The following is a 72,089-nucleotide window of genomic DNA, read 5'->3' on the forward strand; positions in this document are numbered from 1 at the left end:
TCAGTGTCACCGGCAGGGGCTGGGTTCTTCTTCGTACAGAAGAAGACTGGAGACTTACGTCCATGCATAGACTACAGGCGTCTTAACGCCATCACCGTTAAGAACAAGTACCCATTACCCCTGATATCTGAGCTGTTTGATAGGTTACGGGGAGCGAGGGTATTTACGAAGTTAGATCTGCGGGGTGCTTACAACCTGATTCGCATCCATGAGGGGGATGAATGGAAGACGGCTTTTAACACCAGGGATGGGCACAATGAATATCTGGTGATGCCCTTTGGGCTCTGTAATGCCCCAGCCGTTTTCCAAGACTTTGTGAACGACATCTTCCGGGATATGCTCACCACCTCGGTCGTAGTCTATCTGGATGATATTCTCATCTTCTCTCCAGATATTGACTCCCATCGGAGAGATGTTCGCAAAGTCTTCGACCTCTTACGGGCAAACTCCCTCTACGCCAAGTTGGAGAAGTGTGTGTATGAGCAGGAGTCCTTGCCTTTCCTTGGTTACATCATCTCTGCCCAGGGTTTGGCTATGGATCCTGCCAAGCTACAGGCTGTAATGGACTGGCAGGAACCCCATTCTCTTAAAGCGGTGCAGCGCTTTATGGGGTTCATTAATTACTATCGCCAGTTCATTCCACACTTCTCAACTTTGGCAGATCCCTTGGTTGCCCTCACCAAGAAGGGAGCAAATCCCAAGTTGTGGTCAGAGGAGGTCTCCAAAGCCTTTCTCTCGATCAAGTCACACTTCGCTAGCGCTCCCATCCTACATCGCCCCGATGTTGATAAACCATTTATCTTGGAGGTGGATGCCTCATCCGTTGGTGCTGGAGCAGTCCTTTTCCAAAAGGATGCTCAAGGTCGGAAGCATCCTTGCTTCTTCTTCTCCAAGACCTTCACACCAGCGGAGAGGAATTATTCCATCGGGGACAGGGAGTTGCTAGCCATGAAGTTGGCTTTTTCAGAGTGGAGACATCTCTTGGAGGGAGCTCGCTTTCCCCTCCAAGTCTTCACTGACCACAAGAACTTGGTATATCTACAAACGGCCCAGCGGCTGAATTCTCGCCAGGCAAGATGGTCCCTGTTCTTCTCCCGGTTCCATTTTACTCTCCATTTCCTCTCCGGGGAGAAGAACGTTCGTGCTGATGCTCTCTCCCGCTCCGTAGTGTCATCGGAGGAGGAGGAGGAGCCTCGGCTTATTGTCCCTTCTGAGAGCCTGAGAACTGTAGCTCCGGTTTCGCTAGAGTCTGTGCCCCCGGGCAAGACTTTTGTGCCAGCTAACTTGCGACCGGAGGTTCTCTCTTGGGCTCACTCCTCCAGAGTGGGTGGGCATTTTGGGACCAAGAGGACATCTGAGCTTTTGGCGAGAACATACTGGTGGCCGCATATGGCCCGAGATGTCCGGGACTATATTCAGGTGTGCGTTTCTTGCACCCAGAATCGGTCTCCTCGGCAACGGCCTGCTGGGTTGCTTTACCCTCTACCGGTGGCAGACAGGCCCTGGGAGATGGTCGGGATGGACTTTGTGGTGGGCCTACCCAAGTCGCGTGGCTGCTCCATTATTTGGGTTGTCACCGACCATTTCTCTAAGATGGTGCATTTGGTGCCGCTTCCTCGGTTACCCTCAGCACGGGCCTTGGCGGTGTTGTTCATTAAGCACGTTTTCCGATTGCATGGTATGCCTGATAAGATTGTCAGCGATCGGGGTCCCAAGTTCGCGTCTCGGTTTTGGAGAGAGCTCTGCTGTTTACTCAGCATAGAGTTAAACCTCTCCTCTGCATACCATCCCGAGACGAATGGGTTGGTGGAGAGAACCAACCAGACTCTGGTGACATATTTGCAACATTTCGTCTCTGCTAGGCAGGATGACTGGGCATCTTTGCTACCTTGGGCGGAATTTGCCTTGAACAACGCCGTAGCCGATTCCACTGGTCAAACTCCTTTTCTCCTTAATTTCGGCCAGCATCCACGTGTCCCTGTGCCCATGCCCGTGTCATACACCGATTTTAGGGTGGCAGACTGGGCGGTGGAGGCACGTGACATCTGGGACCGCACACAGGATGCCATCCGGGCCTCCAAGGAGAGAATGAGGGTTTCGGCTGATACACGCCGGCGCCCCGCTCCGGTTTTTGCTCCTGGTGACTTAGTGTGGCTCTCCGCCCGTAACATCAGGCTGCGAGTTGAGTCCACTAAGTTTGCTCCTCGCTACATTGGCCCGTTTAAGGTTCTGGAACAGGTCAACCCTGTGGTCTACCGTTTGGCTATTCCTCCACGCCTTGGTATCACCGATACTTTTCACGTTTCCCTCTTAAAGCCCGTTCATTTGTCCCGGTTTTCTGAGTAATCTGCTGGGACATCGGGTTCATCCACGGATGAGTTTGAGGTGAATGCTATTGTGGGGTGCAAGGTAGTACGTGGCAAGAAATTTTATCTGGTGGACTGGAAGGGTCACGGCCCAGAGGATAGAACCTGGGAGCCTGTGGAGCACATTCGGGCTCCGCTGCTTATTGCAGCTTTTGTGCGTAGTGAGGCTCAAGGAGGGGGGCCCTAGGAGGGGGGGTAATGTTAGGAGTCGAGTTTCCTCTGCTGCACAGGGGGAATCTCGATCCGTGTCTGCTGCGGTCTCCCATTCAGCATCGGCCGCAGTGGGTTCTGCTCAGTGGAGACGTCGCTCCCAGCGTCTTGCTGAGGCTGATTCGGTGCATAGGGTCACTACTGCCTTTTCTGGCTTTCCTATGGTACCCTGCACTGATCTGCGGCGAGCAGGCCTCTCTGGGACTAAGTCCTTATTTACACACACTGAGCATGCCCAGGGCAAGGTCTCCCATTGAAGGTCGAGGGTCACATGTTCGGTCACATGTTCAGGTACTGCAGCGCATCCCATTGGTCCTCCAGGAAGGTCCTGAAAGGGCAAAACTTTGGTAGCAGCTTCCTGTGCTGTAACTATATAAACTGCGCATGACCGCACGGCCATGCGCTAGTATCGTCTTTTGTCATATGCTTTGCGCCAATGTGGTCATGCGTTTGTATGTGTTCAGGGACCCGGCTGAAATAAGCCCCTAGAATGCTGGCACCTCCGGCGAGGAGATTGTGTATAAGTGTGTTCAGGGACCCGGCTGAAATAAGCCCCTAGAATGCTGGCTCCTCCGGCGAGGAGATTGTGTATGCATGCATGACCATTCACTGCTCACATCTGGGTAGTTGGCCTGTGCCTCTGTGAAAGTCTAAGGCCGGCCTCACACTCAGCGTTGAAAAATACGGTCCGTATTTTACGGCCGTAATATGCTCCAAAATTAGAAATACCGTGGTCCGTAAGAACTCCGTAGGCAAGGTGTGGTCGCGTATTTTGCGCATGTAATGTTGCGTATGTAATCCGTATGCCCACCGTAATGCGTATTTTTCATGCTACCTGACAAAATGGACATATAACGGCTTTGGCGGAGGAAATTGTTTTAAATTACCCTCATCAACCCTATTTAAGGCCTCTACAACAGGTGTCTCACTCCCATATGGTCATTTTGTGGTTTTGCAACTGTTGGAGTGTTGTTGTAACATTTTGACCATGTCTGACCACCTGCAGTTCACCCCAACGCAGCGTGTTTTGTTTAACTGGCTATTGTCTCGTCGGTTTGGGCACCCATACCCTGTGATTCTGGATCCGCGAAGGAGGAGCAGAAGAATGTGGGTGCATCCTCTTCTGACTAAACGCCTCACTAAAGGCCATTTTCATCGGCTATATACAGCTCTGCGGGAACATCCAGACAAGTTTTATCTGTACTGTCGCATGTCTATACAAACCTTTGACAGATTGTTGGAGATATTACGCCCAGGAATAACATTTCAGGACACAAGGCTGCGCAAAGCCATCTCTGCTGAGGAGCGTCTTCTCCTCACGTTACGGTATGTATTCTCCATCCTCACATACTGTATGTTGATGATCTTTTTTATAAATGTTTCTTCTTTTTTAAATTTTTACCCATAATATGTGTACATTAAGGCCAAAGCAGATGTGACAACGTGACGTAACTGTTATATTTCAGCCCCTTAAGGCCATTTTTCCCATTTCAGTGTTAATTTAGTAGGCCACAAATGCAAATATGATTGTGCTTATTCATGTTTTGTGTGCACTCTTGAAACAAACCTAATTTATTGTGTTTGTTTCACTTACAGATTTCTGTCCACTGGATTGTCCTTTGCGGGTCTCCACCTTGAATTTTTGATTGGCCGCTCCACCATTTCTGGCATTGTGCGGTTAACCTGTCGCCAAATATGGGATAGACTTAAGGACCTTGTGATGCCTGAGCCCAAACAGGCTGATTGGCTCAAAATAGCCCGTGGGTTCAAGGTCAATTGTGACTTCCCAAACTGCATTGGAGCGGTGGATGGGAAACATATTAGGGTACGTAAGCTGCCGAACTCTGGCTCCCAATTCTACAACTATAAGCAGTTTTTCTCTGTAGTTCTGTTAGCTGTAGTTGACAGTAACTACAGGTTTATAATTGTAGACATTGGGGCCTATGGACGAACTGGAGACTCTAGGGTCTTCAATTTGTCTATAATGGGTCGGCGGCTACGTGAAAACCAGTTAGACCTCCCACCACCACAACAACTCCCAGGCTCCACTGCAGAAGCACTGCCTTTTTTTTTTGTTGGAGATGAGGCCTTCCAACTCACCAGACACGTCATGAGGCCTTATCCCCGGCGCAACCTGGACCACCGTCGGAGGATATTTAATTTGCGCCTTTCTAGGGCGCGCAGACTGGTGGAGTGCGCCTTTGGTATTCTGGTGGCCAAATGGCGTGTCCTACAGACTGCCATGCAGCTCAGTGAGGCTACAGTCAATGAAGTAATCAAAGCATCTGTAATTTTGCACAACTATACCCGCATACATGATTGCTTCTCAGATGGTAATGATGAACACATGTTGCGTAGTGTCAGTAGTCCAACACCACATGGCCCACCTCCGCGCCGTCCCCTTTCTGGTATCAAAGTTAGGGATGTATTGACCAATTATTTTGTTTCTCCTCAGGGTTCTACTCCCTGGCAAGATTATGCTGTTTCTCAGTTGTGATTTTTGTTATTTTAAAGATATGTTTTTGTAATATATTATTATCAACCACTGAAAACGTACTGTGTGTGTTTTTTTCCTTAATTACCATATGTTTCTGTTTTCTGAATATGTGTGTGATGCAAAAATGATTAGTCTACAAACATCAATTGGCTTTTTTGTAAACTTTTTACTAACTTTGCAACCCTTTTTTTTGGTTGTTAACCCCATATTTTTGCCATATGGTTTTGAGAAGCCTTTTTTATGGGTTGCTTTATACCAAGGATCCACAACAAAGTGGAAATGTTTTGAAAACACAACATTAACATGGTAGCCAGCTACCAAAACAAAACACAAAAAACAAAACTAAATTACAGATCCCTGTAAGTTGGTGGGGGAGATGTTGGCAGCTCTGGGTCCTGGTCTGGTGGCCTTTGTTGGGCCGATGGCAGTTCATCCTGTGAGGATGCAGTGGCTTGCGGCCCAGAATACTGGCCTTGTCCATATTGGCCAGATGTGTGTTGACCAAAAGCCATTTGGCTCTGGGCATCAGGCTGAGGTACAGATTGCCTTGCATCATACCCCAACCCAAAATGGCCATGTTGTCCAAACCGAGGTTGGGACCAGCCAACATCACTGTGTCTGGAGAAGTGGCCATATTGGGATTGGGGGTTGAAGCCTGCCATTTGGTACTCTAATGGCCTTTGTAGATTTTGGGATGGGAGGGGTTGAAGGGGAGGCATACGTGGAGTAGGTGCAGCAAATCCTGATTAATTTGGCTCCTGTTGAGGGAATTGAAGGCGCAAGAGGTTTGTTTGGCCAAGCTGCCTTCGCTCCAGGTATTCAAAAACCTCATAGGGGTTATTTGGAGGGGTGCTTAAATCAATCAGGATTTGCATACACCCTCTCACACGTAGCCTCACCTCACGGGGAAGGGGTCTAAGGTATCGGGCAAGGCTGCGGGCAAAGGCCTCCTCGCCATCATCTGTGGCTGCCCTGGCCAAATAGTTGAGGACCCCAGCATCAACTTCACTTCTTCTGCCTTCAAGCTCTCTCCTTCGCCGTGATCTCCGTAAAGGCCCAGCTGCCTGTGGGGATGACACCAGTGGGCCTGTAGGGCTGCTGCTGTGCCCATGTTCCACAGGCCTTGGTACATGTGCTGCTGAGGGTGGTGGTGCAGCATCTTCATCACTTGCTGCTGCCTGCAGTGATGATGCTGCTGATGGGTCCTCAATGATGGATCCTGATGCAGCCACAGATGGTCCTGCAACCTCTTCCTCCACACTTACAGGATCAATGATAGGGTCTGATACTGATCCGGTTTCCCTCTCTGTGAGGTTTGACTGTGTTCTGTAAAGAAAACAATAAAATTAAATTTTTATTTTGACATTGTTTAATTAGACATCGGTGTGCAATATTAAAATAAAACAAAAAAAAACAAAAAAACACAACATCTCCTTCTCTACTCCCCTATTATCTCATATTCACACAAGAATATCCTAGATTTGTCTTGGAGAGCCCCACAAATGTAACAAACACTATCACGACACATCATAATGGGGCATACCATTTCAAGCTACACAAAAACCAGGCACAACCACCTCTTCAAACAATAAGATACCATGCAGTAACAACCCATACCACAAAACACTGCCTGAACATCTCTAAACTCGCATACTACATTCTCACCCATCCCTTGTTGAATCTTGGGATGCTTGGCGGCCAGGGTCCTCTCTCCTCCAGGACCCTTTTGGAATTTATGCTTGTTTACATTATTGTTGGCACTATATTGACACATCCTTACATGGAACTTGCAATGTCATAACCCTAATCCACAAAAAAAAATTAAATTTAGTTTAATTACAAATGTCTAGAGTGGTTTGTACTTACTGCCTAAGATCCATACTGGCATCCAAAAAGGAAAGACGGTCGTAATATATATACTTCCTCTTCTTCAGTGGGGCTGCTGACCCACTCCTAGCCCGCTGCTGTCTTTCCCGCCGGTATTGGTCCCGGATGCTGCGCCATCTTGTCATAACATCATCCACTGCAATTACAAGGGCACAAATAATGTTCTATATCATTCTGAACATAGCTTAGTCCAGTTGTCAGACATATTTGTATTGTTAAAGCAAAAAGTGGCTATAGCACAATAATTTCCATGGTGAGTCAGATGATAAAGGGGTTACATGCAGAGGTCTATATATCGCCCACAGTTAAGAACTTGACAGTATCAGACGGGTAGAGAGGGGAGAGAACCCTGTTCTTGCAAACATACATTAGGTAAGATATGCTAGGATAGGAAAGGAAAATGACTTGTGCTATAATGAGAATAATGCTCAAAAATATCTAAAAATAAGACAAGGGACAACAACCCTCTGGACGGAGTATGAGGCCAAGAAAAATAATTAGCAGGGCAAGATGAACATGAACTATGTCCAGAAACACTTTGGCATGTTACTCAGCTTTTGAAAATGACAAATAAGGCCATAAATGACATATAAAGATAAAAATGATTGCTCAAGTAATCATGTAGGGAAAGCATCTTTTAAAGTAAAATCTTGTGAATACATGAGTGTACTTACATAGACTTGTCTGCTCCGCACGTGGCCGTTGGGCATAATCAGGGAATAGTAGCCCACAGATGGCCCTCCAAGCTGCCTCTTTCCTGGCCCGGTTGGAGTAGCTGGGATCCCTCTGGTCCCATATTTCAGGCCTTTCTTGGACCAGGATGAGGAGCATATCAACATTGATGATGTTTGCCATGCTGCTTGGAACTCTGTCGAGGCGAGCACCAGACTTCCGGGATGTCTGTGTGGCTTTTTGAGCTAATTAGCATGTCTGAGTTTCATGATTGAGGGCTTGGCTCAATTCCTTGCACCTGGCGATGTCTGGAGATGTCTGGCGTATTTTACGCAAGTCACACTGTTGGTCCGTGTGTAATCCGTATATTTCTCGCCCCCATAGACTTTCAGTGGCGATTTTTTTTGCGCAATACAGTGACAAACGCAGCATGCTGCGATTTTCTACGGCCGTAGAAGACCGTATAATACGGAACCGTAAAATACGGCAGATAGAAGCTTGGCCATAGAGATGCATTGTACCGTGTGCAATCCGTATTTTCTGCACCTCTCTTACGTCCGTAAAACTCGCGAGTGTGAAGCCGGCCTAACAGGGCACAGAGCCTGCCTCTCGCGGTTACTCTGTGAAGCTAACAGAGTTGGTATATACTGCCATATAGAGCCGCCATTATTTAGCAGCAGGTACTTTCCTGCACGGTGGATCCCGGGTTGCGAACGCACCAATTCCATTTAATAAACAATATATTTGGTGCGTTCCGCCAACCCTAACAGCGTGAGAGCCGTGGAGCCTATCACACGCTCTATGCCGAGCTGAATGCCAACCCGGAGAAATTCCACGAGTACACGAGAATGTCGCAAGAATCTTTCCGGGATTTGCTGTCTCGTGTCCAAGGAGCCATACAAGCTCCATAGAGCGATTCCACCCGAGGAACGTCTGCTGGTGACAGTAAGGTACGTGCTAAATCTAAACCAATGACAGTCCAAATTTTGTTTATTCTGACATGTATTTTTTGTGTATTTTCCTCTTTTTTTTTTTAACCACACCATAAAAAGAGTAGATTGTAATGTTGTTTTTTGTTTGTGTTTTTCTTCTAGATTTCTTGCCACAGGGGAGAGTTTATCTTCCCTCCACTTCCAATAACGGATTGGAATATCCACCCTGTCCGGAATAGTTGTGGACACCTGTCGGGCTTTATGGAATGTACTCCGTGATGAGTTTATACCAGTACCCACCGCAGACATGTGGCGTGAAATTGCAGATAAATTCTTCAATGTGTGTGATTTCCCCAACTGTTTAGGAGCGGTGGATGGAAAGCACTTCCGCATTATCAAACCTGCCAGAACCGGATCGGAGTTTTTCAACTACAAAAAAATTTTTTCTGTAGTGCTCATGGCAATAGATGATGCGGACTGTCGCTTCATCGCCGTGGACATTGGAGCTTTTGGCCGTGGCAATGATTCCCAAATTTTCAAGAGCTCGGATATGGGCCGGCGTGTGTATGGCAACAATTTTAATTTTCCCCCTCCACAGCCTCTCCCCAACACTCAAGGCCCACCGCTGCCATTTGTTATGGTTGGGGATGAGGCCTTCCAGATGTGTGAAAATCTACTGAAGCCCTATTCCAGTCGGGACTTGGACCACACTAGAAGGATCTTCAACTACAGAAGACTGACCAGGGCCCGAAGAACAGTAGAGTGTACCTTTGGCATTCTGGTTGCTAAATGGTGCATTCTTGCAACAGCCATAAATCTAAAAGTGGAAACAGTCGACGAGATGGTCAAAGCCTGTGTGGTTCTCCACAATTACATAATTACTAAGGAGCGACCCCACATTGAACTGGATGAACCAGTTGCACACCCACTGCCTGATTTCCAGCATCACCCGCTGCGGTCAACTGCAGCCGTTGGTCTCATGCGGGACCAATTTGTGGCCTATTTTGATTCAGATATTGGACGGGTGTCATGGCAGGACAATGTTGTGTAAATGTCCAGTTGTATCTTTATCTGTACCAGTAAGTTTCTACAATGAAAATAATATTTCAAATTAATAAACTTTAGTGTTGGTTGTGTTGACCGTGTCTCCTATCTTTTTCCTCTCCAAACCAAGGTTGCCCAAAAACGGGCATTAGATATGTATTTAATATCATTTTTTGTAATCCAAAACCAGGAGTGGGTGATACAGACAGAGGTGCTAGTTATTATGTTAATATCATAATTGACCTCTAATTGTTCCACTCCCTATTTTGGTTTACAAATACTGATATAAAACACTGGCCACATACTTCTAATAATGGCAACCATGTTGCTTTATTGGTAAGCTTGTTGACGTCATTGCGTAAAGACTCTATACTCATATATCCATTGGACACAAAATGGAGAGACAATCACTGTCACGCTATCTATACTCATCAAGTCAAGTGTCAGAAATAATGAATTCATGATAAACATATACAGGCTCATGAATTCACTATTTCTTACACCTGGGCAGGTGAGCATAGATATGTAGCGTGTGACAACCATTGTCACCTCAATTGGTGTGTAATAGATTATGTATAAAGAAGAGAAAATGGTGAATATACAAGGCAGTTATCTACTCAACAGGTCAGGTGTCCTAACTTATGAGTTTTTGGACACCCGACCTGTTCAGTAGAGGACTGAACAGGATTTCCACCATTTTCTCTTCGTACTGTCACACTAGGCATATACAAAAAGAGAGTATGAAAATACATGTTATATTTTTGGGGCCACCTCATATCTCTATACTAAAAACACACATATAGCTGCAGTCTTGTATTTTTAACTACTGGAGATATGTTGTGGCCCAAAGAATACGTGTGTGGCGAAGTTTCTTGACGCACGGTGTGTGTTGACGGCGGCGATAGACACAATAAACCAAATATAATTGTGGCAAATTAAACTTTTTATATTTAGTTAACAAAGTCTAAAACTTTTTTTTTTTGTACCGCGATGGCATGTACCGCGACGGCTTGGGGTAGAGTGATGTAAACGGGGGTGTGTGAAGAACTGAGGCCTGGCTAACTGTGGACGATGCAGAGGTGGCAGGAGAAGGGGCAATGAAACTAGAAGGGTCCGGAAGTTCGGGGATGGGGCTTGACACATGAGAGGCTTGAGACGCACTGGAAGGGTGAGACAAAACTGACAATACAGACACATCGGTAGGTGATGGGGGAGGAATACTAAGTTTTTTTGGGTTTTCTTTTCTGAGTTTTTTTTGGGTTTGCCTGGTAGGGGACATCTTGGTGGGCTCATATGCTGTGGCGTGGTGGCAGGAGACACGTCAGGGTCCGGCTGCACTGTCTCACAGTCCATTGCGCTTGTCGAGCGCTCGGCCACGCCAGAGTCCTGCTGCGTCGTAGTGGGGGGGAACATAAAGCCCTGCCAGGGTCCTGCTGCATCGTGGTGGGGCCGGTCCGATAAGCCATGCCTGGGTCCTGCTGCATTGGGGTGGGGCCGGTCCAAAAAGCCATGCCTGGGTCCTGCTGCATCAGGGTGGGTCCGGTCCGAAAAGCCATGCCTGGGTCCTTCTGCATCGGGGTGGGGCCGGTCCGATAAGCCATGCCTGGGTCCTGCTGCATCGGGGTGGGTCCTGGCCGGAAAGCCATGCCTGGGTCATGCTGCATCGGGGTGGGGCCGGTCCGAAAAGCCATGCCTGGGTCCTGCTGCATCGTGGTGTCAGTGGAGGAGGTCCAAGCCGGAGCAGCGGTTGTGGCGGTGGGATGTCCAACTGCACTCGTCATGGTGTTGGCGCTGTAGTGGAGTCCACCTGTGGAAGGAATTGAGGTGGCCGTGCAGTGGTATGCAGCAGAGGTCGGCATGGAGGTTAATCGTGACAGTGACGGCACAGTTGGATATGCCGCCACTGTCTGCTTGCTATTCCGACTCTGCTGCATAGCCTGCACAAAAGCAGCATTGCAGGCCTGCATCACACTGAGCTGGAGATCAGGGCTAAGGTGTTCCGACATGCCCTGCTCAATTTGGTTGAAAAAATGATGAGCTGGCCTCTTGAGGTCGGCTTTCACTTGATCAAGGCTTTTGGTGACCTCCTGGATACGGCAATTCAAGAAGTTATGAGAAACATCCATTCGGTCACCTAAAGCCTTGATTGCTTCGTGTAAAACCGAGCTCAAGTGCAAAAACTCAGGCATGAGTGACCTGTCCGAAGCCCTCTGACACAGCCGGGATGAGCCAGAAAAAAAGGGTGCAGTGGAAGAGGACTGCGAAAGGGGAAGACCTGATGGGCCAGCTCCCTGGTCTCCAGTTAGTGTGGAAGGCCCACCTGCTGCAGCGCTGCTGGATGGCTGGGACGGGTCCGTGGCTGCCGGCTGAAGGACCGCTCCAGAACCTGGGCCGACAGTCGTGCTGTGTGTGCTGTGAAAAAAGAAAACAGAAAATTAATACCAAAAAATAGCCAGACGCTAAATCCTGTGGAATTTGAAAATACATATTATGTCAATGCAATACAACCGAAAGCATGTGAGAAAAACTTACGTTCTCTGGAGAAGGACCGGTCTTAAAAACGACAGCACGCGATGATATTTGTACAGTCTGATCCTTGCTCCTGAACCACTGGCAGCATGACTCTCTTCGTGCAGGTCCTTGTTGAAGCGGTCCTTCATGGAACGCCAACGTGTTTTTGCTTTGTCCACTGTTAAAAAAAAAAAAAATTATGGTCAGGAAATGGACTTTTTGCCGTGCAAAGACAACTGTGTGTGATGAAAGAAACTCCGAAGAGTTTCTTTCATCACACACAGTCAAGAGAGCACGGCCAAGGTCTCTGCTGCTTCACACTGCAGTGCAATACTTACCAAATGCATTACGGACCCGTGGAGGGGCATTGTCCCAGCCATCCCACAACGCTTGGGCCACCTCATTCCATAAATGGCGGAGCGTGCTGTTCATCGAATGCAGTGGATCCCGGCTGTCCCACAACGGAACTCGCTCCTGGACCAGGGTTATTAGGAGATCGTTGTCGATAAGGTCATTGTCCCGTCGTGAAACCTAAAATTTAAGAAAATCATTAAAGTTTGCTCAATCACATAAGGAAAAGAAAGATAACAGATGATGAGAAATGACATGAATATGAAAGTCAACATACAAAAGGATTCCAGAAGAAAAATTTAAAGAAATACAAGGGTAAAGAAAGGAAGATTCAAGAATATTACAATGAGGACAGTCAGCCTTGTATACATACCCGCTGCCGTCTTCCCACCGGAGGTTGACTCCGCTGCTCCTGCCCGGTCTGTGCCTCAGTGGAAGTGCTCTAAAAAAAAGGAAAAATGAAATTGTCACGTGTCGATGTGACAGTGAATACTTACCAACCTGAAGAGGCAAATACTCACCTCACTGACATGCTCCACTTCCAACCGACGTGGCTTAAACTCCTCACCAGATGAAGACTCCGAAGAAGACATTCTGATGCATGTAGAAAAAAAGAAATGGAAGAAATTAGGACATGTAGAGCCAAAAATTAGAAAATAAAAGCATTGGTTAGGATATACTCACATTGATGTGGGTCTTGTCCTCCAAAATGCGGCCTGAGAGTGTCTTGTCTTCTTGAGTCTGATGAGAAGTGTCCTGAAACTTCCCCAACCTCCCTTTTATCACCTTGATGCTAGGGGGTGGCTTATCAGTGTCTAGACATGCTTATCTTAATTGAAACGCATGCGTTCAAAAACGCATGCAAACGCATGAACGTAAAAACGCATGCGTTTCCATAGACTCCAATGCATTTTTGACGCAAAACAAACGCAAACGAATGCATGCGTTTTTATGCGTCAAAAAAAGCCTCTCAAAATTACTACATGTTGCATTTCTGCAAATGAACGCATGCAGCAAAAAAACGCATGCATCGTTAAACGCATGCAAACGCGTACAAAAAAAAGCATGCGTTTTTAATGTTAAACATAGGGGAAAAAATGCATGCGTTTTTATGCAGTACAAACGCTGCAGATCAAAATGCAAGTGTGAAACCAGCCTTACTTGGGAGAAAATAATTGTAAAATGCATAAAAGCAATTGCAAAGTCAAAAAACGAATACATATTCATGTAAGTCACGTTGAAGCTGATATGTCACAAGATTTCACAATACATACTGTACACATTATTATATAGATCTCATAGCCCTGTAGATAATGGTATACCTACTTTGAAAATTCATGTTAGATTGGCTCTATGATCCTGAAGAAACGTTCCCACGAAGAGCCTTTTGGTGAATTTTTGATGTTGTAGATTTTCTGCACAATTTACTCATCCATTAAGTGAAATAGGTTACTTGCATTTTTCCAAAAATGCCCAGCATAGAAAAACTCACCAAAAGTCCATTGTGGGAGCATAGCCTAAATCACCACTCTAGTGTTTTTTTGCCACACTATAGTGGTGCGAAGATCCCTGAACCTAGTCTTATACTCACCACCTACCGTCTTCAGCTATTCCAAATGATGCTCTGGTCCAACGCCTCCATCTTGTGACTACAACTTCGGAATGACCGGAAGTCAGAAGTAATGGTCACCAGCTCTCAATGCAGGTCTATAAGAGCCTCATTCTGGCTTTCATAGACTTACATTGAGAAGTGAAATCCATCTCTCCCAGCAAACACTGAAGCGATCTGGCTAATCACAAACTCCTGGGGACTGACAGGATCAGCACTGGGAACAGCTGAAGACAGCAGCTGGTTAGTATGAGACTAAGTGCAGGGACCTAACACTAGTAGCACCACTCCACCGCTGTGATAAAAAAACACCGGAGTGTTGCTTTAAAGGGAACCTGTCAGTAAGATTGTGCACAGTTACCTACAGACAGTGTCAGGTCGGATATCTTGTGGTTGTTGTGTAATCTTTATTTTCTCTTACCCCCATGATGGCACAATGGAGAGAGAGGGATCCGCCCTCAGGGACAGGAAACCCACAGGTCAAAAAGGCGGGACCTCTCTTCCACCTCAGTTCGGTTTCCTGTCCCTGACCGGGAACCTACAGGTTGAACATACCTATCGTTTCAGGATACCGGGGACTATCTGGCCGAATTCAGGCAGTGGGGGACCCTGCCGCGGTTGTAGGTGGATTTCCATCCCTGAAGGCACAGTTCAGGGTCGGCGGGCCCTGCACGTGTGCAGGGAAGAGGCAGTGAATAGGAATCCGGTCTGCCTCTTCCTTCTCCAGCAACCGGTAATAGGTAGCGGCGGCTACTTGGTAAATTACCGCCGGTCTGAGGTTCTGGGGGATAGTGGCGGAGGCCACTGACAGAAAATGCCGACATTGAGAGCAGTGGCGGCTGCGGAGGCGCTTTTGATGCTCCTGGGAGCCGGCTGCTAGCATAGGCGCGTGCTAAAACTGGCCGCGGGTTAATGCGCAGGCGCCGCAGGTCACTTCCGGGTCAGCGCAGGGCACCTCTGGGAAACCGGATGCCATCCGGCGCTACAGATGGGAAGAAGTTCTGCAATCCCCAGCGAAAAAATGCCTGCAGCATCACCCGCGGCGGCGACTGCAACAGCAGCCTACTCAGCGCCATAGCTCAGGATCCCAATGCAGCAGAGGCTCCAGTGGATCCGGAAGAATGGCAACGGTTCAAATCGAGGATGCATCTCCAAGACCAGAACGGGTATCTCCCTCATATTAGGAGGGTAAGTGATCTCCGTGAACGTACACATTCTAATTAGGGGTTTATTGTGTTCCTAAGGGAAAGAAATGCACGGCAAAAACCAAACACAGAGTGTGTCCAATCTGCTCTGCAGATTTACCTGCTACATGGGTTAAAAAGCTCTGTGCAATGTGCATAGAGAACTCTATAAGAAAAGAATCCTAAAGATTCGAATCTGACCTTAAAGAACTGATTAAATCCCAAGTAGAAGATGCATTGAAAAACGTAAAAAAACCTTAAGAGAAAACACAAATCCGAGCGCTTTCCCATAAGTTTACATTGAACTGTAAACTCATGGGAAACTGCTGTGGATCCGCAGCATTTTCCGCAGCGTGTGCACATACCTTTAGAATTAGGCTATGTGCCAATCCGCTGCGGATTCGCAGCAGTGTTCCATCACGTTTACAGTACCATGTAAACCTATGGAAAACCAAATCCGCTGTGCCCATGGTGTGGAAAATACAGCGCGCAAACGCTGCGTTGTATTTTCCGCAGCATGTCAATTCTTTGTGCGGATTCCGCAGAGTTTTACACCTGCTCCTCAATAGGAATCCACAGGTGAAATCCACACAAAAAACACTGGAAATCCGCGGTAAATCCGCAGGTAAAACGCAGTGCCTTTTACCCGCGTATTTTTCAAAAATGGTGCTGAAAAATCTCACGAATCTGCAACGTGGGCACATAGCCTTAGGGTTAGGGTTGGAAATAGGGTTGTGGCTATAGTTGGGATTAGGGTTAGGGGTGTGTTGGGGTTAGTGTTGGAGGTAGAATTGAGGGGTTTCCACTGTTTAGGCACATCAGGGGTCTCCAAACGCAACATGGCGCCACCATTGATTCCAGCCAATCTTGTATTCAAAAAGTCAAATGGTGCTCCCTCATTTCCGAACCCCAACGTGCGCCCAAACAGTGGTTTACTCCCACATATGGGGTATCAGCATACTCAGGACAAACTGCGCAACAATTACTGGGGTCCAATTTCTCCTGATACCCTTGTGAAAATAAAAAATTGCTTGCTAAAACATTATTTTTGAGGAAAGAAAAATGATTTTTTATTTTCACGGCTCTGCGTTGTAAACGTCTGTGAAGCACTTGGGGGTTCAAAGTGCTCACCACATATCTAGATAAGTTCCTTGGGGGGTTTAGTTTCCAAAATGGGGTCACTTGTGGGGGGTTTCTACTGTTTAGGCACACCAGGGGCTCTGCAAACGCAACATGACGCCCGCAGACCATTCCATCAAAGTCTGCATTTCAAAAGTCACTACTTCCCTTCTGAGCCCCGACGTGTGCCCAAACAGTGGTTTACCCCCACACATGGGGTATCAGCGTACTCAGGAGAAACTGGACAACAAATATTGGGGTCAAATTTCTCCTGTTACCCTTGGGAAAATTAAAAAATTCTGGACTAAATAATTATTTTTGAGGAAAGAAAATGTATTTATTATTTTCACGGCTCTGCGTTATAAGCTTCTGTGAAGCACTTGGGGGTTCAAAGTGCTCACCACACATCTAGATAAGTTCCTTTCAGGGTCTAGTTTCCAAAATGGGGTCACTTGTTGGGGGTTTCTACTGTGTAGCCACATCAGGGGCTCTGCAAACGCAACGTGACGCCCGCTGTTATGAACAGGTAATTCAGAACCACAATGGACATAGAAGTACAGAGCACACAAAGTGACCTGACAATTACCAAAAACAAAGGACAAGCTCTGAGACGACTTAACCTCAACACCTGAGGAAGGAAACTCAGAAGCCGCAGTACCACTCTCGACCACAGGAGGGAGCTTGGCCACAGAATTTACAACAGCCCGCAGAGCATTCCATCAAAGTCTGCATTTCAAAACGTCACTACGTCACTTCTGAGCCCCGGCATGTGCCCAAACAGTAGTTTACTCCCACATGTGGGGTATCATCGAACTCAGGAGAAACTGGACAACAACGTTTGGGGTCAAATTTCTCCTGATACCTTTGGGAAAATAAAAAATTGCGGGCTAAAACATCATTTTCGAGAAAATAATTTTTTTTTTTTATTTTCATGGCTCTGCGTTATAAACTTCTGTGAAGCACTTGGGGGTTCAAAGTGCTCAACACACATCTAGATTAGTTCCTTTGGGGGTCTAGTTTCCAAAATGGGGTCATTTGTGGGGGATCTCCAATGTTTATGCACACAGGGGCTCTTCAAACGTGACATTGTGTTGGAGCTAATTTTCCATTTAAAAAGCCAAATGGCGTGCCTTCCCTTCCAAGCCCTGCCGTGCGCCCAAACAGTGGTTTACCCCCACATATGGGGTATCAGCGTACTCAGGACAAACTGGACAACAACATTTGGGGTCCAATTTCTCCTATTACCCTTGGCAAAATAGGAAATTCCAGGCTAAAAAATCATTTTTGAGGAAGGAAAAATTATTTTTTATTTTCATGGCTCTGCGTTATATAATTCTGTGAAGCACCTAGGGGTTTAAAGTGCTCAATATGCATCTAGATAAGTTCCTTGGGGGGTCTAGTTTCCAAAATGGGGTCACTTGTGGAGGAGCTCCAATGTTTAGGCACACAGGGGCTCTCCAAACACGACATGGTGTCCGCTAACAATTGGAGCTAATTTTCCATTCAAAAAGTCAAATGGCATGCCTTCCGTTCCGAGCCCTGCCGTGTGCCCAAACAGTGGTTTACCCCCACATATGAGGTATCGGCGTACTTGGGAGAAATTTTCCAACAAATTTTAGGATCCATTTTAACCTATTGCCCATGTGAAAATGAAAAAATTGACGCGAAAATAATTTTTTTGTGAAAAAAAGTACTTTTTCATTTTTACGGATCAATTTGTGAACATCTGAGGGTTCAAAGTGCTCACTAGGCAACTAGATAAGTTCCTTGGGGGGTCCAGTTTCCAAAATGGGGTCACTTGTGGGGGAGCTCTAATGTTTAGGCACACAGGGGCTCTCAAAACGCGACATGGTGTCCGCTAACGATGGAGATAATTTTTCATTCAAAAAGTCAAATGGCGCTCCTTCCCTTCCGTGCCTTACCATGTGCCCAAACAGTGGTTTACCCCCACATGTGATGTATCAGTGTACTCAGGAGAAATTGTTCAACACATTTTAGGATCCATTTTATCCTATTGCCCATGTGAAAATGAAAAAATTGAGGCTAAAAATATTTTTTGTGAAAAAAAAGTACTTTTTCATTTTTACGGATCAATTTGTGAAGCACCTGGGGGTTTAAAGTGCTCACTATGCATCTAGATAAGTTCCTTGGGGCGTCTAGTTTCCAAAATGGGGTCACTTGTGGAGGAGCTCCAATTTTTAGGCACACAGGGGCTCTCCAAACGTGACATGGTGTCCGCTAAAGAGTGGAGCCAATTTTTCATTCAAAAAGTCAAATGGCACTCCTTCCCTTCCAAGCCCTGCCGTGCGCCCAAACAGTGGTATACCCCCACATGTGAGGTATCAGCGTACTCAGGACAAATTGGACAACAACTTTCGTGGTTCACTTTCTCCTTTTACCATTGGGAAAATAAAGAAATTGTTGCTAAAAGATCATTTTTGTGACTAAAAAGTTAAATGTTCATTTTTTCCTTTCATGCTGCTTCTGCTGCTGTGAAGCACCTGAAGGGTTAATAAACTTCTTGAATGTGGTTTTGAGCACCTTGAGGGGTGAAGTTTTAAGAATGGTGTCACTTTTGGGTATTTTCAGCCATATAGACCCCTCAAACTGACTTCAAATGTGAGGTGGTCCCTAAAAAAAATGGTTTGGTAAATGTCGTTGAAAAAATGAGAAATCGCTGGTCAAATTTTAACCCTTATAGCTTCCTAGCAAAAAAAAAATTTGTTTCCAAAATTGTGCTGATGTAAAGTAGACATGTGGGAAATGTTATTTATTAACTATTTTGTGTCACATAACTCTCTGGTTTAACAGAATAAAAATTCAAAATGTGAAAATTGCAAAATTTTCAAAATTTTCACCAAATTTCCGTTTTTATCACAAATAAACGCAGAATTTATTGACCTAAATTTACCAGTAACATGAAGCCCAATATGTCACGAAAAAACAATCTGAGAACCGCTAGGATCTGTTGAAGCGTTCCTGAGTTATTACCTCATAAAGGGACACTGGTCAGAATTGCAAAAAAACGACCAGGTCATTAAGGTCAAAATAGGCTTGGTCATGAAGGGGTTAAAACCAGGAATAGCCGCTACATGCACTGCGAGAGCATTAATGGTGTGGTTGGAACACCTAGAGTCCCAATTAAAGGTCAATAATGAGGGGTGCTGCTGCATATTTAGCAGACGCCTCTATAGACTCTTTGAGACTGACAGCAAGGTCGGCTTCATTTTCGAATGCAGCCAGAAGAGCTCTATGGCTCAAGTGCTGGCCAGGATACCTACAAACTAAGGATTTTTATTTGGACCTACCCTGGATGACATTCTGGAAAAGGCTGTAGACAAGAAAAAAGCCTTCCCAGGGTTTCCTAACCTATCTTATAGACAGCCCTTTCTGGGTAGGAAATTTATGCGTAAACGCCCCCCCAAAAAACAAAAAGAAGGATGGGAGGATAAAAGGTTTAAAGGGAGAGGCTTAATGTTTAACAAACCAGACAATAAGAAACAGTCCCAATGAAGGTATGCCCCGGGTGGGAGGGAGACTGACATACTTTCTTCAGGCCTGGGAAAAAATATCAGGAAGCATGTGGCCACTAAATATAATAAAGACGGGTCTAAAATTAAAATTTCATACGATGCCATGCCACTATTTTGTCATAACGCCACAGAGAAAATCAGAGGTCGAACAACTGGGCCTGCAAAAGGAAATATACAGTCTTCTCACAAACAATGTCCTACAGGAGGTTCAACAACAGGAAAAGGGCATGGGTTTCTACTCCCCTCTTTTTCTTCGAACGAAGCCAGATGGGACTTTCAGAACAATAATAAACTTGAACAAATTAAACAAATACCTAGTGACCCAGAGTTTCAAGATGGATACAATATAAACCTGTGTCAGAACCCTTCATCCGTCTTGTTTTATGACTGTAGTCGACCTAAACGAAGCATACTACTATGTGCCCATCCATCCCAGTTACAGGAAATACCGCAGAGTGGCGGTGATTATGCAAGGGGAATTGAAACATTATCAGTTCAGAGCTCTGCCATTTGGCCTTGCCATAGCCCCGAGAGTGTTACGAAACTAATGGCAGAAGTGATGGCCCACATAAGGGAGCAAAACATGCTAATAGTCCCATATCTGGACGACCTCCTAATAATGTGCAGATCCTCACGCCACTGCAGTCAGCAGTTAGACAAGGTGATGACAGCCCTGTCAAATCTGGGTTGGATGTTGAATCTAGAAAAATCCAGAGTTATTCCAACACAAATACAACAGTACTTAGGAATAATAATAGATTCAACAAAACAAGAATGCCATCTGCCAGGGAGAAAAGTTTCCAACATGATACAACTAATAGCCCAATTAAGATTTCCGCCTGTCATCACCTTACAGAAAGCAATGTCCGTGTTAGGATCAATGATAGCCTGTATTCCAGCAGTCCAATGAGCTCAGTGTCACTCCAGAGATCTCCAGTGGGAGATATTAGAAGCAGGATCCCGCTTAAAGGGGGATTTAGAAAAGCGCTTAAAAATCTCCTCACAAACAATATGTTCCCTAGCTTGGAGGATAGACCCGGCCAACCTCACCAGAGGTGTTCCATGGGTATTGCCAGTTTCTATAACCCCGACCACAGATGCGAGCCCATGGGGTTGGGGGGCTCATAGAAAGGATCAGATTGCCCATAGCCCATGGTCAGAGAGAGAAAAACTATTCTCCTCAAACATGAAAGAATTCTTGGCAGTAGAATATGCGCTCAACCACTTCCTCATCTCCATCTGTTCCCATCAGGTAAGGGTGCTTTCAGACAACAGGGTGGTGATGTCATATCTGAATCATCAGGGGGACCAAAGTCCCAGTCGCTGATGAAGGTGACGAAATCTATCATGTCGCTAGTGGAAGCCAATTTATCCTCTCTGTCAGCCCTTGACATCAAAGGGACAGAGAATCAGACGGCAGATTTTTTAAGCAGGACACAGTTAAAGCAGGGGGAATGGGAATTGAACCGGGAGGTATTCAACCACATAGTGGATTGTTGGGGAGATCCGGAAATAGATTTATTTTCAAACAGTCTAAACCGGAAGACACAGGCATTCTGTTCAATCGACCCATGGGGGAATCCAGTGACCCTAGACGCCTTTCTAATTCCCTGGAACTTCCAACTAGCTTTTGCCTTTCCTCCGATAGCATTAGTTCCATTAGTTCTGAAGAAGATCCAGGAAGACGGAGCAAGAGTAATTATGATAGCCCCGTTTTGGCCAAAAAGAGCGTGGTTCCCATGGCTACGCATAATGTCTATAAGAGAACCATGGGTTCTCATGGATATCCCAAATCTTCTGTGTCAGGGGCCAATAAATCATCCACAAGTAGAAAACTTGCATATGACAGCCTGGAATTTGAGAGGGAACTTTTAACAAAAAGGGGGTTTTCTTCAAATTTAGTTTCAACCCTTTTGTCCAGTAGAAAACCAGTAACTACCAGAGCATATGGGAAAGTCTGGAAAAAGTTCCTCTCTAATTCAAATGTCAGCTTGTCGGGAGAGATCCCAATTCAGGAAGTACTAGAATTTCTTCAGAAAGAATTAGAGAAAGGGTTAGCAACAAGCACCCTTAAGGTTCAAATCACAGCATTAGGCACCCTTTACAACTGTGATCTAGCAGGGAATCACTGGATAAAAAGGTTTATTAAATCCTCAATTAGGTCTAAACCAGTCATACATCACACTTCACCTCCCTGGGACCTAAACCTAGTACTTTATGCACTAACTAAAGCACCTTTTGAACCCTTGTCTCAAGCTTCTATAAAAAGAATTTCCCTGAAAACTGCTCTGCTGGTAGCACTAACCTCAGCCCGCAGAATTAGTGACTTGCAGGCACTATCAGCTAATCCGCCTCTAACTCAGATATTAGAGGATAGAGTAGTCCTTAGGACTGACCCGTCTTACCCTCCTAAAGTGGCATCACGGTTTCATAGATCTCAGGAGATATCCTTACCATCTTTTTGCCCAAATCCCAAAAATGAAAAGGAAAAATCTCTACACACACTAGATGTTAAGAAATGCCTGACCCAATATATAACAGCCACAAGGGAGTGTAGGAAAGGCAGGTCTCTGTTTGTCTGTTTTCAGGGCCCAAACAAAGGACACAAAGCATCAAAAGCCATGCTGGCGAGATGGGTAAGGGATGCCATTACCCTGGCATACGCCTCATCCAATGAAGCTGTTCCAGATGAGATCAGAGCTCATTCAACTAGATCGGTGGCAACCTCTTGGGCAGAGCGAGCAGGAGCATCAATTGACCAGTTATGTAGAGCAGCCACTTGGTCTTCTCCCTCTACATTTTTCAAACACTACCAACTGGACCTATCCTCCTCCTCAGACCTAACCTGGCCCTGATTTCTTGGCAATTCTCCCTAACAAAAAAAAGTAGTGGGATATTAAGATTGGCATTTCTGCTAGAGTGCCAGTCCTGTGTGTGCCATCTCTCTCCAATTTTGGGGCACAGAAAGCCTAGTGTGTAATACTGGGCCTGATTTCTTGACAATTCTCCCTAACCAAAAAAAGTAGTGGGGGATTAAGATTGGCATTTCTGCTAGATTGGCAGTCCTGTGTGTGCCATCTCTCTCCAATTTTGGGGCACAGAAAGCCTAGTATATAATACTGGGCCTGATTTCTTGACAATTCTCCCTAACAAAAAAAAGTAGTGGGAGATTAAGATTGGCATTTGTGCATGAGTGCCAGTCGTGTGTGCCATCTCTCTCAAATTGTGGGCCACAGAAAGCCTAGTGTCTGGTTTTTTTTTTATTTTGGTTTTTAAATTCTCCCTGAAAAAAATAAATAGTGGGAGATTAATATTGGCATTTGTGCTTCAGTGCAAGTCGTGTGTGCCATCTCTCTCAAATTGTGGGCCACAGAAAGTCTAGTGTCTGTTGTTTTTTGGGGGGTTTTTAAATTCTCCCTGCAAAATATAAATAGTGGGAGATTAATATTGGCATTTGTGCTTGAGTGCCAGTTGTGTGTGCCAGTCGTGTGTGCCATCTCTCTCAAATTGTGGGCCACAGAAAGCCTAGTGTCTGTTTTTTTGTTTTTTTGTTTTTAAATTCTCCCTGAAAAAAAATAAATAGTGGGAGATTAATATTGGCATTTGTGCTTCTGTGCCAGTCGTGTGTGCCATCTCTCTCACATTGTGGGCCACAGAAAGCCTAGTGTCTGTTTTTTTTTTTTTTTTTTGGTTTTTAAATTCTCCCCGAAAAAATAAAAAAAAAATTGTGGGAGATTAATATTGGCATTTGTGCTTCTGTGCCAGTCGTGTGTGCCATCTCTCTCAAATTGTGGGCCACAGAAAGCCTAGTGTCTGTTTTTTTGGGGGGGTTTTAAATTCTCCCTGAAAAAAAATAAATAGTGGGAGATTAATATTGGCATTTGTGCTTCTGTGCCAGTCGTGTGTGCCATCTCTCTCAAATTGTGGGCCACAGAAAGCCTAGTGTCTGTTTTTTTGGGGGGGTTTTAAATTCTCCCTGAAAAAAAATAAATAGTGGGAGATTAATATTGGCATTTGTGCTTCTGTGCCAGTCGTTTGTGCCATCTCTCTCAAATTGTGGGCCACAGAAAGCCTAGTGTCTGTTTTTTTGTTTTTTGTTTTTTAAATTCTCCCTGAAAAAAAAAAATAGTGGGAGATTAATATTGGCATTTGTGCTTCAGTGCCAGTCCTGCGTGTGTGGCATCTGTCTCATTTTGTGCCACAGAAAACCGAGTGTGTAACATTGTGCCTGATTTTCCTTGCAGTCTCACCCACCTATAAAGGGATATCTAAATCCTACAGAAGTTTGAGTTCACCTTGTAAGTTGTTTTACAGTAACAAATACCGTTACTTTGGTTATGTTTTTAAAACAGTGAAGAAGTCTGGTGGAAGAGGTCGTGGCCGTGGGCGTTCATTGCCAGCTGGTAATGATGGTAGTGGTGGTGGAGCATCAGGTGGTCGTGGGAAAAACAATATAGCACCTAAGTCTCAAGCTGTGGAGCCAGGTTCGTCGTCTGGCTACACAAGGCCTCAAACGCTCCCTTTTCTGGGAGTAGGAAAACTGCTTTTAAAGCCGGAGCAGCAAGAGCAAGTTTTGGCTTTCCTTGCTGACTCAGCCTCTAGCTCTTTTGCCTCCTCTTCTGAAACTGGTAAATGTAAAAGCAGCGCGTTGTTAGTGGATGTTCACGCTCAGGGACAAGTCGCTCCATTGTCCTGTTCAGCAAAAACAGCAACAGAGAAGGATGTGTCAGGCGACACAACGGGTTACTCCATGGAGCTCTTTACACATACCATTCCTGCGTTAGAAAGTGAAACAGTTAACAGGCCTTGCCCATTACAAGTTGAATCGGACATGGAGTACACAGATGCACAGCCACAGCCAGATTACTATGCTGTTCCTTTGACTCAGACCACCACATTGCCCTTGCAGTGTACTGATCCAGAATCAGACCCTGATGAGACTATGGTGCCCCGTCACAAACGCTATACCACCGGCTTACACGGTAACACAGACGAAGTTACACATGAGATAGAAGAGGAGGTCATAGATGACCCAGTTGTTGACCCCAATTGGCAGCCATTGGGGGAACAGGGTGCAGGAGGCAGTAGTTCTGAAGCGGAGGAGGAGGGGCTGCAGCAGGCATCAACATCGCAACAGGTTCCATCTGCCGGGCCCGTATCTGTCCCAAAACGCGTGGCAAAGCCAAAACCAGTTGGAGGACAGCGTGGCCATCCGGTTAAAGAAGCTCAGTCTCCAATGCCTGAAAAGGTATCCGATGCTAGAAAGAGTGCAGTCTGGCATTTTTTTAAGCAACATCCAATTGATCAGCGCAAAGTCATCTGTCAAAAATGTTCAACTACCTTAAGCAGAGGTCAGAATCTGAAAAGTCTAAATACAAGTTACATGAATAGACATTTAACCAACATGCATTTGCAAGCCTGGACTAACTACCAAACGTCCCTTAAGGTTGTAGCACCCTCGGCCAATGAAGCTAGTCAGCAACGCTACATCCCTTCCGTCATTGTAAGGCCACCATTTTTCGCACCACCTGCAGTATCTGTGCAGGTTTCGTTGCCAGGCCAAAGCAGTCAGGGTCAGGGAATCCCCAGTTTCATAGTAGGAAACACTGCATCTAGGGAACCGGCAAGAAAACCGTCTCCAACCGTCTCTCAGTCTGCAATGTCCACCGGCACCCCCGCTAGTTCCACGATCTCCAGCTCTCCAGTCCAGCTCACCCTACATGAGACTCTCGTTAGAAAAAGGGAGTACTCATCCTCGCATCCGCGTACACAGGGTTTTAGCGACCACATAGCTAGACTAATCTCGTTAGAGATGATGCCCTACCTGTCAGTTGAAAGCGACGCTTTCAAAGCCCTGATGGACTACGCTGAACCACACTACGAGCTACCCAGTCGACACTTCTTTTCGAGAAAAGCCATCCCAGCCCTCCAACAGCATGTTAAAGAGCGCATCATCCATGCACTCAGGCAATCTGTGAGTACAAAGGTGCACCTGACAACAGATGCATGGACCAGTAGGCATGGCCAGGGACATTACGTGTCCATCACGGCACACTGGGTGAATGTGGTGGATGCAGGGTCCACAGGGGACAGCAATATTGGGACAGTTCTGCCTAGCCCACGGTCTAGGAAACAGTTGGCTGTAGGCGTTCGCCCCCCCTCCTCCTCGTCCTCCTGCAGAAGCGAGAGCTCGTCCACAGACCGCAGTGACACAACCACTCCATCCGCAGCTGCCACTGTTGCACACCAGGTGTCCCATTATGGGGCAGCTACTGGCCAGCGTCAGCAGGCTGTATTGGCTATGAAGTGTTTGGGCGACAACAGACACACCGCGGAAGTTCTGTCCGAGTTCTTGCAGAAAGAAACGCAGTCGTGGCTGGGCACTGTAGATCCTGAGGCATGCAACGTAGTGAGTGATAACGGAAGGAATTTCATGGCTGCCATTGCCCTTTCCCAACTGAAACACATTCCTTGCCTGGCTCACACCTTAAACCTGGTGGTGCAGTGCTTCCTGAAAAGTTATCCGGGGTTATCCGACCTGCTCCTCAAAGTGCGCAGACTTTGCTCGCATATCCGCCGTTCGCCCGTACACTCCAGCCGTATGCAGACCTATCAGCGGTCTTTGAAGCTTCCCCAGCATCGCCTAATTATCGACGTTGCAACAAGGTGGAACTCAACACTGCACATGCTTCAGAGACTGTGCGAACAGAGGCTGACTGTTATGTATTTGTGGGAGGATACACATACACGGGCAGGCAGTAGGATGGCAGACATGGAGTTGTCAGGTGTGCAGTGGTCGAAGGTACAAGACATGTGTCAAGTCCTTCAGTGTTTTGAGGAATGCACACAGCTGGTAAGTGCAGACAACGCCATGATAAGCATGAGCATCCCCCTAATGCGTCTGCTGATGCAAAGTTTGACGCACATAAAGGAGCAGGCGTCTGCAGCAGAGGAAGAGGAAAGCCTTGATGGCAGTCAGCCATTGTCTGGTCAGGGCAGTGTACAGGACGAGGTAGCGGGCGAACAGGAGGAGGAGGACGAGGAGGATGATGGGGATGAGTATTTTTTTAATGAGGAAGCTTCGCCGGGGCCACTGGAAATTGGTGGCGTGGCAAGGCCGGGTTCTGGTTTTTTGAGGGACACAAGTGACGTAGATTTGCCTGAAACTGCCCCTCAACCCAGCACAACCGCAGATTTGACAACTGGAACTTTGGCCCACATGGCGGATTATGCCTTACGCATCCTCAAAAGGGACACACGCATTACGAAAATGATGAACGATGACGATTACTGGTTGGCCTGCCTCCTTGATCCTCGCTATAAAGGCAAATTGCAAAATATTATGCCACATGAGAACTTGGAACTAATATTAGCAACCAAACAATCAACTCTTGTTGACCGTTTGATTCAGGCATTCCCAGCACACAGCGCTGGTGATCGTTCTCACACGAGCTGCAGGGGGCAGCAGACCAGAGGTGTTAGAGGTGCACAAATCAGAAGTGGCGTTGGACAGAGGGGTTTTCTGACCAGGTTGTGGAGTGATTTTGCTATGACCGCAGACAGGACAGGTACTGCAGCATCAATTCAAAGTGACAGGAGACAACATTTGTCCAGTATGGTTACTAACTATTTTTCATCCCTTATCGATGTTCTCCCTCAACCGTCATTTCCATTTGATTACTGGGCATCCAAATTAGACACCTGGCCAGACTTGGCAGAATATGCATTGCAGGAGCTTGCTTGCCCAGCAGCTAGAGTGCTATCAGAAAGAGTATTCAGTGCTGCTGGTTCAATATTAACCGAAAAAAGGACTCGTCTGGCTACCCAAAATGTTGATGATCTAACCTTCATTAAAATTATTATTATTATTATTATTATTTATTATAGCGCCATTTATTCCATGGCGCTTTACATGTGAGGAGGGGTATACATAATAAAACAAGTACAATAATCTTGAACAATACAAGTCACAACTGGTACAGGAGGAGAGAGGACCCTGCCCGCGAGGGCTCACAATCTACAAGGGATGGGTGAGGATACAGTAGGTAGGGTAGAGCTGGCCGTGCAGCGGTTTGGTCGATCGGTGGTTACTGCAGGTTGTAGGCTTGTCGGAAGAGGTGGGTCTTCGGGTTCTTTTTGAAGGTTTCGATGGTAGGCGAGAGTCTGATATGTTGTGGTAGAGAATTCCAGAGTAGGGGGGATGCACGAGAGAAATCTTGTATGCGATTGTGGGAAGAGGAGATAATAGGGGAGTAGAGAAGGAGATCTTGTGAGGATCGGAGGTTGCGTGCAGGAGAGTACCAAGAGACGAGGTCGCAGATGTATGGAGGAGACAGGTTGTGAATGGCTTTGTATGTGATGATTAGGCTTTTGTACTGGAGTCTCTGGGTGATGGGGAGCCAGTGCAGGGATTGACAGAGGGGAGAGGCCGGGGAATAGCGGGGGGACAGGTGGATTAGTCGGGCAGCAGAGTTTAGAATAGATTGGAGGGGTGCAAAAGTGTTAGAGGGGAGGCCACAGAGCAGGAGGTTACAGTAGTCAAGGCGGGAGATGATGAGAGCATGGACTAGGGTCATTGCGGATTCTTGGTTTAGGAATGTGCGGATCCGTGAAATATTTTTGAGTTGGAGGCGGCAGGAAGTGGAAAGGGTTTGGATATGTGGTTTAAAAGAGAGATCAGTGTCAAGGATTACCCCAAGACAGTGGGCTTGTGGGACTGGGGAGAGTGGGCAGCCTTTTACTGTAATGGATAGGTTCGTTGGGGAGGTCGTGTGAGATGGGGGAAAGATGATGAATTCTGTTTTGTCCATGTTAAGTTTTAGAAATCTAGTGGAGAAGAAGGATGAAATAGCAGACAGACATTGAGGGATTCTGGTTAGTAGGGTGGTAATATCTGGTCCAGAGATGTAGGTCTGTGTGTCATCAGCATAGAGATGATACTGAAAGCCGTGAGATTCTATGAGCTGTCCCAGGCCAAAGGTGTAAATGGAGAAGAGCAGGGGTCCTAGAACTGAACCTTGCGGGACTCCGACAGATAGGGGGCGAGGTGAGGAGGTGGTGTGTGAGTGGGAGACGCTGAATGTACGGTCAGTTAGGTATGACGAGATCCAGGATAGGGCCAAGTCTGTGATTCCAAGGGATGAGAGGGTCTGCAGCAGCAGGGAATGGTCCACTGTGTCAAAGGTAGAGGACAGGTCCAGGAGGAGGAGGATAGAGTAGTGTCCACTACTGGATTTCAAATTATTTTGCCCCACCTTTCACAGCTGACACCTAGCTTTCCAATGAAAAGGTCTTGCTTGTGGACTGCTCTGACTGAGTTTTCCAATCTCGTAATTTGCAGCAGCTGTTTGTCCAGCATACGACATGTTTACACCTCCCTAAATGGCCAAACTCCCCCCATGGGGCCGTGGTCTCGCCACTTGGCGCAAGCACTTGTGAGAGTGCTGTTTGTCTGAAGAGGTGGGTGTGCACGCTTTTGGTCGACGGCACTGCCACTGGGTCCCTCATAGTACAATAAAGTGTCTCTGGCGGTGGTGGCGCGCAACCAACGTTAGACACATCGTTGTAACATGAGGGGCCCTGGGCCTGTACCACCGGCCACAAGACAGTTTCCCCCTCCTGCTCAAACAGTGCTCTATGATTTGCAAAATTATCTCTCACAGCTCCACCAATGTTTAGTCTATGCGCTGACATCCTTCAATGCCTGGCACTGACAATACCAATGTGTTAGCAAACAAGAGAAAAAAGAGCCTCTCTAGAAACAACCGCACACCACTCTGAAATATAAACGTATATATACAGGCAAACTTTATTGATGCAAAACATTGAAAACATTTAAAAGCATCCCCACAAAAACCAAAGATCCTGCCAGACATATTCTAGGTCAAACGATAAATATTACCAACATCAATACAGATATAGCACATATAATATGACCTAATATAATGACCCAGAACACAAAATGCACTCCCCAAAGAAGATGTAAAGATCAGAGCCCAGTAACTCGCCCTGTATCTAAGAAAAAAGGCTACGAACCTGTATGCCAGATATAGTATATGTATGCGGATTAGAGAGACAAAAAACGCCAAGTAGTGCAATGTCTCAAAGAAGAAAAAGGCAAAATGACCTGTAAGCAGCAATGGCCGCAAGGGACCCAGCAAGGAGCAAAATATAACAGGTGCCGACCGCAGGCATAGCAGCCAGGCCAAGTATAAGACCCTTGCGGTCGGCACCTGTTATACTTTGCTCCTTGCCCGTGTACCCCTGGAACCTATTTTAAAGTGCCTACAGCCAACTTTTGTTATGTTAGGCCTACTAAGCCTGTCTGCGGTCCCTCCTTCCAATAGTCCTCCACTGACCACACCACTGCTGCCCGTGTACCCCTGGAACCTATTTTAAAGTGCCTACAGTCTACTTTTGTTATGTTAGGCCTACTAAGCCTGTCTGCGGTCCATCCTTCCAATAGTCCTCCTCTGACCACACCACTGCTGCCCGTGTACCCCTGGAACCTATTTTAAAGTTAAACAGTTGAATTTGGGGACAGTGAGAAGCTCGTCCCAGCACCAGAGAACAGAGAGAGAGAACATAGAGAAGTTCCAGATAGTGAGAGAGAAAGAAGGGGTCCTAGGGGCACAAGTAGTGAGCAATCCACCCTTGGGGCCGTATCCACACCTACTGTAGTTGGGTGGAGGGACCAGGTCGCAGTGAGGAAACCGGCCCCCAGACTAGTGGAGAACTACAAGGCTCAGCTAGCCAGCCGGAGGCTGTGGTAATTGTAGGTGCCACAGCCACAACCACATACATTTGCCGAAAAGGCAGCCGCATAGGATCCAGGGGACCAGGAGTACGTTGCCCGACAAGACCCGAGGCCGCTGACTTTGGACACTGTGTGTGAAGGCGCAGGGCAGGAGAGGCAGGAGCCAGCTCAATGAGACGCCAGGAAAGGAACATAAGATGGGGGTTCTGGCAAAGTTTACCCCAAATGACCTGAGAGCTGACTGGACCAAAAACCCAGAGGACACAGCACCCGGCAAGGGACTGCTTATAAGAATTGTGAGTAAACTGGAAACTGCACCCTGCTGTATCTGCCCTGCACTACAACCATCACCGTCACATTTAACACCATTACTGCCCTGGTGCCTAGTTCTACCCGTGGAGAGCTGTACCAACTCTGCTGCATCACCAACTGCCCTAGGTGACCGGAACCGCAGCTAGACCATCCATTGCCGAACACCACGGGTGGCATCACGAACAACCCCCTAAACACTTTATTTCCCCCTTCCTTTAATTGACTTTTATTGGACGCCCAGGGCCACAGATCGGGTCACTTATGCCATAACCACCCCCTTAAGAAATGTCAGACGCAGCCGGAGTACCCCAGGGCCCAAGCCCTAGCCCCCATAGTTCTATTTGTTGTGTGCAATAACTTGTTTTTACTCTTTTTTTTGTAAAATGACTGGTATGTTTTAAATCCCATTTACGACTAGTGCACAGAATCATCCCTATTGTCACATTGCCAATAAAACTGCAGAGAAAATAATAATTCACTTAGAAGTTATATTGTTTTATAGACTTATGCACTTTTAGAAATAATGGCTGGTCTAGGTTAAACAACATCCTACTTTCTTCCCCTAATCCAAGTTAGTGAGAAACATGTTGTGACAGACAAAGGGAAGAGATGTTTGGTTGACTATTATACCAATTGATTGAATCTCATAGCTGTTATTCTTCAGTCAAGGACAATACTTGCTGGGCTCTACTACAGGGAGTTTGAAAATTGCAAGGATTTATCCGGCTCAACAAAACTATTGTATTAGACTTCTATGTTGAAAGATAACTTTTAATGAGACTTGGGAGCCAGAGATTGTAAGTCCTCCTGGAACCAAATCTTTTATAAGGGAGTTTTTCCCTCTATTTTTCAAGAACGCAGCAAATAGAGAGATGGGAGAAGAGGTAATCATAGCTTGAGCTCTAAAACTTATAAAAACAAAAGTTAAAACTATAATTGAGAATTTCTGAATGAGTATAATTTTGGATGACGCACGTAGTTGTAATAGTAGTTTTCAGCCCAAACCATTCTTATGTCTACATGTGAGGAAAAAGCCAAGCAGCAGTGATTTTGCCCATGCCTTGCTCTCTTCTCTGACTTGAACATATATGATCCATTCTATCTATGATAGCGCTCTTTCTTGTATCAAAGGGAACCTGTGACCATGAAAATGCCATCCAATCTGCAAGCACAATGTTGTATAGCAGGGGGATCTGAGTAAATTGGCATATAGTTCAGTTAGAATAGATTAAGTATGTCCTGTGCTTTAATAATTTATACCTTTGCTCTTTTGGGGATTTTATGTCAAATGGGTGGTTGTATCAATGACTGACTTTTTTTGTATAAGAGTGCACATATGGATATCTGTCAGCCAATGTTAGGACCACTCACTGCATAGGAAATCCCAGAAAGAGTGGGGTTTTTAAAAATTAAAACCCAGATTATAATGAATCTTTTCTCAAAACTACGGTATATATCAATCTACTTAATTCCCCCAACTCTATGCCTGAAGACCGGACTGAATTTTCATTTTTACATATTTCCTTCAATCTACTTAACTCCACCCTACTCTGTGCCTGAAGATCGGACTTAATTTTTCATGGTTACAGGGTCCCTTTAAGTATAATACAATATTTACTGCAAATATCTTACTTTCCATTCCATAAGATTCTGTAAATGTTAATTTCATCAAGTTATATCTGAATAATCTAAAATATATATCGGTATATGGAGCCCAGCAACCACCGCTTGAAAGGAGTTTCCAATCCAATCACCAGCGAATACATCTAAATCATCCGAAAAGTAGAAAAGCCTCCAGCTTCCATGAGTTTGCAAGAAGTACAAGTGATGCCTGGGATATCGATGATGATGAGAGCGAAGAGATTTTACATTCTGTATCGTATCAGACCCTTGGTTCTAAAATCAGCGATACCGAGGTAGAACTCACATCGAACTTCAAAAGGCCTGAAGATAATTCCAGCCAGACGATAGTGACGTCCATCAGTGAGGACCAGCTGCACAGGGTCACTGCAGAAGCCCCTGTGGTGCGAAAGCCACTCCAAAAACTGCAATCCCATACCTTCCGCCCTATTATTCCACTCGTTGCCCGAATATCTGATCAGAATGCTTCTGGAGCCCCTTCTATGACACTCCGTGAAAAAACGCGCCTTGAAAAATTCCGACAGCTGCTTTCCTGCTCAAGCATAGACCTTGATGAGCTGAGAACGTGTAGTTGGCCTGGGATTCCTCGAGACGTGCGGCCGATCACATGGAGACTGCTATCGGGTTATCTTCCTGCCAATAAAGACAGACGCCAAATGACACTTGAAAGAAAGCGTGCAGAATATTTTGGTTTTATTGAACAGTATTATGATTCCCGGAATGAAGAGCATCATCAAGACACTTATCGACAGATCCATATTGACATACCGCGGACTAATCCTCTAATACCATTGTTTCAGCAAGCGTTAGTGCAAGAAATTTTTGAGAGAATCTTGTTTATCTGGGCCATCCGGCACCCTGCAAGCGGATATGTCCAGGGCATCAATGATCTGGTCACTCCGTTCTTCGTGGTGTTTTTGACTGAACATGTTGAAGACGATGTTGAAAACTTTGATGTAGGTACACTGTCGCCAGAAACGCTGAAGAACATTGAAGCAGATAGTTTCTGGTCAATGAGTAAACTACTAGATGGCATTCAGGATAATTACACATTTGCACAGCCTGGAATTCAGAAGAATGTGAAGGCCCTTGAAGAACTTGTGAGCCGAATTGATGGCCATGTACACAGCCATCTACAAAAATATGAAGTCGAATACCTCCAATTTGCCTTTCGATGGATGAACAATCTGCTAATGCGAGAACTTCCTTTAAGATGTACGATACGATTGTGGGATACTTACCAGGCAGAACCAGAAGGATTTTCCCATTTCCACCTTTATGTTTGTGCTGCATAATCTAAAATAACTATGATTTGCTAAAGTCAATTAAGCCATTATAATTACAAATTTAATTTCCAAAGTGTATTTTCTTTTGAAAGTCAGCCAAAAGTAGTAGTTAAGCATATTCTATTTTTTTTTTTCAATTTAAGATTATAGATAAATGCAGACATGGTAGCCCAAATCATCAATGGGTCTTTCCATGCAACAGTTACTAAGACATCGCACCCAGCTCTACACAAATAGGGATAGACCGGCCTATTACGCAAAGCCAAGCAGGTGGAAGCTGGGGGGAGTCACAAAGACAACTGGTCTCTCCATTCCCAGCACCTTTTTAAACTATGGGGTATATTTTTGAACCAAATCGCCCCAGTTTTTTGCCTTTGTCAGATCCTGCTGGAGGTCTAATAGAACACCTGTCAGATCAGTTTAGATAAATAGAGTACATAAGTAGCACGATGTAGTCTCAATGTGATCAAAGGATCCAAGTTTCAAGTCACCTTGTGAGACTAGTAAGCATTTTTTTCAAAGTGTTAAAAATATGAATAAAGAAAAAATCAGGTTTTATTATTAAAAAAATTGCTCATTTGTAAATAAAAAAAAAAAATGCACATTTTTAGCTTTTCTGCGTTCATACGGACCTGTGCTGTAAAAGTATATTTTTGTTTATCTTGGCTGGTGAAAGCCCTTAAAAATGAATTAAAAAAAAAATGCTGTTTTTGTTAATTTCATCTAAAAATAAGTAAAAAAAAAGACAAAATTGTCATATGTGTGTCAATTGGAGTAGGCCAACAAAACTATAACACATCATAAAAACAATAACGGCAAAAAAAAAAAGCCAACAAAAAACAAGCCCTCTTACAGTCCTGTAAACATAAAAATGAAAAAGCTAGGGCTTTTATAATATGATGACCCAATTTTTTTTAAAAATACAACTTATTTTTTGTGACATAAAAGTAAAACATAAATAAAGCTATAAATAGCATATTACCATATTCATATTTACATGAAGAATATTATAATTTTACTCCATGGTGAACTCTGGACAGAATAAAATGTTCAATTCAAAAATGTTTTTTGTTCAGGCGTACTAAAAAAAAGAGGTGAACATACCCCAAAATGGGACAAATAAAAATCACAACTTGTCCCGCAAAAAAACAAAACCTCACACAGTTCTATCGCCTAAAAAATAAGAAACATTATGTGAATTGGAAATAATTGTGCCCAAAAAGCGTTTATTTTTTTAAAAAGCAATTTCTTATGCAAAGCATAAAAATATAGATCTATAGATTTAGTATTTCTGATATTGTATTGCCCTGCAGAATAAAGATAACATGACAATTATATCTACGGTAATAGGGGATGGTGTTTAAAAAAAAATATAGAATTGCAGTTTTTTTTGTACATTTTGGTTCCCAAAGAGAATAATAATAAATCATTAAAGAGATGCATGTTCCACAAAGTGGTAAAAATATACACTAAAGCTTATTTTGCAAAAAAAATATTTATGCAGTCACATAATTCTTCTTGGAATAATTTTTTACATGGCAAAATCTTGGCACTTTAACAAGGGTGTGTAGACTATTTATATGCACTGCATTTATTTATATCTATTGTATATATACAGTATATGACTTATATTTTCTGTCCAAGTACACTAATTTTTACTTTGAGAGTCTAAGGCACCGATTAATCAAGCTAGTAATTTTCATACCTCATCTTGATGAGGAGGCATTGTGGAGTCAGACACTACCGAATCATGAAGCTGCTCACAAGTCTTAATGAACCAGTAGCATCTCAAAACAAACAAAAATGGCGTGCACCTCTGTACACTCCACCACAAGTCTTACTCCAGTCAATGATTGAAATAAGACTTCTGTTATAAGGAAAACACAGCTTCTCATTAATTTGATGACCTAAAGCATCCCACCCCCGTCCTGCTGCTGTCCCACCCAAACTCGGTCCATTTTGGCAGAGCTTGGAGAAACTTATGTAAAAATACAAAAAAATGGAAAATTTTTGTGTAGCTCCAAGTTGTGCAAAAAATTTGCAACTTTTTAAATATTTTTACACCAGTTTTCTACCATAAAATCATTGATGAAGCCCAAGTGTTTAGACAATGGAAACCTAGTCATTTTTCTTAAATATGCCTATATTGAAAAATCCATACACACCTGCAATGAAGGAGGCTGACCCTGATTTATGCTGCCTGAATCACCTAACTGGCTTATAATAAAAGTGCAATTAAGAAGAAAAATTAATTTGCTTTTTTTAGTAACCCCCCAAACAGTCTGGACAAGATTATTGGCACCCTCAACTTATTATTTGGTTGCACATCCTTTCGAATAAATAACTGCAATCAATATCTTCCTGTAACCATCATCAAGCTTCTGACACCACTCAACTGGAATTTTGGAACATTTTTATTTTGCAAACTGTTCCAGGTCTCTCATATTTGAATGGTGCCTCCTCCCAAAAGCAATTTTAAGATCTCTCCACAGGTGTTCAATGGGATTTAGATCCAGACTCACTGCTGGCCACTTCAGAACGCTCCAGCATTTTGTTTCCAACCATTTCTGGGTGCTTCTTGAAGTATGCTTGGGTTTTTTATCCTGCATGACCTAGGGCACAAGCCCAGCTTTCTGACATTGGGCAGTGCATTACAACCCCAAATCCTTTGGTAATCTTCAGATTTCATGATGCCTTGCACACATTAAAGACACCCAGTTCCATAGGCACCAAAACAACCCCAAAACTTCTTTAAACCTCGACCATATTTGTCTGTACGTAGTTTGCTTTTATCTTTGTAGGCCTCATTCTAAAGAGTAGAATGATGTGCTTTACCATAAAGTTCTATCTTTGTCTCATCTGTTTAAAAGATGCTTTACTAGAAGGATTTTGGCTTGTTCATTAAGATGTTGGCAATCTGCAGTCTAGCTTTTGATGTTTCTGTAATAATATAGGGCACGGCACTCTTGGCTTCTAGGAGGTGCACAAGTTGGGTTTCCAACCCGTCAAATCAATGCAATAAATACTTGGCACTCAGGAGATGATAGAAAGTGAACAATTCGTTTATTGGGTGCATCCACAGTTTAAACGTTTTCGGTCTATTAAACAGACCTTCATCAGAAAATAGGTGCTGGATTACTGGAAGCCACGAGTAGAGTGGGCCCACAGGGGTGCCACTTATAGGGCAAGTCCAGGAGAACTGGGCGCCTAGGAGAGACTGGAGCTGCAGGAGTGGAGCGCTATAAGGAGGCGAGACACTCGCAAGGGAAGTAGCGCTGAGGACTCCAGAGAGACAGGCACCGGACCGCTGTGGTAGCGTCACACCTGTGGAAAGCATTCCACAGGTGTGACGCTACCACAGTGGTCCGGTGCCTGTCTCTCTGGAGTCCTCAGCGCTACTTCCCTTGCGAGTGTCTCGCCTCCTTATAGCGCTCCACTCCTGCAGCTCCAGTCTCTCCTAGGCGCCCAGTTCTCCTGGACTTGCCCTATAAGTGGCACCCCTGTGGGCCCACTCTACTCGTGGCTTCCAGTAATCCAGCACCTATTTTCTGATGAAGGTCTGTTTAATAGACCGAAAACGTTTAAACTTTTGATGTTTCTGTGTCAGCAGTGGGGTCCTCCCGAGTCTCCTGCTATAGTGTTTCATTTAATTCAAATGCTGATGGTTAGTTCATGTTGACATTAATGCATCCTTCGCCTTCAGGACAGCTTGAATTTCTTTGGAACTTGATTGGGGTTGCTTATTCACCATCTGTACTATCCTGTGTTGTACCCTTTTGTCAATTTTTCTTTGTCATCCAAGTCCAGGGAGATTATCTACAGTGCCATGGGTTGTAAATTTCTTGATTATGTTGCACAGTGCAAACAAAGTAAGATCAAAATCTCTGTGGATGGACTTGTAACCTTGAGATTGTTGATAGTTTTCAACAATTTTATTTTTCAATTCCTCAGACAGTTCTCTTCTCCTCTTTCTGCTCTCCATGCTTAGTGTGGAAAACACAGACATACTGTTAGGACTGGTGGAACGCACCCAGAAAGATGATATAGATGCGTTCACAGTCCGAGGTCCACCGTGCAGGTGAAAACCCGCTGCTAGTAAATTGCAGACTATATGGCGGTACACTAAAGTAAACACACGTGAGTTCAACCTCACCCAGTGTGAAGGAAGCAATCCTGTTGCGTCACAGGACCGCGGTACCGCACCTAAAGCGCGAGCAAGCAGTCAGCGTACTTAACCCCAACTGGGATTGAAGTCCGATTAGACCCTTGCTGGCACTACACCGCAACTGGGTGTGTAAGGAAACTAATTAGAAATATATAAATGCACAGGAGTGCGAGCAATGCCGCACTGACGGACGCCACCAACCACACAGGCTTGTGTATGGAAAGCGCTAGGCAAGCGCACGGCGCCATACAGGCGAACACAGCAAGAGGACGCTGTAATGTGTGTATCGTGCAGATGGTTAGTCGGGCGCTAGATAGCTACCAACATCCGCGAGCAGACAACAACTCTAGGGAGGGATATTTAGGAGCTTTCATCCATCGACATACATCCATCTACACACACACATATATAATTATGAGACAATACTAGCGCATGGCCGTGCGGTCATGCGCAGTTTATATAGTTGCAGCGCAGGAAGTGGCTACAGAACTTTTGCCCTTCCAAGACCTGCCAAGAGGACCAATGGGATGTGCCGCAGAGCCTGAGCACCTGACCCTCGATCTCCAACGGGAGATCTTGCCCTGGGCATGCTCAGTATGTGCAGACAAGGACTTAGTCCCAGAGAAGTCTGCTTGCTGCTGACCAGTACTGGCTTTAATGGCAGAAGCTGGAGAAGCAGCAGTAACTCTTAGAACAGAGTGAGATTGAGCAAGACGCTGGGACCGACGTCTTTGCTGAGCAGACTCCACTGCGGCTGGAACAGAATGGGAGACCGCAGTGGAGATGGCTCGAGATTCCCCCTGTGCAGAAGCGGGAACTCGACCTCTAACACATACAATGCAAATATTGAGTCAACTTCTCACCTCTTTATTTGGTTTCAGGTGTGATTTTCATATTGCCCACACCTGTTACTTGCCACAGGTGAGTTTGAACGAGCATCACATGCTTGAAACAAAGTTGTTTTCCCAGTTTTGGAAAGGTGCCAACATTTTGCCTGGTCCATTTTTGGGGTTTTGTGTGAAATTATGTCCAATTTGCCTTTTCTCTCTTTTTTCCGTACAGTTTCAATACACACAAAGGAAATAAACGTGTTTAGCAAAAAAGCACATATAATTGCAATAGTTTTCAGGGAGAAATACTTCATTTTCTGGAACAATTTCAAGTTTGCCAACACTTTCGACTGTGACTGTATGTTGGTAATGAATTAATCACAGAAAGTTGTCATGACTTCAGACATAACCAAGTAAACTTCCTCATAATACATTGCAGCTATCACATCATATGTGAAAACTTACTGATTTATAAATATTAAATATGGTAAAGGTGTTGTTTGAATTAATTAAATACAAATATGGCAACTTCACTATAGATCGTATCACTGGAAATTGGCTGTAATTAGAAATATAAATAATTTACCATTGATTCCATCTATAAGTGATAATACCATGAATATATTTAATGTTTATCTTCATAACTCTTTAAATGTCTCAAAATAATCAAGGTTTGTTTCTGTAATATTCTCTGCTGGCAGTTTTGTGCTTACTTCAGTATAACAGATATGGGAATTCTTTAAAAACTAGAGTCAAAGCACAGCAATTGTTTTGCAAATAGCCTACTGAGGAATATGTGTTCTGTTTGCATTTAGTGCTTCAAAATCTGTTTATTTTTTCTTTTTTATTGTTAGGGGTGCATTTATATTTATATATTTGCTAGGAGGAAAATTAGATCAGAGTCACATAATGTATATATTTTTTCATTCATCTATTGTAACCAAAATGGTTGTGGTAATAGAATACAATTGGGGTATCTTGGACCACCTGAGCAAATGATTCTAAATATTAACAATGTTAACCCCTTAGTGACAGAGCCAATTTGGTACTTAATGACCGAGCCAATTTTTGCAATTCTGACCACTGTCAATTTATGAGGTTATAACTCTGGAACGCTTCAACGGATCCCGCTGATTCTGAGAATGTTTTTTCGTGACATATTGTACTTCATGTTAGTGGTAACATTTCTTCCATATTACTTGCGATTATTTATGAAAAAAACGGAAATATGGCAAAAAATTTTAAAATTTTGCAATTTTCAAACTTTGTATTCTTATGCCCTTAAATCAGAGAGATATGTCACAAAAAATAGTTAATAAATAACATTTCCCACATGTCTACTTTACATCAGCACAATTTTGGAAACAAATTTTTTTTTGTTAGGGAGTTATAAGGGTTCAAAGCAATTTCTCATTTTTACAACACCTTTTTTTTTTAGGGACCACATCACATTTGAAGTCATTTTGAGGGGTCTATATGATAGAAAATAACGAAGTGTGACACCATTCTAAAAACTACACCCCTCAAGGTTCTCAAAACCACATTCAAGAAGTTTATTAACCCTTTACGTGCTTCACAGGAACTGAAACAATGTGGAAGGAAAAAATGAACATTTAACTTTTTTTTGCAAACATTTTAATTCAGAACCATTTTTTTTATTTTCACAAGTATAAAAACAGAAATGTAACCATATATTTTGTTATGCAATTTCTCCTGAATACGCCAATACCCCATATGTGGGGGTAAACCACTGTTTGGGCGCACCGCAGAACTTGGAAGTGAAGGAGCGCCGTTTGACTTTTTCAATGCAGAATTGGCTGGAATTGAGATCAGACGCCATGTCACGTTTAGAGAGCCCCTGATGTGCCTAAACAGTGGAAACCCCCCACAAGTGACACCATTTTGTAAACTAGACCCCTTAAGGAACTTATCTAGATGTGTGGTGAGCACTTTAAACCCCCAAGAGCTTCACAGAAGTTTATAACGTAGAGCCGTGAAAATAAAAAATCGCATTTGTTTACACAAAAATGATCTTTTCGCCCACAAATTCTTATTTTCACAAGGGTAACAGGAGAAATTAGACCACAAACGTTGTTGTGCGATTTCTCCTGAATACGTAGATACCCCATATGTGAGGGTAAACCACTGTTTGGGCGCACCGCAGAGCTTGGAAGTGAAGGAGCGCCATTTTACTTTTTCAATGTAGAATTGGCAGGAATTGAGATCGGACGCCATGTCGCATTTGGAGAGCCCATGATGTGCCTAAACAGTGGAAACCCCCCCAACTGACACCATTTTGGAATCTAGACCCCTTAAGGAACTTATCTAGATGTGTGGTGAGCACTTTGAACCCCCATGTGCTTCACAGAAGTTTATAACGTAGAGCCGTGAAAATAAAAAATCACATTTTTTCTACAAAAATGATTTTTTGCCCCCAAATTTTTATTTTCACGAGGGTAACAGGAGAAATTAGACCACAAAAGTTTTAGTGCAATTTCTCCTGAGTACGTCGATACCCCATATGTGGGGGTAAACCACTGTTTGGGCGCACTGCAGAGCTTGGAAAAGAAAGAGTGCCATTTTACTTTTTCAATGTAGAATTGTCTGGAATTGAGATTGGACGCCATGTTGCGGTTGGAGAGCTCCTGATGTGCCTAAACAGTGGAAACCCCCCAGAAGTGACCCCATTTTGGAAACTAAACCCCCCCATGGAACTTATCTAGATGTGTGGTGAGAACTTTGAAAGCCCAAGTGCTTCACAGAAGTTTAGAATGCAGAGTCTTGAAAATAAAAAATATTTTTTTTCCACAAAAAAGATTTTTTAGCCCCCAAGTTTTTATTTTCACAAGGGTAACAAGAGAAATCGGACACCAAAAGTTGTTGTCCAATTTGTCCTGAGTATGCTGGTACCCCATATGTGGGGGTAAACCACTGTTTGGGCGCACGGCAGAGCTCGGAAGGAAGGAGCGCCGTTTTGGAATGCAGACTTTGATAGAATGGTCTGCGGGCGTTATGTTGCGTTTGCAGAGCCCCTGATATACCTAAACAGTAGAAACCCTCCACAAGTGACCCCATTTTGGAAATTAGACCCCCCAAGGAACTTATCTAGATGTGTGGTGAGAACTTTGAATGCCCAAGTGCTTCACAGAAGTTTAGAATGCAGAGTCGTGAAAATAAAAAATATTTTTTTTCCACAAAAAAGATTTTGTAGCCCCCAAGTTTTTATTTTCACAAGGGTAACAGGAGAAATTGGACCACAAGAGTTGTTGTCCAATTTATCCCGAGTATGCTGATGCCCCATATGTGGGGGTAAACCACTGTTTGGGCGCACAGCAGAGCTCGGAATGGAAGGAGCGCCGTTTTGGAATGCAGACTTAGATAGAATGGTCTGTGGGCGTTATGTTGCGCTTGCAGAGCCCCTGATGTACCTAAACAGTAGTAACCCCCCACAAGTGACCCCATTTTGGAAAATATACCACAAAAAGGAACATATCTAGATGTGTGGTGAGAACTTTGAATGCCCAAGTGCTTCACAGAAGTTTAGAATGCAGAGTCGTGAAAATAAAAAAATATTTTTTTTTTCACAAAAAAGATTTTTTAGCCCCCAAAAGTTTTTATTTTCACAAGGGTAACAGGAGAAATTGGACCCCAAAAGTTGTTGTCCAATTTATCCCGAGTACGCTGATGCCCCATATGTGAGGGTAACCCACTGTTTGGGCGCACGGCAGAGCTCAGAAGGGAGGGAGCACCATTTGACTTTTTGAGCGCAAAATTGGCTGTCGTGTTTGGAGACCCCCTGATGTAGCTAAACAGTGGAAACCCCCCAATTCTAGCTCCAACCCTAACCCCAACATACCCCTAACCCTAATCCCAACCCGATCCATAATCCTAATCACTAACCCTAACGATAATCACAACCCTTATCCCAAAACAACCCCAATGTCAACCCTAACCATAACCCTAATCAAAACCCTAAATCCAACACACCCCTAATCCTAATCTCAACCCTAACCTCAAACCTAACCCTAATCCTAATACACCCCTAATCACCACCCTAATCTTAACCCTAATCCCAAACCTAACCCTAATCCCAAGCGTAACCCTAATACCAACCCTAACCCTAATACCAACCCTAATCCAAACCCTAACCCTAATCCCAACTCTAACCCTAACTTTAGCCCCAACCCTAACCCTAAGGCTACTTTCGCACTTGCGTCGTTTGGCATCCGTCGCAATCCGTCGTTTTGGACAAAAAATGGATCCTCCAAATGTGCCCGCAGGATGCGTTTTTTTGCCCATAGACTTGTATTGCCAACGGATCGTGACAGATGGCCACACGTCGCGTCCGTCGTGCACTGGATCAGTTGTGTTTTGGCAGACCGTCGGCACAAAAAATGTTCAATGTAACGTTTTTTTGTACGTCGCGTCCGCCATTTCTGACCGCACATGCGTGGCCGTAACTCCGCCCCCTCCTCCCCAGGACATAGATTGGGCAGCGGATGCATTGAAAAACTACATCCGCTGTGTTATAACCTGGTGGTTAGGAGCACCCGACACGACCTGATAGTTAAACTCACACAGGACAAGCTCTGGGATGTGGGAGCTCTGCTGACCGCAGGCCCTAATCCTATCACAACAACTAGAAATAGCCGTGGAGCGTTCCTGACTCTCCCTAGACGCCTCTTCACAGCCTAAGAGCTAGCTAGCCCTAGAGATAGAAAATAAAGCCTACCTTGCCTCAGAGAAATTCCCCAAAGGAAAAGGCAGCCCCCCACATATATTGACTGTGAGTAAAGATGAAAGTCACAAACGCAGAAATGAAACAGGTTTCAGCAAAGGGAGGCCAGACTTACTAAACAGACAGAGGATAGGAAAGGAATCTTTGCGGTCAGCACAAAAAACTACAAAAGACCATGCAGAGTGTGCAAAAAGACCTCCGCACCGACTAACGGTGCGGAGATGCCACTCTGCATCCCAGAGCTTCCAGCTAGCAAGACAAAATCATGATAACCAGCTGGACAAGGAAACAATGAACAAATAATAACTATCAGGAACTTAGCTTCTGCTGGAGAAGACAGGTCACCAGAAAGGTCCAAGAGCGAACTGAACCAATGCAGGAACATTGACAGCTGGCATGGAGTAACGATCTGAGTGGAGTTAAATAGAGCAGCCAACCAAAGGATAAACCACGTCACCTGTGTAAGGAACCTCAGAAGCAGCAGCTTCACTCACAGCCACCAGAGGGAGTCCATGGACAGAACTCGCCGAAGTACCATTCACGACCACAGGAGGGAGTTCGACAACAGAATTCACAACACCGCTGCCCACGTTGTGCACAATTTTCACGTGCGTCGGTATGTCGGGCTGACGCATTGCGACGGCCCCGTACCGACGTAAATGTGAAAGAACCCTAACCCTAAATTTAGCCCCAACCTTAACCCTAAATTTAGCCCCAACCCTAACCTTAGCCCTAACCCTAACCCTAACCCTAGCCCTAACCCTAGCCCTAACCCTAGCCCTAACCCTAACCCTAGCCCTAACCCTAGCCCTAACCCTAACCCTAGCCCTAACCCTAACCCTAACCCTAGCCCTAACCCTAACCCTAGCCCTAACCCTAGCCCTAACCCTAGCCCTAACCCTAACCCTAATTTTAGCCCCAACTACTGTTCTCCTGCCGGCCGGCAGATGAAGACAGATGGCAGGCGCACTGCGCATGTGCCCGCCATTTTCTTTTGCCGGCAGCCAGGAGGAGCAGCAGGAGGACCCAGGGACACAGGTTAGTATGATAGGGTCCCTGAATCCCCCTATTTCTCTGTCCTCTGATGTGCGATCACATCAGAGGACAGAGAATTACACTTTGATTTTTTTTTTTTGCGGTCGCCGGTAAACAGTTAATTACCGGCGATCGCAAAACAGGGGTCGGTAAAACCGACCCCAATCATGTTCTTTGGGGTCTCGGTTACCCCCGGCAGCCGAGACCCCAAAGATTCTCCCGGTGCTGGCCGGCGGGCGCACTGCGCATGCGCCCGCCATTTTGAAGATGGCGGCGCACACCGGGAGACACGAGGAGCACCGGGGGAGATAGGTGAGTATCGGGGGGCTATCTGGGACCCCTTTTCTCTGTCCTCTGATGTGCGATCACATCGGAGGACAGAGAAATTAAAAAGAGATCGCGTTTTTTTTTTTGCGATCGCCGGTAAACGGTTAATTACCGGCGATCGCAAATGCAGGGTCGGTAAAAAAAAACCCGAATCATGTTCTCTGGGGTCTCGGCTACCCCCGGCAGCCGAGACCCTGGAGAAAATCCGACTCTGGGGGGCGCTATTCACTTTTTCCACAGCGCCATTAATTAACGGCGCTGTGCTTTAAGTACCCTTAGCGGCCGCCGTTAAAAGGCGTATCGGCGGTCGCTAAGGGGTTAAAGAAAATGCAATAAAAAAAGTATGTTTTAGCTTGGTATTCCTTAAAAATGCTCACTATCATTTAAATAAATTTAATAGGCTCATCTGATGAAGTTTCATCTGATGAAGTTAAGAACAAAAGTTGGATAGTGCTATTATTTATCTAAAATTATGTTTTAGGTCCCAAAAATCACTATAAAAATCTGACCATTGTCTGCCACGCTGCTGTCTATCTTGGTGTCTATTGCCTGTTATCCAGTGTAATTTGCATTGTGCAGCTCTGATATCTTTAGCAATTCCATAGACTATCAACTGAGCAAAGGTCAAACATGCACACCTCCTCTTCATTCATGATGGAGCTCTACAAGGCCATGTTACTGGATTCCACAGGCATGGTCTTCTCGGGATCACATGGGGTCATAGCAGTCAAACCCCCATCAAGTTATCCTCTCTCTTATAGAGGAGTAACTTTATTATTATTATTATACATTTTTATAGCGCCATTTATTCCATGGCGCTTTACATGTGAATACGGGGCAAATATAGACAAATACATTAAACATGAGCAGATAACAAGGCACACGAGTACATAAGGAGGGAGGACCCTGCCCGCGAGGGCTCACAGTCTGCAGGGGGTGGGTGAGGATACACTAGGAGAGGGAAGAGTTGGCTGTGCGGCTGTTCAGTAGGTTGAGGATCACTGCAGGCTGTAGGCTTGTCGGAAGAGATGAGTCTTCAGGTTCTTTTTGAAGGTTTCTATGGTAGGCGCAAGTCTGATGTGTTGGGGTAGAGAGTTCCAGAGTATGGGGGAAGCACGGGAGAAGTCTTGGATGCGGTTATGGGAAGAAGAGATGAGAGGGGAGTAGAGAAGGAGGTCTTGGGAGGATCGGAGGTCGCGTGTAGGTAGGTACCGGGAGACCATGTCACAGATGTATGGAGGAGACAGGTTGTGGATGGCTTTGTATGTCAGTGTGAGGGTTTTGAACTGGAGTCTCTGGGCAATAGGAAGCCAGTGAAGGGCTTGACACAGGGGAGAGGCTGGGGAATAGCGGGGAGACAGGTGGATTAGTCGGGCAGCAGAGTGTAGGATGGATTGGAGTGGTGCCAGAGTGCTAGAGGGGAGTCCAGAGAGTAGGAGGTTGCAGTAGTCGAGGCGGGAGATGATAAGGGCATGCACTAGCGTTTTTGCAGTGTTGCGGTCAAGGAAAGCACGGATCCGGGAAATATTTTTGAGTTTGAGACGACAGGAGGAGGCAAGGGCTTGGATATGTGGCTTGAAAGAGAGGGCAGAGTCGAGGATCACCCCGAGGCACCGGGCGTGTGGGACTGGGGATAGTGAGCAGCCATTGACATTGATGGATAGATCTGGTGGAGGGGTAGAGTGAGATGGGGGAAAGATGATGAATTCTGTTTTGTCCATGTTCAGTTGTAGAAAGCGAGCAGAAAAGAAGGCTGAAATGGCAGACAGACAGTGCGGGATTTTGGTAAGCAAGGAGGAGAGGTCAGGTCCGGAGAGGTAGATCTGCGTGTCGTCAGCGTAGAGATGGTACTGCATACCGTGGGATTCTATGAGCTGTCCCAGGCCGAAAGTGTAGATGGAGAAGAGTAGGGGTCCTAGAACAGAGCCTTGAGGAACACCGACTGACAAGGGGCGAAGTGAGGAGGTGGTGTGGGGGAGGGAGACACTGAATGTTCGGTCTGTCAGATATGACGAGATCCAGGAAAGGGCCAAGTCTGTGATGCCAAGGGATGAGAGGATTTGTAGCAAAAGGGAGTGGTCTACAGTGTCAAAGGCAGAAGACAAGTCCAGGAGAAGGAGGACAGAGTAGTGTCGCTTGCTCCTGGCAGTTAGTAGGTCATTGGTGACTTTAGTTAGGGCAGTTTCAGTTGAGTGATGGGAACGGAAGCCTGATTGTAACCGATCAAAGAGGGAGCAGGAGGAGAAGTGGGAGGACAGTTCAAGATGGACGTGTTGCTCCAGCAATTTGGAGGCATAAGGGAGAAGAGATATTGGGCGATAGCTAGACACAGAGGATGGGTCGAGGGAGGGCTTTTTGAGGATGGGTGTGATCTTGGCATGCTTGAAGGATGAGGGAAAGACACCTGTTGTGAGTGAGAGGTTGAAGAGGTGCGTTAGGGTTGGGATGAAGACCGTGGAAAGGTTAGGGATGAGGTGGGATGGGAGCGGGTCAAGCGTGCAGGTGGTGAGGTGTGATCTTGACAGGAGTGTGGAGAGCTGATCTTCTGTCATGGTGGAGAAGCTGGTTTTGGAGGAGCAGGGTTGAGCAGCTAAGAGGGGCAGTGGGCGCTGTGGGCCAAAGCTTTCTCTGATCGTATCGATCTTCTGTTTAAAGAAAGAGGCGAAGTCATCAGCAGAAATGAGGGGGGAGGGAGGAGGTGCGGGGGGACGGAGTAGAGAATTGAAAGTGTTGAAAAGCTGTTTAGGGTTGTGGGACAGGGAGGATATGAGGGATGAGAAGTAAGTTTGTTTTGCGGCAGTGAGCGCAGACTTGAAGCTGGCGAGGGACTGCTTGTATGCAGTGAAGTGGTCGGCAGAGTGGGATCGCTTCCATCTCCGCTCAGCAATCCTGGAAGCCCGTCTCAATTCTTTGGTCAGGCTGGTCAGCCAGGGCTGCCTGTTAACTAAACGTTTACTTTATATAATAATCGTTTAATAAATTATACAATGAATCAAACCATTATTTGTTTTCCAGGGTGCTATAGGAATCAGTTAAAACATCCTTTGTGTAAAATCTGATCAATAAAACACAGAAAGATCTGTATTTAAGGGCCCTGCCCATCACCACTCCAACCTGAAAGACAGCTGCATGGTTATTAAATTTATGCTCAATTCTGGACAGCTATTGTTTTGCATATTTGTGTAGCTAGCAGAAGTAAGCAATATGCTAACAAAATAAATTACCTCCTTAGTAAATTTTTATAGAACTCTATTTTCTTTTAGACAGTTCAAACCAAGTTGTGGTCATGGGACTGATGACATGTAACCTTTTCCTGTCAATAATAAGTAAACCATGATGATCACTGTCAATGGTAATTATTATTTTAGGATCCTGTTGCTATGGTACATAGCTTCTTGTTCTCGCTTTGAAGTATATTGCCAGTACACTAGGGAGGGTACTAAAAATTCCACTTATGTAAACAAGACATGCATAGTGTAACAATCAGATATCTATTCAAAACCTGTCAAAACATTTCTAGTAGTTTACGTGCATAAAAACATCAATAAAACAAAAATGAAAAGTCAAAATAAAAACAAAAACAATTAGGAAAATAACAATACAAGAACAATGAATCAATTTGAAACTAATTACATTTGACAAAAGAATTGGATTGCTAGAATCTGATTTGTTTTTAGATTTGCTTAAACCCAGCAAAATGTTGATGTTACATAACCTTTAGTCAGTGCCTGAAATGCCTAAGAGTGAAGACTATAGATGATTTAATCTTTTGAAATTTAAATATACCTGGTTCAACAAATTCTTCACAAAATTTTGATTAACAGCAAATTTATTTGATGCAAATCACAATGCTGGAAAGCTTCCAATTGTCCGGGAAAGACTTCTGTAACACTATGATGTCTCATAGGATAGTATTCATTCAATTTAAAGTGTTTTAACACAAACACTGCTTTAGTAATGTCAAAGTGAACTTTCTAAAGAAAGGGATGGTAATAGGCTATAGTAGGTATGGCTTGTACAGTTGTCAATTTGGATGAATAAAACAGGTGTGCAAAAACACCTTAAAAACATTCTAATTCACATTTTCACAAAAATGACAAAATAAATACTAGGTAGGCACACATTCAAAAAGCCAACACTTGCAGCAGAGTGCTGTATTGTTGTGGCATGTGTTCATGGAAATTTTGTGTCATAAAACAGATGTGCAAAGATATTTGTTTGTGACATGTACACTTTGTGTGGTAGACCATAAGTTATCCAATTTTCCTTTGCATTTTTAAAAAGCAATTATTCCCCTCTTTTAAAAAATGATTGAACAAGAAATATAAAAACTCAATAAAGTTGTTTGCCACAACCAAGCATACCATTTCTGACTGAAATTGATTTTTGATTTTTTCCTGTAAAATGCATTGTGCTGCCATGCTGCTGCTTTCTAGCGCATTAGGTATGAAGAAAAAAGTGAAATTACAATTTAATTGAAATAGGACAAATGAAAATTGCACCATATAACCTAGTCTGTCACTGCTGCTGACACTTATATCTTTCCTATTCCTATCTCTCACTTGGCCTATCAACTAAATCTCTGTATTATTCACAGACTACCACCCTTATCTTCTTTAGTGCTGCAGTTGTTCAACATATTTCTTCCTTGAGTATTTGTCAGTTTTAGTATTTTCTCTTACTATCTCTATTGAGGTGCTGTGAGCTCTGATGACTTTCTTCTATCCTAAATCACCTTACGATCACCTTAAAATGGCTACTGTATTCCTTGCCTTTACTTTTATTCAAGCTATGATAGTCCCTCCTGATTGGTTGCACAATATGATATGAAAGCCTCAAGGTATTATAAGGAAGCCCACACAGTCGCACCTGAGGTCATATCAGCCTTCAGTGGTTGATGGAATCTAATACAATATACAGTATTTTGTTATTATTGCTCCCACAGTTGATTTCATCACACAAAGCTGCTTGCCTATTGCAGATTCACTCTTCCCAGCCTGGCGCAGGGCTGCAATTTTGTTTCTGGAGTCTTTTGACAGCTTTGGTCTTCAACATAGTGGAGTTTGGACTGAGGTTGTGGACAGGTGTCTTTTACACTGATAACAAGTTCAAACAGGTGCCATTACTACAGGTAATGAGAGGAGGACAGAGGAGCCTCTTAAAGAAGTTACAGGTCTCTGAGAGCCAGAAATCTTGCATGTTTTTAGGTGACCAATTACTTATTTTCCTCCATAATTTGCAAAATAAATCTTGCCAAATCAGACAAGGTGATTTCTGGATTTGTTTTCTCATTTTCATTCTCATAGTTGTGGTCTACCTATGATGTCAATTACAGGCCTCTCTCATATTTTTAAATAGGAGAACTTACACAAATGGTCGCTGACTAAATACTTTTTTTCCCCACTGTATATAACAGAAATAAGAATTTAATTTTGTTTGACAAATCAAATAACATGTTTGAATTCATTTGGAACTGCAATGTAACAATGCTACTCACTTGGGAGTGATCTGAGGTATTACAGGAACCGTTTTTATTTAAAGTCCAGCTGTTTTATTTTAGTCCTCATAAACCACATCACAGGAAAACTTAAAAACAGCCTTTGTCCAGCAAAAAAGGAAGCATAAAATGAAAAGTCCATATAATAGTGTTGGTTAACCTGCCTGGCTTAGGCTACTTTCACGCTTCCATCTTTTGTCCTCCGTCGCAATCCGTCGTTATCGGCAAAAAACGGATCCTACAAATGTGCTTGCAGGATGTGTTTTTTAAAATAACATACCAGAACTGACCATATATAATGACCATATTAAAGGGAAAACTCAAAAAAGCTATAGAAAGAACATAAAGAAACCAAGAGTCTTTAAATCCTAAAGTATAAACAAATACTATATCTAATAATAATCACAAATGTCCAAGAGAATAACTATCAAAATATCTTTAATAATAATACAAAAACACACACTGGACATAAAAAACATACAATACAATACAAAAAGATAAATATATAATTGGATAGGTCTAATGAACGACAATGCAAACTGGCGGGGGGTGAGCAATCCTACAATAAGAGGGAGAAAAGGCACTCAAAAATGTAGACAATCTATCCCAGCAATACTATGTGTAAGCTGGAAGGCACAAGTGTGCACAGTAACTAAAAAAGAGAGAGTAACCATAAAATAACCCTCATATCATTAGGGAAAAGACACCAAGGATCACAGGAGCCACTCATATAAGCCATGTGGCAGGAACATCATACCCCCATGACTCCCAAAGTTAAAGTGCCAATAATGCGCAAATATACAAAAATGCATGTATCTTACCCAGGAAAGCCAGACACCCACCGCACAGATACCCCAACGCGCGTTTCACCGCTGCTTCTTCAGGGGGCAGTGTGCAAATGTGCAATATTCAAAGGTTAAATACCCCCATGTGAAGAGCATGACCCAATCACCCGCGTAGAACAAAGTCCGCCCCAGCCGCGTCTAACGAGTGCATGTGGACGAGGCCCACCACAGCCAATCATCCCAGCTGGCGTCAGGAAGCGGTGAGTGTCGGGACAAAGTTCCCATAGCAACGTATACACTCACCGCATAAAATACACGCCGCTGTGAATCAGAGGCGTAGGGGACATCAGAGCGCATGCGCTACCCGCGGCAGGGGGTGACCGCACCGCAATGCGTGCAGGGGGGTGGGGTTACCAAGACAACATACAAACCCTGCTGCACAGTGCCCGGAAAGACGCATAAGAAGGGCGGAAATAACAAAACAGACATATCACATATGGGCATATGAAAGAGACATCAGAGCGCATGCGCTAACCGCGGCAGAAGGTAACCCCGCCGTAATGTGTGCAGGAGAGAGGGGTTGCCAGGACAACAACCAAACCATGCTGCACAGCGCCCAAAAGGACGCGTAAGAAGGGCGGAGATAAAAAAGCGGACATGTCACATGTGGGCAGCATCACTATTAAACAGACCAAATAAGCAAGATAATTTATAAAAATAAGAGCGCCGCAACACATATGCAAATATAATACAATTCATTGATCCATTAAGGATGGCAAATATCCAAATGTCCACAATGCGCAGGATGTGTTTTTTGCCCACAGACTTGTATTAGTGACGGATCGCGACGAATGGACACACGTCGCATCGGTCATGTGACGGATCTGTCGTGTTTTGGCGGACGCGACGCACAAAAAAACATTCAATGTAAAAAATTTTTGTGCGACGTGTCCGCCATTTCTGACCGCGCATGCGCGGCCAGAAATCCGCCCCCTCCTCCCCGCTCATCACAATGGGCAATAGATGCATTGTAAAACTGCATCCACTGCCCACGTTGTACTAAATATTGCACAACGTCCGTCAGTATGTCGGGCCGACGGTTTGCAACGGCCGCGTACCAACAGAAGTGTGAAAGTAGCCTTAGAGTCCAGTTTCTTAGTCTTTTAGCAAAGTCATTCATTCCAGGAGATCTGCACAACTCCATACACACAGACATGTGTGAGACAAAAAGGTCTTATTTTACATAGCCAACTGCACCCAGGGGTGTAGGAAAGGAATGCTCCTAATCCACCTTCTGAGGCATCTGTTTGGACTATAAATTCCTTCTTAAAGTTGGGGCAACCAGGACCGGCAGCTTACACAGAGCTACTTACAGTTCTTGTAAGGCCATCTCCACCTGAGACGTAAATTTGGCCATGACTGGCTCAAGGAGGTTGGTCGGGGGTGTAGCCACTATGGCAAGATTTGGAATGAACCTCCTGTAGTACCTCACAATTCCAAGCTAAGCCCTAGCTTGCTTTTTTAAGAACGGTTTTCGACCAATTCTAGATTGTGTACAATTTATTGACCTGGGGTTTGATTTTGCCTCTACCTACTGCATATCCAAGGTATTTGGCCTCCTCTTTCCCCATGGCACTTTTTTTGGATTTATAAAGAACCATGCCTTCCTGGGAGCTTCAGACACAATTTGGAGCTTTCCGAGATGACTTCCTCAATCTGTGCTGAAGATTACAAGATCATCCAGGTATGCTACAGCATAAGTCTAATGGGTTGCAAGGATGTGGTCCATGACCATCTGGAAGGTGGCTGGTGCTCCCTGTAGTCCAAACAGCATCTTGACAAATTGGAAGCAACCGTGGGACATAGAGAAAGCCATCTTCTGCTTGGCTTCTTCTGATATGGGAATTTTCCAATATCCCTTTGTTAGATTCAATGTGGTTATGTACTTTGCCTGCTCAGGTCTCTCGATTAGCTCATGGACACATGGCATCATATATACGTTGAACTTGGAGACTTCGTTCAGCTTCCGATAATCATTACAGAATATTCATTCTCCATCGAGTTTTGGATCAAGATAAATTGGGTTAGACCACTCGCTCTTAGATTCCTCTATGCCTCCAAGATTCAGCACACGTTTCACTTCCTTGGAGAATAGGTCCCGGTTTTACTACAGCAATTCTCGACATTGCTGTTTTTGGGCCTTCTACAGCGTCTCAGCTATTGTAACACTTTCAATATCCCATCCTGGCTTGGCCAGCAAATATGGAGTTCCAATGGGGTTCGTTTCTTGCATGCCATCATGGGTAGCCGCACAAGGGGATTACAAAAGTGTGAGTTGGGAGTGGATAACTGGCAGGTGGGACAAAACTTGTGAGCATGTGAGCAGCGCTGTAGGAGTATATGGACACCTACCCGGAGGTTGCTACCAATATAGTATAGCGGTTCAGCATTGCTCTCATGCTCACAGCTGGTGTCCTCCCGGTCTCTGCCACCATATAAACAGCCCCACGGCCCTCTCTCCTCACCTGCTATTCAGCAGTGGATGCCGCGATGACAGCACCTATATAGGTGCATTCTTCAGCCTCTCTCCAGTAGTTAACTCTATCAGGGTTCGTCATAGGTGTTCTATTTCTTCTAGGCTGTAACTTCTCTCTCTGGATATCCAATACTATATTGGTAGCAACCTCCGTGTAGTTGTCCATATACTCCTGCTGCTTTTGTCTTCTCGTTTACAGTCCTTTAGTCCACTCTCTCACTACGATTTATGTTCCACCTCCCAGGCAGGCCATATAGCCACTTGAATCTATACATTGTCCCAGTAAATGGTATGTAGAACTCCACAACTGTACTACCACTGTGCCACGACATAGGTCACTGTTGTGAGTTCTGTTTTTGGGCTCCCTCTGGTGGTTACTGATGGTACTGGGTGATTTGTGTTCTGCTGTCTCTGGTGTCCACCTGTTCTATTAGGATTTGGGAGTTTCCTATTTAACCGGGCTTTCTTGTCATTTCCCCGCCGGCTATCAAGGTTATCAGAGTGTTTTGTTACCTCAGCTTCTGGCTTCAGTAATCTTCAGGACAAGCTAAGTTTTGATTTTCTTGTTCCACGTTTTGCTTTATTTTTGTCTTGTCCAGCTTGCATATAATTGTCTCTTTGCTGCTGGTTGCTTTAGTGGGCTGTAATTGCTCCTCATGTTCCATGAGTTGGAACATGAGTTCAAGTAATTACAGGATGGTTTTTTGAAGGGTTTTTTGCTGACCGCGCAGTTTACTTTTGTATCCTCTGCTACCTAGTTTTAGCGGGCCTCATTTTGCTGAATCTGTTTTCATACTGTGTATGTGCCTTCCTCTCATTTCACCGTCATTATATGTGGGGGGCTGCTATTTCTGTGGGGTATTTCTCTGGAGGCAAGAGAGGTCTGTGTTTCTTCTAATAGGGGAAGTTAGATCTTCGGCTGGTGCGAGACGTCTAGGATCAACGTAGGCACGTTCCCCGGCTATTGTTATTTGTGTGTTCAGGTTTAGGGTCGCGGTCAGCTCAGGTTCCATCACCCTAGAGCTCGTTGGTGCTTGTCCTTTTGTGATTCCCTGCCATTGGAATCATGACAGTATAGCCGGCCAAAATGTTTGGGCTGAAGTAGGAGGAAAAGTAGTCTGAGGAAGTTTTTTTTTTTTTCTCTCCTCTGAGGTTGCTGCCTAGCCTTAATTGCAGCCAGGCTGATTTTTTTTTTTTTTTCCTCCTCTTAATCCTTGAATGGCTCTGACCTTAGCTGTTTATCATGGACGTCCAGAGTTTAGCTTCCAGCTTGAATAATCTTGCTGCTAAGGTTCAAAATATACAAGATTTTGTTGTACATGCTCCTATGTCTGAACCTAGAATTCCTATTCCAGAGTTCTTTGCTGGAGATAGATCTAGTTTTCTGAATTTTAGGAACAATTGCAAGCTGTTCCTTTCTTTGAAATCTCGCTCTTCTGGAGACCCTGCTCAGCAGGTTAAGATTATTATATCTTTCCTGCGGGGTGACCCTCAAAATTGGGCATTTGCATTGGCACCAGGGGATCCTGCGTTGCTTAATGTGGATGCGTTTTTTCTGGCATTGGGTTTGCTCTATGAGGAACCTAACCAGGAGATTCAGGCTGAAAAAGCTTTATTAGCTCTCTCTCAGGGGCAAGATGAAGCAGAAATATATTGTCAAAAATTTTGGAAATGGTCAGTGCTTACTCAGTGGAATGAGTGCGCCCTGGCTGCAAAGTTCAGAGATGGCCTTTCTCAGGCCATTAAAGATGTTATGGTGGGGTTCCCTGCGCCTACGGGTCTGAATGAGTCTATGACTATGGCTATTCAGATTGATCGGCGTTTACGGGAGCGCAAACCTGTGCACCATTTGGCGGTGTCTTCTGAACAGGCACTTGAGACAATGCAATGTGATAGAGTTCAGTCTAGAAGTGAACGGCAAAACTATAGGCGGAAAAATGGGTTGTGCTTTTATTGTGGTGATTCAGCTCATGTTATATCAGCATGCTCTAAACGCACAAAAAAGGTTGATAAGTCTGTTGCCATTAGTACGTTACAGTCTAAGTTCATTCTGTCTGTGACTCTGATTTGCTCATTATCATCCATTTCCGTCGATGCCTATGTAGATTCAGGCGCTGCCCTGAGTCTTATGGATTGGTCATTTGCCAAGCGATGTGGGTTTAGTCTTGAGCCTCTGGAAGTCCCTATTCCTTTGAAGGGAATTGACTCTACACCTTTAGCTATGAATAAACCTCAGTACTGGACACAAGTGACCATGCGTATGACTCCCGTTCATCAGGAGGTGATTCGCTTCCTGGTATTGTATAATTTACATGATGTTCTAGTACTTGGTCTGCCATGGTTACAAACTCATAATCCAGTCCTTGACTGGAAAACAATGTCTGTGTTAAGCTGGGGATGTCAGGGGGTTCATGATGATGCACCTCCGATTTCTATCGCTTCATCTACTCCTTCTTAGGTTCCTGTATTTTTGTCTGATTATCGGAATGTTTTTGAGGAGCCTAATCTCAGTTCGCTTCCTCCTCACAGGGATTGCGATTGTGCTATAGATTTAATTCCTGGTAGTAAATTTCCTAAAGGTCGTTTGTTCAATCTGTCAGTGCCAGAGCATACTGCTATGCGGGATTATGTTAAGGAGTCCTTGGAAAAGGGACATATCCGTCCATCTTCATCCCCTTTGGGAGCAGGTTTTTTTTTCGTGGCCAAAAAAGATGGGTCCTTGAGGCCTTGTATAGATTATCGTCTTTTGAATAAGATTACCGTAAAATATCAGTATCCTTTGCCTTTGTTGACTGATTTGTTTGCTCGCATTAAGGGGGCTAAATGGTTCACTAAGATTGATCTTCGGGGTGCGTATAATCTTATACGAATAAAGCAAGGTGATGAGTGGAAAACCGCATTTAATACGCCTGAGGGCCATTTTGAGTATTTGGTAATGCCTTTCGGACTTTCTAATGCTCCTTCAGTCTTCCAGTCCTTTATGCACGATATTTTCCGTGAATATCTGGATAAATTTATGATTGTGTATTTGGATGATATTTTGGTTTTTTCTGATGACTGGGAGTCTCATGTTCAGCAGGTCAGGAAGGTGTTTCAGGTCCTGCGGGCTAATTCCTTGTTTGTAAAGGGCTCAAAGTGTCTCTTTGGAGTCCAGAAGATTTCTTTCTTGGGGTATATTTTTTCCCCTTCTACTATTGAGATGGATCCCGTCAAGGTTCGGGCTATTTGTGACTGGACGCAGCCTGCATCTCTTAAGAGTCTGCAGAAGTTCTTAGGCTTTGCTAATTTCTATCGTCGTTTTATAACTAATTTTTCTAGTGTTGTTAAGCCTTTGACGGATTTGACTAAGAAGGGTGCTGATGTTGCTGATTGGTCTCCTGCGGCTGTGGAGGCCTTTCGGGAACTTAAACGCCGGTTTTCTTCTGCTCCTGTGTTGCATCAGCCTGATGTTTCGCTTCCTTTCCAGGTTGAGGTTGATGCTTCCGAGATTGGAGCGGGGGCGGTTTTGTCACAGAGAAGCTCCGATTGCTCGGTGATGAAGCCATGTGCGTTCTTTTCTAGAAAATTTTCGCCCGCTGAGCGGAATTATGATGTGGGTAATCGGGAACTTTTGGCCATGAAGTGGGCATTTGAGGAGTGGCGTCATTGGCTGGAGGGTGCTAGACATCGTGTGGTGGTCTTGACTGATCACAAAAATCTGATTTACCTGGAGTCTGCCAGGCGTCTGAATCCTAGACAGGCTCGTTGGTCACTGTTTTTCTCTCGTTTCAATTTTGTGGTTTCATACCTGCCAGGTTCAAAGAATGTGAAGGCGGATGCTCTTTCTAGGAGTTTTGTGCCTGACTCCCCTGGAAATTCTGAGCCCACTGGTATCCTTAGGGATGGGGTGATTTTGTCGGCCGTCTTCCCAGACTTGCGATGTGCTTTGCAGGAGTTTCAGGCGGGTAAACCTGATCGTTGTCCGCCTGAGAGACTGTTTGTTCCGGATAGTTGGACCAGTAGAGTCATCTCCGAGGTCCATTCTTCTGCGTTGGCAGGTCATCCTGGAATATTTGGTACTAGAGACTTGGTGGCCAGGTCTTTTTGGTGGCCTTCCTTGTCGAGGGATGTGCGTTCTTTTGTGCAGTCTTGTGAGGTTTGTGCTCGGGCTAAGCCTTGCTGTTCTCGAGCCAGTGGATTGTTGTCACCTTTGCCTATCCCGAAGAGGCCTTGGACGCACATTTCCATGGACTTTATTTCGGATCTCCCTGTCTCTCAAAAAATGTCTGTCATCTGGGTTGTGTGTGAGCGCTTTTCTAAAATGGTTCATCTGGTCCCCTTGCCTAAGTTACCTTCCTCCTCTGAGTTGGTCCCTCTGTTTTTCCAGAACGTGGTTCGTTTGCATGGGATTCCGGAGAACATCGTTTCTGACAGGGGATCCCAGTTTGTGTCTAGATTTTGGCGGACGTTCTGTGCTAAGATGGGCATTGATTTGTCCTTTTCGTCTGCATTCCATCCTCAGACGAATGGCCAGACGGAGCGAACTAATCAGACCTTGGAAACTTATTTGAGGTGTTTTGTTTCTGCTGATCAGGATGACTGGGTTACCTTTTTGCCGCTGGCTGAGTTTACCCTTAATAATCGGGCTAGTTCTGCTACCTTGGTTTCTCCTTTCTTTTGTAATTCGGGGTTTCATCCTCGTTTTTCCTCTGGTCAGGTGGAGCCTTCTGATTATCCTGGAGTGGACATGGTGGTGGATGGGTTGCATCGGATTTGGAGTCATGTGGTGGACAATTTGAAGTTGTCCCAGGAGAAGGCTCAGCAGTTTGCTAATCGCCGTCGCCGCGTGGGTCCTCGACTTCGTGTTGGGGACTTGGTGTGGTTGTCTTCTCGTTTTGTTCCTATGAAGGTCTCTTCTCCTAAGTTCAAGCCTCGGTTCATCGGTCCTTATAGGATCTTGGAAATTCTTAACCCTGTGTCGTTTCGTTCGGATCTCCCGGCATCGTTTGCAATTCATAATGTGTTCCATCGGTCGTTGTTGCGGAGGTATGAGGTACCTGTTGTTCCTTCGCTTGAGCCTCCTGCTCCGGTGCTGGTGGAGGGAGAATTGGAGTATGTTGTGGAGAAGATCTTGGATTCTCGTGTTTCCAGACGGAAACTCCAATATTTGGTCAAGTGGAAGGGTTATGGTCAGGAGGATAATTCTTGGGTGGTTGCCTCTGATGTTCATGCTGATGATTTGGTCCGCGCTTTTCATAGGGCTCATCCTGGTCGCCCTGGTGGTTCTCGTGAGGGTTCGGTGACCCCTCCTCAAGGGGGGGGTACTGTTGTGAGTTCTGTTTTTGGGCTCCCTCTGGTGGTTACTGATGGTACTGGGTGATTTGTGTTCTGCTGTCTCTGGTGTCCACCTGTTCTATTAGGATTTGGGAGTTTCCTATTTAACCGGGCTTTCTTGTCATTTCCCCGCCGGCTATCAAGGTTATCAGAGTGTTTTGTTACCTCAGCTTCTGGCTTCAGTAATCTTCAGGACAAGCTAAGTTTTGATTTTCTTGTTCCACGTTTTGCTTTATTTTTGTCTTGTCCAGCTTGCATATAATTGTCTCTTTGCTGCTGGTTGCTTTAGTGGGCTGTAATTGCTCCTCATGTTCCATGAGTTGGAACATGAGTTCAAGTAATTACAGGATGGTTTTTTGAAGGGTTTTTTGCTGACCGCGCAGTTTACTTTTGTATCCTCTGCTATCTAGTTTTAGCGGGCCTCATTTTGCTGAATCTGTTTTCATACTGTGTATGTGCCTTCCTCTCATTTCACCGTCATTATATGTGGGGGGCTGCTATTTCTGTGGGGTATTTCTCTGGAGGCAAGAGAGGTCTGTGTTTCTTCTAATAGGGGAAGTTAGATCTTCGGCTGGTGCGAGACGTCTAGGATCAACGTAGGCACGTTCCCCGGCTATTGTTATTTGTGTGTTCAGGTTTAGGGTCGCGGTCAGCTCAGGTTCCATCACCCTAGAGCTCGTTGGTGCTTGTCCTTTTGTGATTCCCTGCCATTGGAATCATGACAGGTCACTCTCTTATACCACTAGTACCCACCCACCATCATTTTCGCCATAGTCATATGCATAGGATGTTGCATATGTTGTATATACTTTGGTTAATTTTGTTCACAGTTTTATTTATGTTTTCCAAATTATGGTTTTTAATTATGCTGTATTGTATGTACATACTTATTTCAGTTACTGATGAAGGTCCAACTGTGGGACCGAAACGTTTTTTGATTTGGGATAATACATCTTTCGTTTCTTCACACCACAAAGTTGAGTGCCGGATTTTGTATTATTTATTAGTGATGAGCGAACATGCTTTGATAAGATGTTATCTGAGCATTCTTGATTGCTAATTGAGTGTCTTTGTCGTGCTCGAAAAATATGATTAAGTCCCCACTCCTGCATGTCTCGCAGATGTTCGACAGGCATTGATCCCTGCATGTGTTGTGGCTGTTGAATAGCCGTGAGACATACAGGAGTGGGGACTCGATCATATTTTTGAGCACGCCGAAGACACTGGGTTAGCACCCGAGCATGCTTGGACAACACGATATCCGAGCACATTCGCTCATCACTAATTGTCACTCCAAGCGCGCCAAAATTTACGATTTCAATTTTGCATATTCTTTGGTGTCCGGTAAGGTTATATCTTAGTAGAGTTTTGTGGCTTGCCCATTAAGTATTGAGCAAGGGCTTCTGCCCACTGCTCTGGTGGCAGTATTCCCTATTGGCGATCCTTTCAAAAACGGTTAAAAATGCCTCTATATCGTTAGCATTTTCTGCAAGGCTGTCCTCACCACCTTCTGGATAGAAAATCATCAGCTAACCTTGGAGGTGGAGCTGCTAATGTGCCACAAACTGCCTCTGATAGTAATTCAATCTGCTGCTGTTATTGTCACGCTACTGCTGGATCTTTTGCTGGTGCTTCTGGTTCTGTTGCTAATACAGCTGCTGCTATTGGAGCTGTTGCATAAGCAGCCTACTTGTCTCATGTTGGGCCAGCAGTTGCTGCTGTAGCTGTTGGGATTTCACCTGGCGTTTAATTAGGTCCTCCATGCTGTCATATGCTGCTCAGTGGCTTATGGCTGCCTTCACCAACGATATGCAGTACTTTTGTAACAGTCACACGTGTTCCCTGGGAATACTGCTTGCACTTTTAACACCAAATGTAACAATGCTACTCACTTGGGAGTGATTTGAGGTGTCACAGGAACCGTTTCTATTTAAAGTCCTGGTTTATTTCAGTCCTGATAAGCCACATCACAGGAAAACTTAAATAAAGTCTTTGTCCACCACAAAGTATAATATAAAGTAACAAGTCCATACAATAGTGCTGGTTAGTCAGCCTGACTTAGGGTACCGTCACACACTGCCATTTCGATCGCTACGACGGTACGATTCGTGACGTTCCAGCGATATCGTTACGATATCGCTGTGTCTGACACGCAGCAGCGATCAGGGATCCTGCTGAGAATCGTACATCATAGCAGATCGTTTAGAACTTTCTTTCGTCGCTGGATCTCCCGCTGGCATCGCTAGATCGGTGTGTGTGACACCGATCTAGCGATGCGATCTAGCGATGCGTTCGCTTGTAACCAGGGTAAACATCGGGTTACTAAGCGCAGGGCCACGCTTAGTAACCCGATGTTTACCCTGGTTACAAGCGTAAAACTAAAAAAAAACAAACAGCACATACTTACATTCTGGTGTCCGTCAGGTCCCTTGCCGTCTGCTTCCCGCACTCAGTGACTGCCGGCCGTAAAGTGAAAGCAGAGCACAGCGGTGACGTCACCGCTGTGCTGTGCTTTCACTTTCACTTTACGGCCGGCAGTCAGTGAGTGCGGGAAGCAGACGGCAAGGGACCTGACGGACACCAGAATGTAAGTATGTGCTGTTTGTTTTTTTTTACGCTGGTAACCAGGGTAAACATTGGGTTACTAAGCGCGGTCCTGCGCTTAGTAACCCGATGTTTACCCTGGTTACCCGGGGACCTCGGCATCGTTGGTCGCTGGAGAGCTGTCTGTGTGACAGCTCTCCAGCGACCACACTACGATTTACCTACGATCACGGCCAGGTCATATCGCTGTTCGTGATCGTAGGTAAATCGTATAGTGTGACGGTACCCTTAGAGTTCAGTTTCTTAGTCCTTTGGCAAAGGCACTCAATCCAGGATATCTGTATTTCTCCATATGCCCAGAAATATGTGAGTCAAACAGGTTTCATTTTACAAATTGAACCACACCCAGGGGTGGATATATGGTGAGCAGCCATCTCTCACAACTCTTCAGCTGATCATAATCAACCTGTCATAGCTGATTAACCCCTTTTAGTCCTGCATGAACTAATACATTACTCCAGGTTTATCTCCCATCCACTACGTGTCCTACAGCAACCTTACAGCATCTAATTGATTCACTCATTTATAATAAAAACTAAACAGAAGAAGGAATGAAGCCAGCTGGAAGATTGGGCGATTGTATGCTGTGAAGAGACATTTGAGGGGCAAGAGGAGCATATTTTTAGCATTTTCTTAAAACAAATTTTACTAGACATTGGTACACATTTGATTCACATTCAATAAAATCAATGTGAAATGAATTTCTCCTCCAAATTCTAGCAAATCTGTCAAATAAAAAATGTTACAATTACCTCCATGAAATGCATATTTAGAAATGATAAAAATAGGAGACAGAGAAAAATAAGTGGTTCAATAATTCATAAAGAGCAATGTTGAGTAAAAATGTTGTCAATGACCTTCAACTTTGTAGACATAAATTAACAAGCAAAAAAACATTATGACTAGAATCTTGCAATGTACCTGTTATATACAGACAGAAGGATTTATACAATATGCCCACCTATAATTATTAAAATTCACACATTACTTGTAATAAAATTAGAAATGGTTACACATCATAATAGAAATTGCTTCCATCATATCAAATATTGCTACATCTAAGCACAAATTGTACCATCGCTCACCATATTTAAATACAAAAATCAAAACTTTGCAAATTGATATTCAAAGCAAACCTTCAAATCTTGGTTTTTTACATATATATTTGATTTTTCAGAGGTAAAATTTTCATACATAAATACAGTACTGTGAAAAAACTTTAGGCAGATGTGGAATAAATTATACAAAGTAAGAATGGTTTCAAAAATATTAATATTGATAGTTTATTTTTAGCAATTAGCAAAATGCAAAGGGGATGAACAAAACAGAAATCCAAATGATATCAATATTTTCTGTAATCATCGCTTGCTTTCAAAATAGCATCAAACATAAATTCTTCTAGGTATACTTGTACACAGTTTTTGAAGGAACTCAGTAGGGAGGTTGTTCCAAACATATTGGAGATCTAACCAAAGATCTTCTGTGGATAAAGTTTTTGCAAATTCTTTTCTCTTTTCATGACAGACTTGATGATGCTAACATTGGGGCTCTGGAAATGGCCTTTACGCCCAGGCTCTGACACTGAGCCCATATCTTTTCAGGCACATGACATGTGCCCCTAACAGCTGCAGGTGCAATTGCGATCCACTCACAGCTGATAACATGCTAAATGTCGCTGGCAATCTCTGGCAGCAGCATTTAACTCGAGCTTACCGGAAGCATGCCATAAACCCCGTCCATTGGCACCGCTGTCACATGAATGCAGAGAGCTGATGGGTTTGCATGATTGCAAAAGACTCCCATGCCTGTTGTTGCAAATCTCCTATACGCACCTGCACAAATATGGCCTTGATGGAAGTATCATCAGAACAAAACCTTTTCTGCATCCTCATCATAAAATTCAGCATCAGAAGTATGCAAAGAACATCTAAACAAACCTGATGCATTTTTGAAACAAGTCCTTTGGACCAATGAGGTTAAAATAGAGCTCTTTGGCCACAATGATCAAGGGTATGCATGGAGAAAAAATTGCATCAAATTTCAGGAAAAGAACATCTCGCCAACCATTAAGCATGGAGGTGGATCAATTATCCTTTGGGATTGTGTAGCAACCAATTACATGAAGAACATTTCACGAGTAGAGGGAAGAATGGATTCCATTAAATTTCAACAAATTCTTGATGCAAACATAACACCATCTGTAAAAAAGATGAAGTTGAAAAGAGGATAGCTTCTACAAATGGATAACACTCCCAGACACACATCAAAATCCACTCAATCTGCTGATAGGAACATCAATAAATATCTGTGGCTATACCTAATAACAGCAGTGCATGCAAAACAACCCAGGAATCTCACAGACCTGGAAGAATGTTCCGAGGAAAATGGCTGAAATTCACTTAAACAAGATATGCAAGACTCTTGGTTGGCTACAAAAAGCATTTACAAGATGTTATATTTTCAAAAGGGGGTACTATAAGGTACTATTAAACTTTTGCATCAGCCCATATTTTATTTTTACCAGAGGTACCCAAACTTTTACATGCCACTGTATGTATACAACCAGGGCAAATCAATGCAGAATACAAAGATCACTTCCTAGACTTTAATCTTACAGTGGTACACATATGTTCATCTGTTCATATGTTGCCTAGTGGGGAGAAGATTAAAAAAAATGCAAAAGCGGTACTCCACCATTTCCCTGCCACTCCTGTTCTGATTCTTGAATTCACATCTGTCAGTCTTGTACATTCTTTATTCATGTTTATTCAACTTCTTGAACCATACGTCTTGAGATATGTTGGGTTTAAAAACACGTTAAAGGGGGTGTTCTGAAGTCCAAATTAATTTTCATCCTATAGCCTTATCTATTTAGTGCCATAATCTAAGCTAATTTCTTGTATACTCCAATTACAAATTCCCTATCCTTCCCTAACTACACTATCTAACTGCTTTTTTTATTTTGCATTTTGATAACGCTTTGTTTGAGAATCCCAGTGCGTGCATGCTGGGATACTCAAATAAAGCATCATCAGGGAGTAGAGGTTGCGGTCACTGCCGCAATCACTGCTCCTTCGCTGATATGTAGCATCATCAGTGACACTAATTTCAGGGACTGGGCTAGTGCCTTGTTTACAAAGACAGTGCACCCTCCGTTGCTGGCTCAGATCAGCAGTAATGAGCCAGCAACATAGCACATTGTCTGAATACCTGGGTGCAGACACCAATGCTGTCTGCAAGTGATGTCACTGGTCCCTGCATGCTGGGTATTCTGACATCATGCTCTGCTGCCACCTTGTTACCGCTGACCTGAGCTGGCAACAGAGAGAGCACTGTCATTGTGCACATCGCTCACTGTACAGAGAGCAGAGGCTAGCTCATTCCCTGAAATGAACATTACTGATGATGCTTCGTTTCAGGGAGGTGGCAGGGGATGATGATGCTTCATTTGAGTTTCCCAGCATACAATGGTATTCTCAAACAAAGAATCATCTAAAAGGAAGTTTAAAAAAAATAAAAAGCAGCTAATGTAGTTAGGGGAGGATAGGGCATTTTTAATTCACGTATTTTAGAAATTAATTTAGAGTATGGCACTAAATAGATAGGGATTTAGGATGAATATTACTTTGAAATTTGGACCATCCCTTTACAGATGAACTGTATACATCTGTACTATAGTGAAGACAGAGGCAGGAGGAATAGTTTACAAAAATTACAACCTATGAACTATAGTGTTTTTTTCAAATATGTTATTTAATTACTAACTTGAAATTAACATAATGTCATGTCATGCAACCTTGTATACATAAATGTTTAATGTTATTTTTAATTATTCTAGTCTCTGCCGACAATGTGATTCAGAAATATCTAATTCAGTTAGGTTTGGTAATACAAGTAGACACAGATCTATGAATAGTGCATTGCTTCCTACATACAGTATAATACAAGTATATGCACTTTGGAAATTTCCAGATTTGGCTCAATGATGCTCATAATTGAAGAACTTGTCTAGTTTTCTAACCTTGGTGCCATTACAATTGATTATTTCAATACTTTTTATTTCATGGAGAAATACTGATTTTGGCTGGGCTATTGAGTTGAAGTGTTGCCAAAAGAACAAACACTGGAATTACTGGATTTGAATGTTGGTCATGTTACACAATGACTTATTTCTCTTTCTTGAGAGGAATTTGTAGAGTAAAGGAGTACATGAGCCTGTGAAAATGGAGACCCCAATTCAAGACCAGTGCAAGCCCCATTGACCTTGGGCAAGTCACTTTATTTCCTCTAGCCCCAGGCACAAAATAGGCATTTGTGATCCTTGTATCATGACTTGTTTTGTTCCAAAGAGCAGAAATTTACACTAGTGCCATTATATAAAACGTAGGAAAATATATTGAATTCCTAACAATAATTTGATTTTATAGCACTGCTTTTGAGCAGTTATATGGCTGGGAAAATCTGTCTACTATTCTCATTTATAAAATAAGATTCTTGTAATTGTTGTTGTTTTCAGAAGCCACAAATGTTTTGTTGAAGCATAAAAACCGTTCCATCAGCAATGCAATTTCTCCTGGAATCTCTTAGCATGACCTTGTCCGAGTGAAATATACAGGACCCTATTCAGTATTTAGTGTCTGGAAATGCTGATAACAGCACTGATTCCTATCGAAAATTCGAAGGGAATATCCTTATTGTCAACATTTATACATGATGCAAAAACCATGGGCCTTTAAAAATCTAATTCATACATAGATTATTTTTGACAAACAATGGCTCATGAATGATAAATAAGTGCTTTTAGATAGTTATTTACAAAGTGACTGAGACTTTCATAAAATCTTTAGATTATTTTTGCACAGTGTATGAAACATGGACACATACAAAAGTAATAAAAAATGATAAATAATGATAAAATAATGCTATCATATTAAAGCTGGCAGAGCAATTATTAAGAGACTTTGTTTTGCAACCACACATTTATATGAAAATTAGAGTACAATAGTACAATAATATAGGAATATGGAGTAAGTGATGAAAGGTGAAATCACCCAAATTGATAAATACAATTTTTGCAGATAGAGACATGTACTAGGACCTTCAATTTTCAACTGCTTTTTACTACCTTATTAAAGAAACCTTATTAACTTGCTTTTAATAAAAATAAATAGTTATTGTATTGGAAACTGCACCCACTAAATAACCTCCCAAGTGACTGGGAGGCAACTTACCATGCACTGTTTTTTGCAATTTCCTTTGGACCAGTTGGAAGTCATGACAGGGCTCAAGTATAGGCTCCTCATTGTTGCTTCTACTTGGTCAGAAAGTGTTTCAGACATCCTAATGGGATATCCCATTAGGCCTCTCAATTCCTTCCACTAAGTGACAGGGACCAGAAAGAGGATGGACAGTCTGTTTACATATACTTCATTATGAACCTGTGATTTGCAGTTTAAAGAGGCTAGAAACCTCTATTTCTAATATTTAAAGAGGTTTCCCACAAAGTTAATTTTTATCAATAGATCTTGTAATAAAAATAAGTTCCACAATTGAATGTGATTAAAAAATTGTTCCTTGTTATAAATGTGCCCCTGCTGTGTACGGTGTAATGGCTGTGTCTGACCGTACAGGGACATGGTCTGATCATACCACAGCACCTGGGCAGGGGAGGAAGCAAAAAAGTTTACACTCATCAAAGTGACCAATGACCTTTTGACAGCAAAGTGTAACAGTGACCACTCTCTGGTCATTCTTCTCGACCTCTCTGCAGCTTTTGACGCTGTTGACCACCATATCCTACTCTCTAGGCTCCAGTAACTAGGCATTAAGGACACTGCTCTCTCCTGGTTCTCTTCCTGTCTTTCTGACCACTTCTTCAGTCTATCATTCGTTGGCTCCACTTCATCTCCTCTTCCTTTCACTGTCAGGGTACCGCAGGGCTCAGTCCTTAGCCCACTTCTCTTCTCTCTCTACATGGTCCTAATTAGACAGACCATCAACAGATTTGGCTTTCAGTACCATCTTTAAGCAGATGACACACAACTATATACATCATTCCCTGACCTTACTCCCGCTGTACTACAGAACGCCAGTGACTGTCTGTCTGCAGTCTCTGACATCATGTCCGCCCTCTATCTGAAACTCAACCTCTCCAAAACTGAACTTCTTCTACTTCCACCATCTACTAACCTCCCTAAACCTGACATTTGCCTCTCCATGGGTAGCACCATAATAACACCCCAGCATCAGACACGCTGTCTGGGTGTTACGTTTGGCACCAATCTCTCCTTCACTTCCCATATACAATCTCTTGCCTGCTCATGCTGCTTACACCTAAAGAACATCTCTAAAAACCGCCCTTTTCTCACCGTGGAAACAACAAAAACCTTCACTATTGCCCTGATACACTCCCGTCTGGACTACTGTAATGCTCTATTAATTGGCCTCCTCCTCACTCGACTTTCCTTGACTTTAATGCAGCAGCCAGGGTCATCTACCTAGCTAATCGGTATTCAGATGCAGCCGCTCTTCGCCAGTCATTACACTGGCTGCCCATTCATTATAGGATCCAATTTAAAGTACTTTTTCTCACCCACAAAGCTCTTCACAGTGCAGCAGCCCCTTATATCTCCTCCCTTATTTCTGTCTATCTGCCTAGCCGACCACTGCGCTCTGCAAATGCCTTTCGACTAACCTCTGCACTAATCCATACCTTCCACTCCCGTCCCCAAGACTTCTCCCGTGCTGCGCCAATCCTCTGGAATGCTCTACCCCAAGAAAATAGGACCATTCACAATTTGCATAGTTTTATGCGCTCCCTCAAAACACATTTGTTCAGAGTGGCCTATCACATCCTCTAATAAAAGTCATTTTATGTGTAAGGGTTCGTATGTAGCCCAATTCACTATCTCCATCTATCCCCCACCCCCTGAATATAGCTGGACCATCATTGTAAATACATCATTGTAAAAAAGCTCCTGTACTTTGTAACTCCCCCACCTCATTGTAGATTGTAAACTCTCACGAGCAGGGTCGTCTTATTGTGCTTTAATTATTGTTACTGACTTATTACTTTTGTGTTTGAAACTGTTAAACTGTAAAGCGCTGCTGAATATTTTGGTGCCATATAAATAAAGATTATTATTATTTACAGACAGGACAACATGGGATCACAGTTGATTCTTCCTGTGAGATAAAACATTGCTTAAAAACGGGCAGGGAATGTTTTACCTCACAAAAAGAATAGGCTGTGATCTCATGCTGTAATATCTGTATACTCTTTTGTTTCCTTCCCTGCCCAGTAGATTCGGTATTTTCGGCCATGTTTTTTTAAATCATTTTTTAAAATCACATTCTATTGTAAAACTTATTGTTCCAACATCTATTGGCTAAAGTGCAACCCCTTTAAAGATGGAATAATTACAGAGATTACTTTGCAGGACTGGATGATAGTAAAAATGAATGGATCAGCCTAGGCTCAAAATTAGCAAATCACATGAATTTCACAGGGATAGTCAATTTACAGTGAAGTGATGCTCAGCAAATTGAATATTACTTATTAGGCATTGGAATAGTCACTCATCTGTCCTGATGTTCTTGCAGCCCACTGTCACTTGTTTTCCTCTTGCCCGTCACACACATTACCTTTTGTCTCTTCACTGCAGGTCTTGGTTTCTGGCATTTCCAGGACTTCTGTGCTATGCCATCATTATGGTGACACGTGACGTGATGGCATGGTGCACAGGGACAATATAGGCCTAGTCATGTCAAAAGTTTTGGCCTGGAGCTAGAAATTGAAGAAGCTGTATGTAAAATGGAAGGAGAAAAGAGGAGGCATGGCGGACGTGATGGTGACTTGCTCGGGCCACAAGATAGGTAAGCGGTAAAGTATTATTATTATTTTTTTTATCTTTTTTGCCTGGCTCTCTACAATTCAACAAAATGGTGGCAACAGATGACCTCCATTTTAATAAATGTATGCAAAGTGTATTTAAAAAAAATCATATTCTGGATACTGCGATTTTTAGTAAAATTCACTTCCTCTTAAATAAATGCGCTATCTATAGAGAATAGCAAGTCAAAAATCAGATAGGTGCACATAATTTTTACATGTAGTTTGTGACAAGTGTGTCTTGTATTGTGGAGATATTATATAACAATGTTCTAAAAGATGTCATCTTGAAGTATCTTAATAAAAAGATAAAAATATTACACATCATTAGCATTGGTTCTTAAAGGATGTTGTCAAACCAGGAAGGTGGGATTAAAACTGGTTATCAGTAGAGATGAGGACATTTTGTGTAATTTGATGTAATTGGGTTCTGTAAATTTTCCCCCCAAAATTTGCATTTGTATCGAATCGCAGGTACTTTAGTTACCCTGAAAATACTTGAGAGTGAAAATGGAAGATTGTGAGGATAAGAGAAGGATATGGTCATTTTATTTCTAATACAGCAGAACAAATAGACCATTTCAGTCAAATACAATCAAATACAATGGAATTGCTGCTGTCACCTCTATCTCTCTCTGTTATAAGAAATTCTGTACTGTAGAGTACTATTCTCATTGTATTTCAGCTATTGTAGATATTACAAAATAGAGTATTTGGTAAATCTTTTGGAGATTGTCTCTCAGTCCCATTTGCTGAGTTGTAACTTCATCACACTAGTCAAATATCACCATCAAATGGCTGCTGGATTCCCTGGCTAATTTTTATACAAAGTTTGGTAATTTTACTGACCTCCAAGCATAAAAAGTATAATATGTAAAAAATATTTTAAAAATCCTCGTATTCGCCTTCTCGCCTCTCAAGCCCTTATACTCCACATTGTTACCTGTCTTGTTCTTGGTGCATCTTCTGATTACTGCTGAGAATGCCTAAATCCATGCGCCTCTCCCGCTAGGGAACTCCCTACTGTGTTGAGATCCAGGAGGGTTCTGCATGGGAATTGTCATGATGCCATGTTGTTATGATGTGCACTGTGACCCTGCATACGCATGTACAGAACCTTCCCCATTTCTCAAGGCAGAACATGCGACAAAGACCGGACCAGTGATGATGAAAAGCAGATAGGCAAGAGAGGTGAATGGCTGACACTAGCAGCTGACCACATATACAGTACTTTCCTGATGAAATAGTATAGCTGTGATCATCTGGCTTTCAGTAAACAGTAATTTACCTAGGGTGTATATATGTAGTTAAAAAGGGATGGCATTCTCCAATCACGATTGGCACCAGGAAGAGCATATGTAGTGCAGCAGTCAACCATGTTCTGGCAGTTGATATCCATTGCTCTTTTGACTTTTAAAGAAATGTAATAAAAGAAAGTGTTTTTATGGAGCTGTGAGTTCTACGGCTTTTCTTCTACATCGTTTCCCAAAATCCATTCTTCACAGCCCCCAACAGGTTATATTTTCAGGATTTTTATAGTGTTGAACAGGTGAGAGGATTCCTAATGCCTGGATGATACTTTCACAACCTGTGCAATATGAAGAAAATCCTGAGGACATGATCTGTGGAGGCCGTGAGAACTTGAGTTTGGGAAACACTGTTCTACATGCATTGATAATCATCACGTGACAGAACAAAACACCTATTGGACCTAATTTTCCTAACAAGTTCTTCTACAGCTGTTTACTAGAAGTCACTTTCTGGACAATTATTTACTGTAAAGACTCATCATGTACACTTTATAGACAGCTTCTGTCTATATTTCACCCAACCTGTCTGCTTCAGAACATCTGCTTCTACATTCATTGTATTTGCTCCTGCTCAGTGGGGATTCTGCTATGTACCCTGGAGAAATAAATGCCAAGATCTGCATTGTATTTTTCATTAACTCTGCAACTTCGCCCTGTCCCAATTTTCTTTTTGCTTCCGTTTTCAAATTGTAAGATTGTAGTTAGCATATACTGCAATGTCTCTTCCTTTCTGTACAGAATTGTACATACTATATGCACATATGATTTTGTTATTAATAAAATGATTTAGAGTTAAAAACTGTAAGACATTATATTAACATTATATCAAAAGTTTAAATTGAGTTAATTTCAAGGTGCAGTCCAGTCTTTTGTATTATGCTTTCTTTATCGCTTCATTGGGGGACGCAGACAACCGTGGGTGTATGCTGCTGCTGCTGGGAGGCTGACACTATGCAAAAAAGGAAAAAGAGTAGCTTCTCCCTGACAGCATGCACCCACCGACAGGCACCAAGCACCTCAGTTTGTGTTTAGTGTCTGTAGGAGGCGGAACTGGATTGTCAGATCCGCTGCTAATCTTTGTTCCCTTACAGGTTTTATTGTTTTTAGTAATATTCTCTTTTTGTCTTTCAGATACAGCAATTCCGGGA

General features: G+C 43.8%; 1 protein-coding gene across 1 annotated transcript; it reads left to right on the top strand.

Annotated features, from left to right (window-relative positions):
• Nucleotides 1-21,486: 21,486 nt before the first annotated feature.
• LOC138643367 (uncharacterized) lies at nucleotides 21,487-33,919 on the top strand. The gene is made up of 2 exons (XM_069732288.1): nucleotides 21,487-22,681; nucleotides 32,631-33,919. Exons 1-2 carry the CDS (start codon nucleotides 21,487-21,489, stop codon nucleotides 33,917-33,919), a joined length of 2,484 nt encoding a protein of 827 aa, XP_069588389.1.
• Nucleotides 33,920-72,089: the final 38,170 nt, after the last annotated feature.

This window comes from Ranitomeya imitator, chromosome 6 (assembly GCF_032444005.1).
Source record: "Ranitomeya imitator isolate aRanImi1 chromosome 6, aRanImi1.pri, whole genome shotgun sequence".
NCBI lineage: Eukaryota > Metazoa > Chordata > Amphibia > Anura > Dendrobatidae > Ranitomeya > Ranitomeya imitator.

Excerpts from the sequence above, each read along its gene's own strand:
- LOC138643367 (XM_069732288.1), top strand. The coding sequence starts at position 21,487 with ATGGGGGAATCCAGTGACCCTAGACGCCTTTCTAATTCCCTGGAACTT. Across the intron at positions 22,682-32,630 it reads AGCATCAATTGACCAGTTAT|ATTCTGTAAATGTTAATTTC; the intron begins GTAGAGCAGCCA and ends CCATTCCATAAG.